The sequence below is a fragment of the Sapajus apella genome, unplaced genomic scaffold (genome assembly GCF_009761245.1).
Source record: "Sapajus apella isolate SASKATOON/1434 unplaced genomic scaffold, GSC_monkey_1.0 scaffold62, whole genome shotgun sequence".
Classification (NCBI taxonomy): Eukaryota; Metazoa; Chordata; class Mammalia; order Primates; family Cebidae; genus Sapajus; species Sapajus apella.
The window spans coordinates 12,463,548-12,535,636 of record NW_022437002.1 but is presented as its reverse complement, the minus strand read 5'-3'; the positions used below and the strand labels follow the sequence as shown (position 1 = coordinate 12,535,636).

The following is a 72,089-nucleotide window of genomic DNA, read 5'->3' as shown; positions in this document are numbered from 1 at the left end:
TTGTGACCAGAAAGCAAGTCCTGCCGGTCTCCTGCCTCACTTTGATATGCGGACGTATTAATGGAAAAAAAAAACTAAAAGAGCAAGAAATTAAAATTTGCCAGCTGGCAGGCAGAGGAAAACAGTGCCTGGCTGATCAAGTGGGAACAGGCAATATTCACAATCCTTTCCTTACTTCCAGTGAGTGCTGTGAATTGTCTCTTAAATTTGGAACCCTAATTGGTGCCTAAAATATCTTCGTAAGAGATTCCCCTTTGTGGCAGCAAGCACTGAAATGAACACTTACAATAATAATAGCAACAGTGACGAGAAGAATGGCTAATATATATGTGGTTGCTATAAGCTAGATGCTATTCCTCTTAGCAGCCCCATGAGGGAAATGTGGGGACCCTCTTCTGCTCCCCCATCGCATCTTTCAAAGGCTGCCGAGGAGTGCGGGGTTGAGGATGGCTTTGGTTTTTTGCTCTTGTTTTAAAAGATGTCTGCATGCTGTCAGAGGGGGATATCAACAATGCTGGAAAGAAGGTGAAGCTGAAGAAATCCTTCAAGGTAAACAGGGTGGGATCCTGAGCACAGGCTGAGTCAGCAAGGACGGTTTTTTTTCTTTTTTTCTGAGATGGAGTCTCGCTCTATCACCTAGACTGGAGTGCAATGGCGCAATCTCAGCTCACTGCAACCTCCCCTTCCCAGGTTCAAGCGATTCTCCTGTCTCAGCCTCCCAAGTAGCTGGGACTATAGACACGTGCCACAATGCCCGGCTAATTTTTGTTCTTTTAGTAGAGACAGGGTTTCTCCATGTTGGCCAGGCTGGTCTCGAATGCCTGACTTCAAGAGATCTGCCTGCCTCAACCTCCCAAAGTGCTGGGATTACAGGTGTGAGCCACCGCACCTGGCCTACAAGGACATTTTTAATGGGCAGAGGAAAGAAAGAGTATTAGTACAGATGCAGGCACACAGGTAGATGTGATGGGAGGAAGAAGGGAGCTTCCTGGCATTCCTTTGTGGTTGTCTTATTCTCTCAATAAAATATGAGGCAAAGTTATGAAGAGTGGAGTGAGCTGCCGCTGGCTTACAGAAAGGGGAGAAAATAGTCATAATTGCTAACAATGACTGAGCGCTTCTTAGGCATCAGGTAACGCTCTAAGCCCTGTGTTGGTGTCAACTCATTTAATCCTCACAACATGTAAATTAAACATTTTGAGCTCGTTCTTTAGAAGTGAGGCAGAGAGAAGTTAAATAACTTGTCTAGGGTTACCCAGCTACGAAGCGAGCAGAGAGATGACTTGAATCTAGGCTCCAAAACTTCAGATACCAAGGCCTGGCTTTTCAAGTTGTCTTGGAAAGCAGGCAGCAGGCTAATTAGTGAAATGTGGAATCCTTGGGTGGTATTGAGTACTCTTTAAGGTGAGAGGCAAGGCTCAGTGGCTCATGCCTGTAATACCAGCACTGTGGGAGGCCAAGGTGGGAGGATCACTTGAGGCTAGGAGTTTGAGACCAGCCGAGGCAACATAGTAAGATCTTGTCCCTACAAAAAAAATTTAAAAGTAGCTGGGCATGGTGGCACTTGCCTGTATTCCCAAATACTCAGGAGGCTGAGGTGGAAGGATTGCCTGAGCCCAGGAATCTGAAGCTGCAGTGATCCATGATCACACCACCGCATTTCAGCCTGGGTGACAGAGCAAGACTTTATCTCAAAAAAAAAAAAAAAAAAGAATTATTATAATTGAGGATATTGGTGAAATCACTTGGCCCATAGCTCCCTCTATTCATTTTCTATGAGAAATTGGAGCTCAGAGTTAATGGAAGGCATTCAGTAATAGTAGGATCAAGTATGGATGGCCTAGAAAATTAGGTAGACCCTTATGATTTAAAGCAGTGAGTTTATGCCAGGTATAGAATAAACAAAATAGGATGTTGCAGTAAAAAAAAATTGGACAGAGATATCAAGACTATTTTAAAAGAATGTGGCAGCAGTAAATGCTGGTAAGAAATTTAGTATTTTGGTCATGGATGATGGGGACCTGGCTTAGCAGTGTTCAATGGGAAGGGAGAGTAAGGGAAAATCTAAGGGCTATTTCCCAAGAAAAACCACAGAAAACAAGGGGGAAATTGGTGGTAGAAAATATAGTATTCATTCAAGTGGACATCATAGTTTATAGGACAGCATGTTATCAAGATGAAAAGGTCAGTTTTATTCCAAGCGTTCTGAATAGCACAGAAACAATAAACATGAGTTTTATTTATTTATTTGTTTTTGAGATAGGGTCTCAAAAACTCTCATTAAAATTCCAAAATGTTCTGAGTGACAGATATGGTACTTGCCAACCTTGGCTAAATCACACTGAGGACAGGCATTTCCAGTCCACACAGAGGAGCACATGGCGAAGGAATGAGCAGCCCAGCCTTTATGCAACAGATTGCCTGGCACAGGATGGGCACTCACTGAATGTTTCTTAAATGTGTGAAGGCCTTTTGGCAGGGCACGGTGGCTCACGCCTATAATCCCAGCACTTTGGGAGGCAGAGGCGGGTGGATCACGAGGTCAAGAGATCGAGACCATCCTGGTCAACATGGTGAAACCCCGTCTCTACTAAAAATACAAAAATTAGCTGGGCATGGTGGCACACGCCTGTAGTTCCAGCTACTCGGGAGGCTGAGGCAGGAGAATTGCTTGAACCCAGGAGGCAGAGGTTGCGGTGAGCCAAGATCGCGCTATTGCACTCCAGCCTTGGTAACAAGAGCGAAACTCTGTCTCAAAAAAAAAAAAAATGTGTGAATGCCTTTCAATGAAGGAATATTTACTATCCATTGAATTAGACTGTTAAGGACAATTCATGGTTGGTTTTAGGTCAATTTGAATTGGTAAGTGAAGCTCTGGACATTTTTTTTAATTGACAGATAAAATTGTATGTAATTATTGAGTAGTTCTGGAAATGTTAAGAGCAAGTGAGTAATTGACTCCAAGGACTTTAAGTCTGGAAGGTTGCAATTCATTTATCTAGAACAATATGAATAAATTAAGCAAAGCTTGGTTCTGCGTCACACGTGTATACAGGTGCTTAAAAAAATTATATTCAGAAGTGGTGGAAAGGATGAACGAAAGGCTGGGAGAGAGTACCCACTACCTAGTACCACCACAACTACCTTCAGTGTACCATTTTCCTCTACTTATACTATAAAATTGTATTTATTATTTAGTGCTTATTTATTATTGTGTCCACCGAGAGTCTTTGAAATAAGCCAGGGTCCTTCTTCATGTTTGGATGAAGGAATCTGAATCAAAATTCTGGGTGGTGAAGGGACTAAAACACAAAAAGCTCAGTAAAGATCACCGGGAGCTACGCCCTTAGTCTATTTGGGAACAGGATGACCCTAGCCTGAGAGATGTTGCTCATTTCCAGTTCTGAAGATCAGTATGCAGGCAAAGGGCAGATGAGAAATAGATCAAATCTTAGTCACTTGAGGGTGACATTTCTAAGATTCAGGGAACAGGGACCGTGGGAGAGGAGAGAAACAAATCCTTAAGTGAAACTTAGCCCTTCAGGACTTAGGCATTCATTTTACATGGTTTAACATACCCAAGATTTTTTAAAAATAACAAAAGTGAAGATTTCCTATTTAAGAGGACATTTTAAGTTGGGAGAAAGGCTTCATAAAGACATAGCTTGAGCTGCTTCTTGGTGAATTTGCCAAGTATATTTTGGTGTTCCAGATGGCCCTGGTCAGCTGGAGGAATCAGAGGAGGGAAAGGAGAACGGTTCATTCGAATCCTGCATAACCTACTGTGATATTGTGATGTAACAAAAAGTACATATTTGGTCTCCGCCTCCAGTTCGGAGATGAGCTCCTAATGCTATTGTAGACTGGGGGACTAGGGGAATCTTAGCCTCTGACCCAGAGGTCTTAAATCCATTGGAATTTCCCGGGTGCTAGGAGCATCTTTTGTTCTAATGAGGTGCCACTTAGTGGGCTTCTGGACAGCCTCAGGATGGGGGCTCGTTGCCAGGAAATGAATCATGAAGGCTGGAACTTTCAGTCCCACCCCTGAACCTCCAAAAAGGGGAGACAGGTTGAAGGTTGAGTTGATCACCAAAGGCCAACGATGGGTCAATGATCATGCCTACATAATGAAGCCTCCGTGAAAACCCCAAAGGACAAGGTTCACGGAGCTTCCGGACTGCTGGACACGTGGAGGTGATGGGAGGTCAGCACACCTGGAGAGGCCTTGGAAGTCCTGTGCCCCTTTCACATACTCAGAAAGCATGGTGCTTCCATGCCCTCCTCAGGTGTGCCACCCTCCCATCACCTTCGTGTGCATCCCGCCCTGTGCGTCTCTTCCATCTGGCTGTTCATCTGTCTCTTTTGTGATATCCTTCAGAATAAATGGATAAATGCAGCAGTTTCCCTGAGTTCTGTGAGCCACTCTAGCAAATTAATCAAACCAGAGGTGGGGATCATGAGATCTCTGATGGATAGCCAGTTAGTCAGAAGTACAGGTACAACCTACCACCTTCAACTGGGGCCTGAAGTCGGGTGCAGTGTTGGACTGAGCCCTTAACCTGTGGGATCTGATGCTAACTCCAGGCAGATAGTGTTACAATTGAGTTAAATTGCAGGACACCCGGCTGGGCATGGTGGCTCACGCCTGTAATCCAAGCACTTTGGAGGCCAAGGTGGGCAGATCACCTGAGGTTGGGAGTTCAAGACCAGCCCAACCAAAATGGTGAAACCCCGTCTTAAAAAAAAAAAAAAATTGTAGGACACCCAGTGAGTGTTCGTTCAACGGGAAATTTTCCCGTGGAGAGTGTCCAATGGAGGAAAAACCCTCCACGGCTGTGTGAGGAGTGTTGTGTTGGCTGTGTAAGAGAAGAAAAGTGTTTATCTCTTCTACCTGCCCGTATGGACTGATCAATAGTTGTTCAATGGTACATTCTTAAAATGAAGGCTTCTTTGTTGGGATGCAGTGGATCGCCCAAAATAGTGACCCCTCTATCCCCACCTCAAAATTTCCCTCCCCTAGTCCCAGGCAGGTTTGCTAGCAAAACACTTGATGAGAAGACTGCTCCTGACCATGGCTTGTTTAGAAGGGCTCTTGCCTTTTAGCTGTTTTCTGGTTTAAGGGAAGCCAAGACATTGAATGTCTTCAAGTGTTATCAGAACAGATAGACAAAATGTAGCCCTGCTCCTGACAGCTGCTCAATCTTTTTGGTCTCTTTGCTGCTCTCCAGCCTGTTTTCAGAAGCAGACGCCTGCTCCTTATTGAACTTTACTGAATGTCTTTGCAAAAGTATCAGAGCCCCACCTTAAGGTTTCGTTACAGAAGCTAGGAGGGGTGCTTGATGCTACTAGTTCACTCATCCCTATGGTACCATGTCAAAAAAATAGGGGCTTATTTATCTATTTTTTGAGATGGAGTCTCCCTCTGTCACCCAGGCTAGAGTGCAGTGGTGCCTTCTCAGCTCACTGTAACCTCTACCTCCTAGGTTCAAGCGATTCTCCTGCCTCAGCCTCCCGAGCATCTGGGATCATAGGCACCCACCACCATGGCCAGCTAATTTTTGTATTTTTTAGTAGAGACGGGGTTTCACAATGTTGGCCAGGCTTGCCTGGAGATCCTGACCTCAGGTGATCTGCCCACCTTGGCCTCCCAAATGACTGGGATTACAGGCATGAGCCACCGTGCCTGGCCAGGGGCTTGTTTACACCAGGACCAACAGCTTCTTACTTAATAGAGCAAACTGTTCCAGTACCAGAAACATTTTTCAGTGAGGAATTGCTGACAGGTGCAAAATTATTTTTATATTCTTTAAACAGGTCTTGTGGAACCTATTCATCACCCCTGAGGCAGGGTGATGAGACGCTGCTTTAACAACTCAGCTTGTCATTGCCTGGTCATTAGCACGAGTGGAAGCCCCCTTCTTGGCTAGTTCCTTTACTTCTCTTAATGACTACCCAGGAAACCGCTAAGCATCAGTAATTTCACCAGACGTTCGAGGCCCCAACTTACTCTCCATGACCAAGATGCTAAACAAGCCAGCCTCTAGGAAGCAGGATTCATTTAGTGAGATGTATAAAGCAGCAGTTCCCAAACCAGGAACTTACATGCTTACTCAGGCCTCCTCAGAAATGCTGAATCATGGCTTCCTCAAGTGGACCCCAAGATTACTATATTGTTAAGAAGCTGTAGAGTGGACTCCGAGGCCCAGCTACATTTGAGAACCACTGACATGGATTCAGATTAAGGTATAAATTGCATGCTTATGCCATTCCACATTTTGAAGTAAATAGGCTGATGCCAGAGTCAGTGTGGATTATTTCAGTGACAGGTTGAATTTATCCTGGCATTTCTTGTCTTTTTTCTAGATGGAGTCTCATTCTGTTGCCCAGCCTTGAGTGCAGTGGCATGATCTTGGCTCACTGCAACCTCTGCCTCCCAGGTTCAAGTGATTCTCCCGCCTCAGCCTCCTGAGTAGCTAGGATTACAGCTGCGTACCACCGCACCTGGCTAATTTTTGTATTTTTAGCCAAGTTGGCCAGGCTGGTCTCAAACTCCTGACCTCAGGTGATCCACCCACCTTGGCCTCCCAAAGTGCTGGGATTATAGGCGTGAGCCACCGTACCCGGCCTATCGTAGTGTTTTTAATATAATCATTGTTGCACTAAGGATAATTTAACTATTATCCCACTCTAATATAAGAACTTCTCAATCTATTTCTTGTTTTTTCAGATATAATAGATCCATACCAGATTCTCCTTATTAAATTGATGCTGTTTGGAGCTGAATTGTGGCTGCTTGACTCCACTAGTTTTCATTTGCGGCCATGACGCATCTTGTCCTGCGTGCTGTCAACCATTTGTTAATATTCCCCTTGGCCAGTTGATGTGCAGTTCAAGTCTCCCGAATTTTACTTCCTGATTTCTATCAATTTGTTGGTAAAAATTTCCATATCCAGTAGATTCAGGACACTAGCAAAAATGCCACCTAAGATTTTGTTTATCTTGATCTTACCCAAACACCTCATAGAATAATTCTCCAGCTTTTGCATGCATAAAAATCACCTGCAACAGGAAGAAGAGCTTACAAACTTTTTTTTTAAATGAACAGGGTTGATATGGTTTGGGTCTGTGTCCCACCCAAATCTCAACTTGAATTGTAATCCCTGTAATCCCCATGTGTCAAGGGCAGGACCAGGTGGTGGCAATTAAATCATGGGGGCAGTTTCCCTCATGCTATTCTCATGTTAGTGAATCTCATGAGATATAATGGTTTAATAAGTGTCGCATTTCCCCTGTTTGCACTCACTCCATTCTACCTCCCTGTGAAGAAGGTGCCTGCTTCTCCTTTGCCTTCCACCATGATTGTAAGTTTCTGGAGGACTACCCAGCAATGCGGAACTGTGAGTCAATTAGACCTCTTTTGTTTATAAATTACCCAGTCTCAGGCAGTTCTTTATAGCAGCATGAGAACAGACTAACACAGGGGTCTCACTCTGTTCCCCAGGCTTGTCTTGAACTCCTGGCCTTAAGCAATCCTCCTCCCTCAGTCTCCCAAGTCGCTGACATTATAGGTGTGAGCCACTGCGCCCAGCTCTGGGGGAGGAGGTTTTGTAAGTGCAAAAAGCCTCTATACCCACTGACTGATTCAGTGGATATGGGATGAGGCTCAGGAATGTGCATTTTTCAAGTACCCCCCACATAATTACATACAGTAAAGTTTTTGTGTACAAAATACTAAAGAAGTACTATTTACACTTTAGTACTCACTGAGTACTTCTGATACAGGGGGTCTGTAAACCACAATCTGAGAAACGAATATACCCTTGTAAAAGGTGTTAAAGTAGAAAGTTTCACACGTCTCAAGACAAGATTTCACACAATTGCCTAGAACATCATTACCCAGGAAAAATAGCATTGTGGCCTTATCTCCATGATCACTTGCATTCTTGGCAGAATCTCCTGCCACTGGGTGAGTCATGTTATGAAACCAACTCTCCCTGAGGTTTTGATTTTGTTTTTGTTTTGGGCTCACTGTGGCTCCAAGATGTTTGATAAGAGATCAGTCTTTTTTTTTTTTTTTTTTTTTGGATAGAGTCTCACTCTGTTGCTTAGGCTGGAGTGCAATGGTGTGATCTTGGCTTGCTGCAACCTCTGCCTCCTGGGTTCAAGCAATTCTCCTGCCTCCCGAGTAGCTGGGATTACAGGCACCCACCACCATGCCTGGGTAATTTTTTGTATTTTTAGTAGAGATGCGGTTTCTCCATGTTGTCTAGCTGGCCTCAAACTCCTGACCTCAGGTGACCTGCAGGCCTTGGCCTCCCAAAGTGCTGGGATTACAGGCATGAGCTACCCCGTCCGACCAAGAGATCAGTCTTTTCAACTCCCTTCTTTGCTTACTTACAAACAGAACCTTATGGTAACCCCTTCTACATTTTGTAACATTAAAACACTTGGCAAATAATATTTTCATTTATATTTAATTTAGGTTATTGGCATTGTTTATTTCCTATGTGTAATTTTGTTATGAGTTTTAAGATTCTGGGTAAACTTCCTCACCCCACCCCCAAATTAATTGTCACATTTATAGTAGGTATCTATTCTGCAACTTTGTAACTTGAATGTCTTTGACTATTTTCACAGTCTTTATTATCACATTGATTCTCTTCTGCCTAGATTCTGCTAAAAGTGAATATTTCCATTTTTACTGGAGGCTGTATTACACTCATTAATAACAATTTTCTTTTGTGTGGATTCTCTGGTGCATGTGAACTTCTGAGGCTTGAGGGAAGCCCGTACTGAACTCATCACATTTGTAGGGTCTCTCTCCCATATAGACTCGCTCATCAGTGTCAAGTTTTGCCCTCTGAGAAAAATTCTCACTGCTCTTATGACAATGATGTGCTTTATCTCCTGAATGAAGGATACTACAAAGAAGAGAGGAACGCCTGCTGAAGCTCTCACTCCGCTCACCACACAGATAGGGTTGCTTTCCCATATGATTCCTGAGTCCCATGTGGATCTGCAGCTGTACAATAACCCTGACCACATTCTCTTCACTTCAAAGGTTTTCCTCCTGAACAGGTGCTTTCATAATTGCAAAAAAAAAAAAAACAAAAAACCTTTTTTGAGACGGAGTCTCACCCTGTTGTCCAGGCTGGAGTGCAGTGGCACGACCTCTTATAACTTCCACCTTCTGGATTCAAGTGATTCTCCTGCCTCAGCCTCCCAAATATCTAGGATTACAGGCGCACACTACCATGCCCAGCTAAATTTTGTGTTTTTAATAGAGACAGGGTTTCACCATGTTGGTCAGGCTGGTCTCAAACTCCTGACCTCCTGATCCTCCCGCCTTGGCCTCCCAAAGTGCTGGGATTACAGGCGTGAGCCACCACACTTGGCCCATAATTACAAAAATGTTTATACTAGCTGATACCTATAACTCGTGCCATACATTTATAAGGCCCCTCTATTGTGGGTACTCCAAAAGGAATTGGGCCAAAGCTTTTAACACATAATTCACATACACAAGTTTCTCTTCTGTCTGATTGTCTCATGAACTCAAAGGAAATACCTCAGCTGAAGGCCTACCACAAACATTGGTAGGGTTTCTCTCCTTGTAGAATGTCTGAATCTGGTGATAAGTGCTAAGGGGTTCAGCTATTTCCGAGTCTTTCACCTATATATAATTTCTCTGTGATTTATGGTATATGCTTGAAAATTTGAGTGATTATAAAAAAATTTCCATAGTTATTATAAAATTAGGACTTCTGTTCTATGTGAGTTCTTTGGGGCCTGTTTGTGACAAATTGTGACTTCTGGTTATACATATTTGTAATCCTAAATACCGAGTTGGATTAGGTTTCTGAGCCATCAGCTCAGTGGTCCCCCATGTGCACCAGGGACCAGTGGACCACCAGGGACCAGTTTCATGCAAAACAATTTTTCCATGGACAGGGGGTGAGGAGGGGGAAGGATGAGTGGTTTCAGAATAAAACCTCAGATCATCAGGCATTAGTTAGATTCTCATAAGGAGCATGCAGCTTAGATCCCTTGCCCACACAGTTCACAATAGGGTTTGTGCTCCTATAAGAATCTAATGCTGCTGCCGATCTGACAGGAGGTGGAGCCCAGATGGTAATGCTTGCCACCCACCGCTCACCGTCTTCTGTGTGTCCAGGCTCCCGACAGGCCACAGACTGACTGTACCTGTGGCTGAGGGATTGGGGACCTGGAGAGCGTTGCTCTATAAAGTCAGGCAACAGTTTACTTTCGAGCCTCGCTAAGCAATATTTTCTGGGAGAGGGTCCCTCAGTCCCATATTTTACTCTTCTTTCAATATTGTTCTGGATCCCAAAGCAACCTTTGCTGGCTGAAGAATGAATTTTGGCCTTCACTCACATAGGATTTTTTTTTTTAACTTACCACCATACTAACAAGGAACCATAGAATTTTACACAAAGCCCTGGCTGGGCAGATTTCTCCCTTTCTCAAGGTGTATCCTCTTGATTTTATATATATATAGAGAGAGAGAGATGTAGTCTTGCTCTGTCGCCCAGGCTGGAGTGCAGTGGTGCGATCTCAACTCACTGCAACTTCTGTCTCCGGGGTTCAAGACTGCCTCAGCTTTTTGAGTAGCTGGGACTACAGGCAGGCACCACCACACCAAATACAAAATTACAAATTTTTTGTATTTTAGTAGAGATGGGGTTTCACCATGTTGGCCAGGATAGTCTCCATCTCCTGACCTCATGATCTGCCCACCTCAGCCTCCCAAAGTGCTGGGATTACAGGTGTAAGCCACAGCACCTGGCCAATTTTCTAGATGTTTTTTTAGCGGTATCCCCTCAAAGATTAACCTTACCATTCTTGTTCCTGCAGGTTCTCCTTCCTATGTACGATGGGAGAAATAGCTCATCTCTGTTCCTGCAATCCTCCTCTTGAAGAGTCATAATATAATTGTGACTCTGAGTTATTTGACTGTCACCTTTTCTCATATTTGGCAGCAAGAAAGTTTTCTTTAAAGAATCATTCAATTATTTTGTTTAAAGATTTCCTACATAGTTTTCGTTCCAGTCTTCTGTGAGAATCAATGAGGGGAAGTAAGGTCGTTTTTGCTTTCCCCCCACAGAGTTCAGTATTTGAGAATAGGAAGACAAAGGCACTGTCAAACAGGCTTGTGTCTAGTCTTTTTTTTTTTTTTTCTTGAAACAGATTCTTGCTCTGTTGCCTAGACTGGAGTGTAGTCGTGTGATCTTGGCTCACTGCAACCTCCACCTCCCAGGTCGAAATGATTCTCATGTCTCAGCCTCCCAAGTAGCTGGGATTATAAGTACATGCCACCACACCCAGCTAATTTTTGTATTTTTAGTAGAGACAGGGTATCACCATGTTGACCAGGCAGGTCTCAAACTCCTGATCTCAAGTGATCTGCCCGCCTTGGCCTCCCAAAGTGCTGGGATTACATATGTGAGCCACCGCACCTGGCCCCTGTGTTTAAATTCTGACACCATCAGTTTTTTACAGTATGCCATGGGATGTGCTATGAAATCTCTATACTTGAGTCTTCTCTTTCAGTAAAACAGGATAGCAATCTCTTTCCATGACATGGGGCTATGATGAAGACGATATGTGATTATGATGGTAAAATGTACTTGTACAATGTCTAGTACATAGGAAATACTAATAATACCAATTTCCCATTTGTGTTCTTTTTTTTTTTTTTCAGACAGAGTCTTGTTCATTGCCCAGCCTGGAGTCCAGTGGCATGACCTCAGCTCACTGCACCCTCTGCCTCCCAGGTTCAAGCGATTCTCCAGCTTCAGCCTCCTGAGTTAGCTGGGATTACAAGCACCTGCCACCATGCCTGACTAATTTTTATATTTTTAGTAGAGACAGGGTTTCACTCCTGACCTCAGGTGATCCACCCACTTTGGCCTTCTAAAGTGCTGGGATTACAGTCATGAGCCACAGCACCCAGCCTATATAAAACATTTGATTAAAAAATACACTAGCAGGTTCACGGGCCAATGTGAGACATAGTAACATATCGACAAGGATCTAGAATGGGTAGAGAAGAGGTATTTACATATTTGCTTATTGCCCAGTCAGTGCACATAAGGATTCTTTGCAGCATCCAGATATCATCTGTTTCTCTTCAGAGTCTGTTTGTGTTTTTTATTGTCAAATGCACTGTTCCTAGCTGACTTCTATTCTGATTCTCTCCCTTATCCCTTAACCCTGGCAACCACTGATTTGTTCTCTATTCCTATATTTTTGCCTTTTCCAGAATGTCATATTGAGGCAGAAAAATAGGGTCTGCAGGCAGGGAACATAAGGCCGATTCACACTTCAGCTATGACAGGAAATAACCTCTTCAAAGGGCGTACACAGAGTAAATGACTTTGTAACTTTACTTCACCCTCTTCATTTACGTAGGGTATATACCGCGTAACCAATGGAATCCTCTAGAGGGTATTTAAACTCCCCGAAATTCTTAATGGGGCCTTTGAGCCCCTATGCTTGGGCCATTCCCACACTGTGGAGTGTACTTTCATTTTCAATAGATTTCTGCTTTTATTGCTTCGTTCTTCCTTGCTTTGTTTGTGTGTTTTATCCAATTCTTTGTTCAAGACACCAAGAACTTGGACACCCTCCACCAATAACAATATAAATGAATCACACATTATGTGTGTGAGAAGAGTTTGGAGATTGGGTTCCTTCACTTAGTATTTTAGATTCATCCATGTTGTTGCATTTATTAATAATTAAGTCCTTTTCACTGCTGGGTTGTAAATTTAATGAATATACCATAATTTTTTTTATCCATTCACTCACTGAAGGACATTTGAGTTGGTTCCAGCATTGGATGATTATGAATAACGCTGCTGTAAACATGTGGATACAGGTTTTTGTTGGATGTAAGTTTTTATTTTTATTTTACTTTAAGTTCTGGGATACATGTGCAGAACGTGCAGGTTTGTTACATAGGTATACATGTGCCATGGTGGTTTGCTGCACCTGTCAACCCATTATCTAGGTTTTGAGCCCCGCATGCATTAGGTATTTGTCCTAATGCTCTCTCTCCCTTGCTCCCCATCCCCTGATAGGCCCTGATGTGTGACCCTCTGTCCATGTGTCCTCATTGTTCAATTCCCTAGAATAAATAGCTAGAAGTGAGATTGCTGGGTAATATGGTATATGTTCAACTTTTTAAGAAAGTGCCAAACTGTTTTCCAGAGTGGCTGTAACATTTTGCATTCCCACTAGCAATATATGAGAACCCCTGTTGCTTTGAACCCTTGCTAACACTTGGTATTGTCAGTATTTTCAAATTTTAGCTAATCTCAAAAGGGCACATGGTAGGAGGCTTTTGACATGGCTCCCATACTATTCATGCCTCCAAATAATTGTATCCTTGAATAATTTCCTCGTCTTGAGTTTGGGCTGAACCTAATGTCTTGCTTCTAGTGAACAGAATAAGAAATATTAACAATATTAATTTCCATTTCACTTTCTTAAATGGAAATTAATATGGAAACAGTGATGAGGCGTTGCTTCTGGGATCATATTACAAAACACTGTGGCTTCTGTCTTGCTGGGCTTCTCTTTCTGGCTCTTGTGTGCTTGATCTGATGGGAAGAGTCACCCCTGGCAAAGGACTGAAGGCCATCTCCAGCCAATAGTCAGTGAGGAACTGAGGCACTCAGTCCAACAGCCCTCAAGTCACTGAATCCTGTGAATAATCATGCTTGGAAGAAGATCCTTTCCCTCCAGCCTCCCAGCCTTCATTGGCATTCACAGCCCCAACCAAGAACTTGATTGAAGCCTTGTGAGGGACTCTTAGGCAGAGAACCCTGTTAAGCTGTTCCTGGATCCCTAACCCACAGACACTGATGTAATAAACATCATGTTGTCTTAGTCACTAAGTTTTGGGGTAATTTGTTACCGAGCAATAAATAGCAAATTCATGTGTAATAATGTTTCCTTGTGTTTAAATTTTTCATTTCTCTAATAACTAATGATGTTGAGCATCTTTTGAGATGCTTATTTGGTATCTGTATATATTCCCTGGTGGACGTCTGTTCATATTGTTTCTTTCTTTTAAAAATTGGATCATGTGTTTCGTTATTGTTGAGTTTTGCAAGGTTATTTATTTATTTTTCAGAGAACAGGTTCTGGCACTGTCACCCAGGCTAGAGTGCAGTGACATGACAATAGTTCACTGCAGCCTCAGCCTCAAACTCCTGGTCTCAAGCAATCTTCTCCCTGCATTCTCCCAAGGCACCAGAATTATAGTCATGAGTCACTATGGCCAGCCTGACAACGTTTTTAAAAAGATATATTCTAAGTATATGGTATATTAATCTGTTCTTACACTGCTGTAAAGAAATACCTTAAACTGGATAGTTTATAAAGAAAAGAGGTTTAATTGGCTCACAGTTCTACAGGCTGTACAGGAAGCATGGCTGGGGAGGCCTCAGGAAATGTATAATCATGGCAGAAGGGAAAGGGAAAGCAGGCTCCTGTTATGTGGCAGGAGCAGGAGTAAGAGAGTGAAAGGGGAGGTGCTATACACTTTTAAACAACCAGATCTTGTGAGAACTCACTGTCATGAGAGCAGCAAGGGGAAATCTGCCCCCATGATCCAAGCACCTCCCACCAGGCCCCTCCTCCAACATTGGGGATTACAATTCCACATGAGATGTGGGTGGGGACAGAAATCCAAACCATATCATATGGCTTTGTATGGTGTGTCATACAAATGTTTTTCTCTCAATTGTCTTTTTATTCTCTTAACGATGTCCTTCACTGATAAAATACTTTTAATTTTGATAAAATCCAATTTATCAATTTTTTGTTTCATGGATTGTACTTTGGGATTCTATGTAAGAGCTCTTTGGCACACACCTGTAGTCCCAGGTTCTCAGGAGGCTGAGGTGGGATGCTTGCTTGAGCTCAGGAATTTGAAGGCAGCTTGAGCAACATAGTGAGACACTGTCTCTAAACAAACAAACAAACAACCTCTTTGCTTAATTGAAGCTCAAAAATATTTTCTCATATTTTTTTTCTAAGAGTTTTATAATTTTATGTTTTACATTTTACGTTTAGGTCTCTGATTTTTTTTTTTTTTTTTTTTTTTTTTTTTGAGACAGAGTTTCACTCTGTCACCCAGGCTGGAGTGTAGTGGTGGGATCTCGGCTCACTGTGACCTCTGCCTATAGGGTTCAAGCAATTCTCCTGCCTCAGCCTCCCAAGTAGCTGGAATTACAGGCACATGCCAACATGCCTGGCTAGGGGTTTTGCCAGGTTGGCCATGCTGGTCTCAAACTCCTGACCTCAGGTGATCTGCCCACCTCGGCCTCTCAAAGTCTTGGAATTACAGGCATGAGCCACCATGTCCAGTCTCTGATCTATTTTTTTTTTAATTGCTATATTAGGATGTAATTCACATGCCATGCAAGTCATCCATTTAAAATGTAAATCCAATGTTTTGTTTGTTTTGGTTTGTTTTTGAGATGGACTTTCACTCCGTTGCAGTGGTGAGATCACTGGTGAGCTCACTGCAACCCTCGCCTCCTGGGTTCAAGCAATTCTCCTGTCTCAGCCTCCCAAGTAGCTGAAACTACAGGCGCATGCCACCACACCCGGCTAATTTTTGTATTTTTAGTAGAGACAGGGTTTCACCATGTTGATCAGGCTAGACTTGAACTCCTGACCTCAGGCGATCCACCCACTTTGGCCCCCCAAAGTGCTGGGATTACAGCCATGAGCCACCATGCCTGGCCTCAGTGTGTTTTAGTATATTCACAGGATTGTGTAACCATCACTACAAACTAATTTTAGAACATTATCATTCACCCCAAAAGAAACTTCATACCCATTGCCAATCAATCCTCTTCCCTGCTTCCCACCCTTAGTCCTAAACCACTAACCATTAACCTACCCTGTCTCTATAAACTTGCCTATTCTGGGCATTTTATATAAATGGGAATTATACAATATGTGTCCTTTTGTGACTTATTTCTTTCACTTTGCATGTTTTCAAGGTTCATCCATGTTGTAGCATATATCAGTACTTCATTTCTTTTTATAGCTTCATAATATTCCATTGTGTGAATATCCATGTTTTATTTATCCAGTCATCAGTTGATGAACATTTCAATTGTTCCAACTTTTTAGCTAATATGAACACTGCTGTTATGAACGTTTGTGTATAAGTTTTTGTGTAGGTGTATGTTTTCGTTTCTTTTGAGTATGCTTAGGAGTGGAATTGCTGGGCCATTTGGAAACTTTCTGTGTAATTTTTTGAGGATGTGTTAAATTGTTTTCCAATGGTGGCACCATTTTACAATGAGAGTGACAACCACCACCACTTATTATTGTCTTCTTGATTATTGCCATGCTATTGAGTGTGAAGTGGTATCCCATAGTTTTGTTATGACCCATTTTGAGTTAATGTTTATGTAAGCGTACAGTGGAGATCAAGTTTCATATATTTTGTATATGGATGTCCAGTTGTTTTACCACCATTTGTTAAAGATTGCCCCTTCTCTATTGCTATGATTTGAATGTGTTCCCCAAAAAGCATGTGTTGGAAGTTGAATCCCCAATGCAATAGTGTTGAGAGGTGGCGCCTAAAGACTGTTGATTAGGCCATGAGGCTGGATTCAATGAATTAATGCTGTTATCACAGGATTGGGCTCCTTATAAAAAGACAAGTTCAGCCACCTTTACTCTTTCCGTTGACCTCTGCCATTCTGCCATGGGAAGATGCAACGAGAAGGCCCTTGCCAAATGCTGGCCCCTTGATCTTGGACTTTCCAGACTCCAGAACTATAAAAAATATATTTTCATCCTTTATAAATTACCCAATCTCAGGCATTCTGTTATAGCAGCACAAAACAGACCAAATTGCTGTTGCACTTTTGTCACAAAACAGTTGGTCAAACTTATGGGGGTTTATTTCCAAATTTTCTGTTCTGTTTGATTATTCCGTATGTTATTTTTTCCCATGTTATAGTGTTTTGACTATAGGTTTATAGTATGTCTTAAAATCAGTCAATATGAGTCCTACAACTGCTTTCTTCTTTTTCAAAATTATCTTGCCTAATCTAGTTCCTTTACCTTTTAATAAAAATTTTGGAATTGGCTTGTCTATATCTATAAAAAATCCTAATAACCATACCTGTTAGAATGGCTGTGATCAAAAAGGTGAAGGATAACAAGTGCTGGCAAGGATGTGGAGAAAAGAGAACATTTGCACAGTATTGGCGGGAATATAAATTAGTACAGCCATTCTGGAAAATGGTATGGCGCTGCCACAAAAACCTAAAAATGCAACTGTCACATGATCCAGCAATTCCACTCCTGGGTCTATAACCAAAGGAGTTGAAATCAATGTTGAAGAGACATTTGCATTCTTCTGTTCATTACAGCGTTATTCTCAACAGCCAAGACATGGAATCAACCTGTGTCCCTCAACAGATGAATGGATAAAGAAAGGGTACGTATACAAAATGGAATACTCTTCAGCCTTAAAAAAGAAATTATGTAATTTGCAACAACATTGATGAACCTGAAGGATATTATACTAAGTGAAATGAGCCAGGCACAGAAAAACAAATACTTTCAATTCTTACTTATATATGGAATATCAAAAAGTCAAACACATGGAAGTAGGGAGTAGAATGGTGATTACCAGAAAATAGGGGTTGTGGGGAGGGAATGGTGAGATGTTATTCAAAGGATACAATGTTTTAGACAGGAAACCCTAGTTTTTGTGAACTGTTGCACTACATGGTGACTATAGTTAATATAATGTATATTTTGAAATTGCTAAGAGTACATTTCAAGTGTGTCACTACAAGAAATGATAAAGGAGGTTAATTAGCTTGATTTAATCATTTCATATTGCATACATATATCAAAACATCACATTGTACCCCACAAATATATACAATTATGAGGCTGGGGGCGGTGGCTTATTCCTGTAATCCCAGCACTTTGGGAGGCCGAGGTGGGTGGACCACTTGAGGTCAGGAGCTTGAGACCAGCCTGGCCTGTGTGGCAAAACCCCATCTCTACTAAAAATACAAAAATTAGCCAGGTGTGGTGGCAGGTGCCTGTAATCCCAGCTACTCGGGAGGCTGAGGCAGGAGAATTGCTTGAACCTGGGAGGCAGAGGTTACAGTGAGCCAAGGTCACACCACTGCCCTCTAGCTTGGGTGACAGAGTGAGATTCTGTCTCAAAAAAAAAATTAAATTAAATTAAAATGCACACACACACACACACACACACACACATAACTCACAGACTTTTCAATTTTAAAAAATCTTTTTGGGATTTTTAGAGGGATTGCAATAAACCTATAAATCAGTTTGGGCAAAAATGACATATTATTGAGTCTTCCAGTCCATGAACATGGTATTGGTATGTCACTTCATTTGTTTAGTCTTTTTTTTTGTTTTACCTTTTTAATTAGCATTTTGTAGTTTTAGCATATAGAACCTGCACAGATTTTGTTGTATTTATACTTAAGTATCCCTCCTTCTCTTTTGGAGCTATTACAAATGGTAATGTTTTTAAAGTTTTGGTTTCCAATTATTCATTGCTAATGTTTAGAAATACAATAGACTTTTTTGTATTGATTTTGTAGTTTGAAATCTTGCTGAATTTACTAGTTCTAGGAGCTTTTGAGTAGATTCCTTGAGATTTTCAACATAAGACAGACAATCATGTCAACTGTGAATAGTTTTATTTCTTCCTTTTCAATTGGAATGCATTTTCTTTATCACATTGGCTAAAATTTCAGAGTAATACTCAATAGGAGTAGTCATAGTAGACATTCTTACTTTAGTTTTTAATCTAAGATGAAAGCATTTCGGCCGGACGCGGTGGCTCAAGCCTGTAATCCCAGCACTTTGGGAGGCCGAGGCGGGTGGATCACGAGGTCAAGAGATCGAGACCATCCTGGTCACCACGGTGAAACCCCGTCTCTACTAAAACTACAAAAAATTAGCTGGGCATGGTGGCGCGTGCCTGTGGTCCCAGCTACTCAGGAGGCTGAGGCAGGAGAATTGCCTGAACCCAGGAGGCGGAGGTTGCGGTGAGCCGAGATCGCGCCATTGCACTCCAGCCTGGGTAACAAGAGCGAAACTCCGTCCCAAAAAAAAAAAAAAAAAAAGAAAGCATTTTACTTCTCACCATTAGATATGATATTAGTTGTAGTTTTTTTTCAGTTGTAGTTCTTTGTAGATACTCTTTACCACGTTCAAGTTCCCTTCTATTCCTACTTTGCTAAATTTTTATTATGAATGGATGTTACATTTTGTCAAGTACTTTTCTGCATCATGTGCTTTTTCTTAAATCTGTTAATGTGGCAAATTACATTGATTTTCTTTTTTTTCTTTTCTTTTTTTTTTCCTTTTTTTGAGATGAAGCCTTGCCCTGTTGAGCAGGCTGGAGTGCAGTGGCACAATCTCAACTCACTGCAACCTCCACCTCCCTGGTTTCAGCAATTCTCCTGCCTCATCCTCCCAAGTACCTGGAACTACAGGAATGTGCCACCACACCTGGCTAATTTTTAGTAGAGATTCTGTCTCAAAAAAAAAAAGGTTGACCCAGCCTTGTATTTCTGGGATAAACCCCATTTGGTTGTGATGTGCTATCTTCTTATATATTGCTACATTTGATTTGCTAATATTTTGCTGAAGAGTCTTTGCACTTACGTTCATGATGGAGAAGCTTTCTTTTCTTGTGATGTCTTTGTCTACTTTTGTTTTTCTTTCTTTTTTTTTTTTCTAGATTGAGTTTTGCTCTTGTTGCCCAGTCTGGCGTCTTTGTCTAGTTTTGATATGAGGGTAACACTGGCTTCATAAAAAGAGCTACAAAGAGTTGTCTCTTCTTCTGACTTCTGGAAGAGATTGTAAAGAATTGCTGCTATTTCTTCTTCAAATGTTTGGAAGAATTCACCAGTGAAATCATTTGATCTCAAGTTTTCCTTTCTGGAAGCTATGAATTAGATCTTTTAAATAGGTTCAGGAGGTCGGGCACGGTGGCTCACGCCTGTAATCCCAGCACTTTGGGAGGCCAAGGCAGGCGGATCATGAGGTCAAGAGATTGAGACCATCCTGGTCAACATGGTGAAACCCCATCTCTACTAAAAAACACAAAAATTAGCTGGGCGTGGTGGCACACACCTGTAGTCCCAGCTACTAGGGAGTCTGAGGCAGGAGAATCACTTGAACCTGGGAGGCAGAGGTTGTGGTGAGCTGAGATCACGCCACTGCACTCCAGCCTGGAGACAGAGGGAGTCTCCATCTCAAAAATAAATAAATAAATAAATAGGTTCAGAACTATTCACTTTATTTCTCCTTCAATTAGTTTTGATAATTTGTGTCTTTCAAGGAATTGGTCCATGTTATTTAAGTTGTTGTACATGTGTGCACAGAGTTCTCCCTAGGATTCTCTATTATCCTTTTACTGTCTGTAAAAAGGGAAAGTAGTAATGTCCCCTCTTTCATTGTTTATGTCAGTAATTTATGTTTTCTCTCGTTAAAGAATTAGTGTTTGGTTTAATTTATTTTCTCTATTTTTCTGATTTCAATTTTATTGATTTCTGCTCTAAACTATTTTTTGAGACAGAGTCTCACTCTATAGCCCAAGCTGGAGTTCAGTGGTGCGATCTTGGCTCACTGCAACCTCCACCTCCGGGGCTCAAGCGATTCTCATGCCTCAACATTGCGAGTAGCTGGGATTACAAGCACGCAGCACCTCGCCCAGCCAATTTTTTGTAGTTTAGTAGAGACAGAGTTTCACCATGTTGCCCAGGGTGGTCTTGAACTCCTGATCCTGAGCTCAGGTGATCCACATGCCTCAGCCTCCCAAAGTGCTGGGATTACAGGCGTGAGCCACCACCCCTGGCTAAACTTTATTATTTCTTTCCTTCTGCTTGATTTATTTTGCATTTCTTTTTCTAGTTTATTTAGGTGGATTACTCCATTTTGGAGACCAAATTACCATAATACCAAATCCTAATTGAAATAGCACACACAGATAAATTTTAAAAAGATAAACAAAAACAGACAAATCTATAGGTGTAAAACTTACAAATAAAATATTTTATTGACCAGGTGCAGTGGTTCACACCTGTAATCCCAGCACTTTGGGAGGCCAAGGTGAGTGGATCACCTGACGTCAGGAGTTCAAGACCAGCCTAGCCAACATAGCAAAACCCCATCTCTACTAAAAATACAAGAATTAGCTGGGTGTGGTGGCAGGCACCTGTAATCCCAGCTACTCAGGAGGCTGAGGCAGGGAGGATTGCTTGAACCTGGGAGGCAGAGGTTGCAGTGAGCCAAGATTGACCATTGCACTCACTTCAAACTGGGTAATAGAACGAGACTCTGTCTCAAAAAAAAAAAAAAATACACACACACACACACACACATATAATTTAAAACAATCACATAGTTAATAAGGAAAAACAACATTATAATATCAATAAGTACTGAAAACCCACTGGCTCTCATTTAGCAGAATTTAAAAAACAAGGTCTGGCCCCGTGCAGTGGCTCACACCTGTAATCCCAGCACTTTGGAAGGCTGAGGCAGGCAGATCACATGAGGTCAGAAATTTGAGACCAGCCTGGCCAATGTGGTGAAAACCTGTCTCTACCAAAAATACAAAAATTAGCTGGGCTTGGTGGCGCATGCCTGTAATCCCAGCTAGTCAGGAGGCTGAGGCAGGAGAATTGCTTGAACCCAGGAGGTAGAGGCTGCAGTGAGCTGAGATCATATCACTGCACTCCAGCCTGGGCAACGGAGCGAGACTCCGTCTCAAAAAGAAGCCCAACAACAATAACAACAACAAAAAAACAGCGTCCTTGTAGCCTCATCTGCTATGGGAGGCTACAAGAAGATGGTTATCTGTAACCAGAAGAGGGCCCTCGGCAGAACCTGACTCTGGCGACGTTCTGATCCCTAACTTCTAGCCTCCGGAACTGTAAGACATAAATTTCTGTTGTTTATATTTTAAAAATAAGTAATGTGTTCCAATTATTCAACAATCAAAACTATATTTAAAAGTGAAAAAGAAGGCTGGGCACAGTGGCTCATGCCTGTAATCCCAGCACCTTGGGAGACTGAGGTGGGAGGATCACGAGGTCAAGAGATTGAGACCATCCTGGCCAACATGGTGAAACTCCCGTCTCTACTAAAAATACAAAAATTAGCTGGGCATGGTGGCATGTGCCTGTAGTCCCAGCTACTCTGAAGGCTGAGGGAGGATAATTGCTTGAACCCGGGAGGCAGAGGTTGCAGTGAGCTGAGATCACGCCACTGCACTCCAGCCTGGTAACAGAGTAAGACTCAGTCTCAAAAAAAAAAAAAAAAAAAAAAAAAAAATTGAAAAAGAAAAAAGTACAGGAAAGCCTTACTCTTACCCCTGTTCCCCAGACAACTTTTAAATATAGTTTCGATTATAAATGATTTTATTAATTCCTTATTTAGCCTTCCAGTGTGACATTGTGCAAATATAAGCAAATATGGATATAATTCTCACTCTCTTTTATACAAAACACTCTATGTACGTTTTTTCTTTTTTTGAAACAGAGTCTTGCTCTGTCACCCAGGCTGGAGCACAGTGGTGCCATCTCAGCTCACTGCAACCTTCCCCTTTCTAGTGGCACAAACATGGCTCACTGCAGCCTCGACCTCCCAGGCTCAAGCAATCCTCCCACCTCAGCCACCCTCTGTCCTCCTGGGGGAACTAAAGATGTGTGCCACTACAGCTGGCTAATTTTTTTCCCTTTTGTAGAGACGGGGTCTCACTGTGTTGTCCAGGCTGGTCTAAACTCCTGGGCTCAAGTGATCCTCCCTCCTCAGCCTTCCAAATTACTGCTCTCACAGGCTTAACCATCATGTCCCACTACAAGTAGCTTTTGTAAAGTCAGAAACAATACTTTCCAACCTGTGAAAGATGGTGAAATAGACACAAAGTTATAATGATGACAAAAGAATTTTTAAAAGATTTTTAACAAGGACGCTGGGTGAGCTCTGAGAATTAGGTAAGCCATCTCAGAAGAATGAACGTGTAGGGTAATCAGAACAAGGAGACAAAGGCATGATGGGGAAATGAGAGGAGGTGGATTGGTTTGGAGTTCAATCAGAGTCAAGGTTCATGACATCCAAATGTTAAATTGTCCTGTCAGGATTTTCCTTAGCCTTCTTCATATACTGCTCTTTCTCCTCTTACTCATCTTGCACACAATCATCAAGCTAATTGTCAAGCCATTAACTCCCTGTTATTATAGGCACTTTGTCATATCCTCAGCCTCTGTCTCCATCCAAACTACAGCTAAGGCATATTTGTAGAAAATTCTCCCACTCTATTTCTAGGTAGAATTCATTCTCCAATTTCTAGGTAGAATTCATTCTCTGAGTATATCTATGTATACTCAGGAACACAGAGCCCAGCAGGACATTTAAAAGGGGCCAGGCAGGCCAGGCATGGTGGCTCACACCTGTAATCCCAGTACTTTGGGAGGCCAAGACGGGCAGATCACTTGAGGTCAGTTCAAAAGCAGCCTGACCAACATGGTGAAACCTCGTCTCTACTAAAAATACAAAAATGATGTTCTCACTCATAAGTGGGTGTTGAGCAATGAGAACACATGGACACAGAGAGAGGAACATCACACACTGGAACCTGTCGGGGTTAGGGGGTTAGGGGAGGGATAGCAGGAGGTGAGGGGATAGGGAAGGGATAGCATTAGGAGAAATACCTAATGTAGATGATGGGGTGATGGGTGCAGCAAACCACCATGGCACATGTATACCTATGTAACAAACTTGCACATTCTGCACATGTACAGCAGAACTTAAAGTATAATTTTAAAAATACAAAAATTAGCTGGGTATGGCGGTGCACACCTGTGGTCCCAGCAATTTGGGAGGCTGAGGCACAAGAATTGCTTGAACCCGGGAGGTGGAGGTTGCAGTGAGCCAAGATCGCACCAGTGCACTCTAGCCTGGGCAACAGAGTGAGACTCTGTCTCAAAAAAAAAAAAAGGAAATATGAGAAAAATAGTATGTAATAATATATGTATGTATGTGTTTGTGCACAGGTGTGTTTGGCAAGAAGAACCTAGAATTAACCATTAATGAATGAAAATTGTCATCTATAGAGTAGGTAGTAATGAGATGGAGGAGATATTTTGACTTTTTGTTTTACTTTTTTGAGACAGTCTCGCTCTATCACCCAGGCAGGATTGCAATGGCTATCCGCTACCAGGCACCTGCTAACATGCTCAGCTAATTTTTGTATCTTCAGTAGAGATGGGGTTTCATCATGTTGGCCAGGCTGCTCTCAAACTCCTGACCTCAGGTGATCCGCCAACCTCGGCCTCCCAAAGTGCTGGGATTACAGGCATGAGCCACCTTGCCCCACCGATATTTTGACTTTTGAACCTCAAAATGTTTAAAAATAAGTTAGATGGCTAAAATCTGTGACATTGACAACACCAAACACAGGTGAGGATGTGGAGCAATGGAACTCTCATCACTGGTGGGAAAGCAAGATGGTACAGTCACTCTGGAAGACAGTCTGGCAGTCTCATAAAACTAAACATACTCTTACCATGGTATTTACCCAAAGGAACTGAATGAAAACTTATGTCTACACAAAAACCTGGGCTTATCAGGGAAGGAAAAATAAATAGGTAGAACACAGAGGATTTTTAAGGCAGTAAAACTACACTATACGATACTATAATGGTAGGTACATGTCATTATATATTTGTCTAAACCCATAGAATGTACATGAAGAGTAAGTGAACTCTAATGTAAGCTATGAACTTTGGGTGATGATGTGTCAATGTGGGTTCATCAATTGTAACAAATTCCCTCAATTTTACTATGATCCTGAAATTGCTTTTAAATAAATTAGAGGAATTCAAATAGTGATTGGATATTTATAATCCTTAACTTTTAGAGAGAGCTACTGAAGTATTATGAATGAAATGATGTGGCCAATTGGATTGGCCTTCAGTTGTTGATTAAGTAGGTGATAATTACATGGAGGGAATTCATTGTAGTAGTTTTATTACCTTTGTGTATGTTAGAAATTTTCTAAAATTCGAAGTAAAAAAAAAGTAAATGAAAAAGAAAAAAAAATCAAACATCTATGCTGATTAAAGAACCCTAATTATATATTAAATAACAAATATGCCAAAAAAGAAAATTTAAATAACTTTGGAACACAGTACAAAAAATATACAATACTGGTATTGTAGTTCCTCTCCCCTACCCCATCCCTCATCTGAGAAACTCCAAACTGTACTTAAGACAAAAGGAAGAAAATATTCTTTAGAAGGGTGTGGAAGGCTCCAGTATTGCCAGTGCAGTGTGAAGTCCACTTGCAAGAGCTGCTTTGTAGGTCAGACTGGTAATAAGAAATGTCCAGTAATCTGCTCTAACTCATTTGAAATAAGACGGCTTCTTTGCAAAGAAAATTATTAAAAGATTAATTAAAGTGTCTGAACAATTATAATAGACTATTGTTTATTCCTTATCATAGTTGAGATTAACCCATTTTCAGTTAATGCTATTATTGGTATACTCTAATTTATGCTTTTATTGAGAAAGTAAATACCTTCTCATGAGGCATGTGAGAAAATACCTTTTTCTCTCACCTTTCACCTTTCCTGCTCTCTGTTGGATTTTCATTATTCCCCTTCTCAGATTTATAAGCTACACATTCTGTTACTATGTTTTTCTAGTTACCTTTACATTTCTTTACATATTTACTTATAAATCTGAAGTTTTATCTCTATCCTTTTCCAGAACACAAGGACTCCTAAACTCAGGCCTCTCCTTTCCAGTATTTTCATTATAATTTTTGTATTTATTCTTTAAAAATTGCATATGTGATATAAATCAGAAAAATGAACAGTTACTTTGGGGGAAAATGTCAGTCTACCATTTATGTGTAAATAAATAAGAAAGGAGGCTTTTTTTTTTTCACTCTGTGATTCCAGACAACGATAGTAGGCATTTTTGAATGATCTTTTCACAGGGTAAAAAAAATCTCAAGGTATAACATACTCTCAGAGATGGGAAAAATCAAGGGATTTCTCAATGCATGGCTGTTTCAGCTACAGTGTACAAATAGGCTAGGGCAGGAGTTCCCAACCATCCCTCTACCCACCCCCCACCTCAGACCACGGACCCATATGGGTCTGTGACCTTTTAGGAACTGGGCGGCATAGCAGGAGGGAGCCAAGGGCAAGTTGAGCATTACTGCCTGAGCTCTGCCTCCTGTCAGAGCAGCAGCAGCATCAGATTCTCATAGGAGCTTGAACCCTATTGTGAAAGGCACATGTGAGGGATCTAGGTTGCGTGCTCCTTATGATAATCTAACTAATGCCTAATGATGGAAGGCCAAAAAGGTTGGAGACCACTGGGCTAGAGAGTTTTGGGAATCCAAGATGTCTGGATGGAACTGGGCATACTGTTTCTTCTTTTTGCCAAAATCTTGCACAGTCTAAGAATGGTCACTGACAGGAAGTCTCTAGGTGGGAGACTATATTTATACAGTACTTGAAATATTTTCATTCTACATCTTTTTCCACCCAAGAAAGGGAGCAAACAAAATTATGAAACCAGATACATATTATCCTGATATATTACAATTTAAATGTCCTGGCTACATTTTATTTCCAGCGAGCTGGAGCAGACTATTGCACACTTCTTGTCATCTTGACCTACACAGCTGCTCTTTCAGGGGCATCTCATACCATGCAGCAACAGTGGAGATCCGTGCCCCCATCTCTCTTTATTTGTGTAGTTTGGAAAGTTTCTCAGATGAGGGTTACAGCCAGGGGAAGGAGAGATACAATGGAAATGGTAAGCACTACAAGGATGAAGTGAGGACTTCATGAAGGAAATGATAAGAAAACTCCAGAGCTGAAAAAGGCATGTCCTGTGACTATAAATACCAAGATGTTCCTCTGTGGCTGGCATACTGATTTTGAAGACAACTCCATGAAAAGAAGGTTCCAGAAATTTTGGAATGACCTCATAAGTGAAATTAGCATATAGCCTCCTAAAATAACTTAGAAAGACAAGATTTAATTTAGGTCTTTAAAGTCCCAGTATGCTTATACAAAAAAGCACCATCATTCATTTATAGTTATTATCCAACACTACTCTTTCAAAAAATGGCTAATGAAGGAAAAACAATGGAACATAATTTTAACTGAGCTTAAACTTAGAAGGCTTGATTTCTGAATTTAGGTTCAAGACTAAGTTTTGTCACCACTCAGGAAAATACATAAAAGTTTTTTGGCATTACCAAGGGATATTGTGAATAGCATGAAAACTTTAAATAATGGCTAATTAATCCTTTGAAAGGAATATGTAGAACTTACAAAATGTCACATTCCAAAGTTGCTAAGCAGAAAAACTTGCTCTTTTCTAACAAGTTTTCATCTTGATTAATGATGCCTATGCTGTTCATATGGAAAATTCCAGGTATCTTCGGAGCTAAACACGTATTGGCTTCTTAAAAAAAAAAAAAAATTCCTGTAATGCCAGCACTTTGGAAGGCTGAAGGGGAGAATGAGAGCCAGGAGGATCGCTTGAGTCCAGGAATTCAAGACCAACCTGGGCAACATAGTGAGACGCCACTGCTAAAATAAAAATAAAAAATTAGTCAGGTGTGGTGGCTTGCACCTGTAGTCTTAGTTACTTAAGAGGCTGAGGCAGGAGGAATGCTTAAACCCAGGAGTTCAAGGTTACAGTTAGCGATGATTGTGCCACAGCAATGAAGCCTCAGGGACAGAATGAGACCTTGTCTCAATAAAACAACAAAATCCCCAAAACTGTCTCCCCAAAAGTTGCAAAGTATCATGACACTCTACTTTATTAAAATCAAATACAGATGATACTCCAGTTAAATACCACTTAAGCTATGCTTACAGCTTAGGTAGATATATCAATGAAAAAGAACAGAAATATTTGAAGTGCAAATTATTTATTTACATATTTAAATAATTCTTTTCCTCAACTGAATACTTATTGTAATACAGAATACGAGTGCCTTTCTCTCCTCGATTAGTGTCTTGTTAAAGTTTTTGTTCTGGTATTTACATACACAGGAACATATCTTTATGAATTTTAATAAGAAGTCTTCAGTTGTGCCATTAAAGGAGACTCAGATTCAGTAACATTGTCATGCCCATTAAGAGTGCCAGCAAATGGATGGAAATATTACTGAAATTCATACTACATATTAAACCACATTTTCTTGATTAATTATGCATGTTAACACTGGAAGGAAAAATGTGTTATTTACTGCAGAAACTCTTAATAGGCATAATTTAATATAACGTATAGGCATGTATTTTATACTCACTTGCAGAATTATTTTATTATAAAAAGTAAAAGTCAGGAATGGTAAATGTAGTTTTCACTGGCTCTTAGATTATTTAAGTTATGCTTACTTTCCAAGCTTTAAGCTCTATTATTTATAGTTGTTTTCTGTAATATTTTCTGTAAAAAGTTTATTATCACTTCCAGAACATGATTGGCATTGTTTTTTAAGGGAATCTACTCTTACAAATTCATTTAAATTGTAGATGTCTCCTTACCATGAATTCTTTAGTATTTAATAAGATTTAGCAAATATTTCATAAGGCCTTCTCATGTTCATAAAATGAATATTATGTATGAATTTTCTGATGTACGATAAGATTTGACTTCTGAGAAAATGCTTTCCCACATCTGTTACATTCATAGGGCTTCTCCCCTGTATGAGTTATCTGATGTCTGAGGAGATGAGACTTCTTGATGAAGGCTTTGCCACATTCAATACATCCATAAGGTTTCTCTCCTGTATGAATTCTTTGATGTGTAACAAGCACAGATGTGTTGCCAAAGGCTTTGCCACATATGATACATTGGTAGGGTTTCTCTCCGGTATGAAATCTGGAATGTTTGTAAAGGGATGAACTATACCTGAAGGTTTTCCCACATTCCTTACATTCAAATGAGTTCTCAAGTGTGTGAGATTTCACATGTTGATTAAATGAGGAGTTCCAGGTGAATGTTTTCCCACATTGACTGCACTCATAAGGTTTCTCTCCAGTGTGAAGTCTGTGGTGGACCATGAGTTGGGCTTTATGTGTAAACGCCTTCCCACAATCATTGCACACAAAGGGTCTCTCTCCATTATGAATTTTCTGATGAGTTGCAAGGTGTGCCTTCCTGCTGTAGGCTTTCCCACAGTCATTGCATTCAAAAGGTTTTTTCCTTGTATGATTTTTTTCATGTCTAATGAAATGAAACTTCTTTTTGAAAGCTTTCCCACATTCCCTGCATTCATAAGTGTTTTCTCCAGTATAACTTCTATTATAATTAAGTAAGTCTAAATTAGGTGGCAAATGCTTCTCAGATGATTTATATAATTTTTTTTCCATTGGATTAAAACTTGTGCTCATATTATAATGGTGGATTCTCTCCATAGTCAAAAGTTTATTGAACGTGAGCAAAACTGACTTCAAAAAATTGTCTTTGCTTTCCCAACACTTCCCTGGTTCATCAACAAGAGGGCAGTCAGATTCTAAAAAGGAGTACAACAAAACATTCCTAGTTACTTTTTCCCACCAACATGTTATAGAGAAAACCGTCTATAGTTTCAAAGCTAGTATCTCATTCTGAAACAAATCTTATATTTGCCTCACTCTTCCTGAGCTTTAAGAATAAAACTGCTGAAGAGTGAATGGGAGCAGATGCTTTAGCTTGTGACCTGAGGAAAGACAGTAAAATAGGTGCAAGGTAGAGTCAGGGTACAAAGAAGTCAAAAGGGTGCTCAACAAGGGTGTAGGGTTAGCTCATAAAATGAAGAGGGCCCATTGTGGAGACCTGATTAATGGATAGGACAACTAGGAAAACAGGAGATAAAGGGGTTAAGGGAAAATATCAGAGTACAGACTAGGTTTGGAGGAGGTGGTAACAGGCAGTTATATAAATCACTACATAATTAATTTCTAGATCACCTCGGTAGGATAATTCCCCATTTCTCTCACTTATGTCTTTTCCTCTAAATCACTCTGCACAATATCAGTTTCCTTTCTAAACATTCTCATATCTCCAGTCCTCTAACCCCAACTAAACCACAGCTGAAGAATGTCTGTAGTCATAGCTCCAGCTCTACTGAGAGCTAGAATTCATTTGTACCTATACTTGTAAGCCCAGGGACACAAATGTCCAGCAAGTTATCCAAGGGTAAGTCATCCTTAGCTTGGGATAATAATAGCAAATAGATTCTGTCTATTTGCTATTTTTTATTCTGGCTGAGTTTCTGTATGTGACAACTATCTATTATACTTCTATTTGGCAAATACTGTTTTTACATCCTCTTTCAATCTAACAAACTGGTCTTCAGAAAGCTGCTTTTCTCCTGAATTCATATTTTTTCACTATCCCCAAAACACTATAAATCCCAAATCTGTTCCCATTTTTAAAAAAATTGGGGAGAGAGGGTCATAATTCCCCACTCTTAAGTTTCCCTCCATGAGGAGTGTTAGTACAATGCTCTGAGCCTCCTCCTCTATGCCTTATTCTCTGCAGAGCTAGACTGAGTAGTGGGCTACAGTCATTAGTACACATTGCTTTATAGAGTGTTTCTGACTCTAGGGATTTGGTTCCTTTCTTCTTACCACTCTTATTTCAACTGATGGTAAGCAGCATCCTGCGTTACCTCTACCAACAACAATCCACTGAAAAATTCAACATAATCAGCCTGGAAATAGAATTATGCAAGACATGAATTCACTCATGGGAAGCATGGGTCCCACTAGTCCTCAGCAAATACCTTCTACTCCATGGACTCTAGACTCCTAACTTCAATCTTTTGCTCATGTTCGTTCTCTACCTTAATTTGCCCTCCCTTACCTCCTCTCATTTTATTTAGAACTCAGATATTCTTTAGGGAGGAACCACTGTTCCATGATCTCAAAAAAAGACTTCTCCAGATTTTGTATACTTTAAACTTTAAGCTCCATTTTCTATTAATTTCAAAGATAGTCACTGCTGCTGTCTACCATTCATTTTGACAATTAATTGGAACACAACTGCAACGTTAATGTACATTGAAGAAATGTTTCATACTCACTTGTTGAATTTTAAAATACTTTATTTTTTGTTTATATATTGTTTTCCTAACCACTAGACCACCAGGGAAAATATTTTAATATAAACACGTTTTGCTGTTCCAACTACCATTCATCCACTTAGAAAATGGTAATGAGATTTTTGCTTTCTTTGAACCTTTTCAGGAAACATATTTAAAAGCCTTGTTGAATGGAAGAATAAAAAACATCCCCCACATTGCTATGGCAGGGATACTGAAAAAAGAAAAAAAAAAAAGAAAAATAAGAAAAGAAACATCCTCCATAATGTCTGGCTCTATAACAATAAATTAATGAAATGTTCATTGAATACCATTATGTGCTCAGCATAAAACAGATCATTCTCAGCCAGGTGCAGTGGCTCATGCCTGTAATCCCAGCACTTTGGGAGGTTGAGGCGGGCAGATCACCTGAGATCAGGAGTTTGGAGACCAGCCTGGCCAACATGGTGAAACCCTGTCTCTACTAAAAATACAAAAATTAGCCTGGTGTGGTGGCAGGCACCCATGGTCCCAGCTACTCAGGAGGCTGAGGCAGAAGAATCGCTTGAACCTGGGAGGCGGAGGTTGCAGTGAGCTGAGATTGGGCCGCTGCACTCCAGCCTGGGTGACAGTGCGAGACTCCATCTCAGAAAAAACAAAACAAAAACAAACCAGATCATTCTCTTCAGGAACTATCATTTAAAACACATGCCTTAAAAGCCATAAGGATTAGAAAAATATATCCAAGACAGTATACGTCAATTTTTTATGACAGAGTCATAGTAGAGTTGGCTTGGGAGTTCAAAGAAGGTAAAGATTAGACTGGAGTTATAATGAGAAAGGAAAGCTGAACTCAGATTTAGTAAAATGCTGGTTTTAGTTAGGTGGAGCAGACCAGAATCAAAAGGATTGATGCAGAGAAGAAAACTGTATATAGCGGATATTAAAAAGCCCAATTTCCATGGAATAGGGAAAAGATGGATAATTCCGGATAAGTAAAATGGGGCTACTTTATAGAGGACATTAAAAGCCATTTAAATATCACAACACAGGTTCTAAAGGGATAATATACATTTTTCAGGACAGTGACAAGAGAAACAGAATAATTTGGATAAATCTTGGAGAAACATCTAATATAAATTAGAAAATAGAATGGAATTGGTAAAATAGTAACATAAACAGTCTAGATGCAGTATGAGTAATTAAAAATCAGCCGAGGACTGTGGCATGTGCCTGTGGTCCCAGCTGCTTGGGAGACTGAGGCAGGAGAATTGCTTGAGGCAAGGAGTTCAAGGATGCAGTGAGCTAAGATGGCATCACTGCACTCCAGCCTGGGTGATGGAGTAAGACCCTGTCTCTTAAAAAAATTCATTTTGTCTGTGTCAACAGAAGTTGGGATCCAGGGAATCTGAAATATATTTAATTGGTGTCAATCATTTGAAAGATATGTCAATCATTTGAATGAGTTCTTTTATTAACTCTGCAGAAAGGGAAAATTTAATTTTATTTTGAGAGGAAATAAAATTAAACTAAATAAATAAAACTATTGAGAGGAAAAAATCAAATTGCTTACTGTAGTGATTTTAAGACGGCAAAGCAGGAACCCATTCAAGATTATTTATCGTGATGTAAAGATAAGGGTGTCAATTGAATAATTAAAAACATTAGTTACCATGAAGGCTAGGTCAGGTAAAATTAGGGGAATGAAAAGTTGGTGAGGCAAAGATGCTAGAGTTGGCATAAAACAAGTAACTTTAGTCTTCAGAGTGATGAGGCTTCTGAAGGAGTTACTGTGGAGAGAAGTTAAAAAGATGGGAGAGAAGACCTGAGCAAAAGGTGAATAAGCAGTAAGAAAGGGTGAGGACAGATTAGTAAGGCCACAAAAAGCTGGAGGGGAATTTCAAAAAGTTATCAATATTAGCAAGTGAAACAGAAAGATGCACTACAAGACAGACATCCCAAATTATCAGGGAGACTAAACATGCAAGATGGGGTTTATGATGCAAGAAAAGGAATAAGTTAAAAAAAAAAAAGGAAAACAAAATAGAGCAAGATGTCCCTAAAAGTTTTGAAAAAACAATGAGCATATACTGAATATTTACTATCAGTCAACTATTTGAAGTGTTTTGCATATATTACCTCATATAATCTTTATAGGAAACCTGAGGTAAGGATTAATATTCCTATTTTATAAACAAAGGAAACTGTGCTACAAAATAATCTGCTTAAGGTTAGACAGTGATTGGTAGAGTAAAACTTCAAATTTACATAATTTAACTTCATTGTAAGGACTAAGCATATAGAAAAAGATCTATGTTGAGAAAGGAAGAAGAATGACGGTTTTAGGAATTAAGAGAACAGAAACAAAGCAAGGACCTAGATGAAACAGGCAGCATGAGAAGCCAGAGGAGACAGGAAAGGGACAACCTTCCACACAACAGCTGAGCAAAGAGAAAGAGCATGTGTGGGGACAGTGAGGGTGAAGGTAGATTTTGGGGAACAAGCTGATGATGTTATGCCAAAGGTTCATGGCTTTTAAGAGGTGCTTCTAAGAGTATTTCAGAGGTGCCTGTCCCTCACTGACCAACTAGGATCTCAACTCCACACATCCCCATCTGAGTTTCTCTCACTCACCTGGAGAGCTGTGCTGTGGGTTTACTCCTTCCACCATCCATGGCTCTTGTCCTTGCTCTACCTTGAGGGTCACTTTCGTTTTGGTAACTGGACAACCTGTTAGTAGGAAAACAACATAGAAGTGGGGCCAAGGTGCTAGGCAAACAACCAGCTCACAACTCGGGTTGCCTCCTTGAGTCTCAGGGTTTTTAAAAGGATGACAAGCAGGCTTTGAAACAGAACAGACCCTTCCCTTCTGTTTGGGAAGTAGAAGCATAAGCAGAACCTCAATTTGGAAGCTTTGACAACTAAAATTTAGGGCCAAGCTGATTAATGCTTCAGAATGCTCACAACTTTTGTTAAGTTTTCTTTTCTTTTTCTTTTTCTTTTTGAGATAGGGTCTCACTCTGTCACCCAGGCTGGAATGCAGTGGTATGCCTGGGCTCAAGCAATCCTTCCACCTTAGCCTCCCAAGTAGCTGAAATAATAGGCAGTGCCACCACACCTGGCTAAATTTTGTTGAGACAGGGTCTCACAATGTTGCCCAGGCTGGTCTTGAAATCCTGGGCTCAAGCAATTCTTCGGCTTCCCAAAGTGCTGGGATCTTGGCCAGCTTTCACAAGTCTTAAAAGAAGGGCACATTTATATATTTTGAGTTACACTGAAAAGTTACCACTCATCGTCCTTACCCACTGAGATGAGGTTTCTATAGTTCTCCAACATCACATCCCAATACAGGGTTCTCTCAGCACAATCAAGCAGCTGCCACTCCTCTGGGGTGAAATCCACAGCCACATCCTGGAATGTCACTGATTCCTGTAACAGCACATTCATCTTCACACTAAAGTGTGCATCATTAGAGAACTTGCAAGAGAATGAAAGCAGCCCCTTAATATCATATCATGTTCATTGTTGAGTTTGCAGAAAATTATATATAATGATTACATGCTTGATTCAGAAATATACTTTGTGATAGTAACAAAAATCATATTAAACATAACCAGCTATTGCCAGAACAGTCCAACAGGGAAAAGTCTTTTCAACAAATGGTACTGAGACCGCTAGACATCCAAAAGTATGACACTGGACTCCCCGCATCTTACATCATATAAAAAAATGAAGTAAAATGGATCAGAGAGCTAAAAGTAAGAAACAAACCTATCAAACAATTAGAAGAAAACAGAAAAAAAAAAGTTGTGACCTTGGATTAGGCAGTGGTTTGTGAAATATGACAGAAAATGTGGAAGTGACAAAATAAAAATAGGAATTCATCAAAATTAAAAACTTCTGTGCTACGTAGGACACTGCCAAGAATGTGAAAAGAAACCCCAAAGAATGAAAGAAAATATTTGCAAATCATGTATATGATAAGAGGCTTGTATCTAGAATATATAAATAACTTTAAATTCAACAATGGGGGAGGGGAGAAAAAATCAACAATAAAAAGACAACACAATTTTAAAATGGGCAAAGTATTTAAACACACATTTCTCCAAAGATATACACATATGGTTGTATGTGCATGTGCTAGTGTGTGTATAGTAAATAAGCCCATGAAAAGATGCTCAACATCAGGGTCTGAAACCTAAGCAAGCAAGAAAAAAAAATAAAATTAAAAAAGAGAAAAAAGATGCTCAATATCATTAATGATTAGTCATTAGTGAAATGTAAATCAAAACCATAATGAGACAGCACTTCACTTCTATGAAGACAGTTAAAATCAAAGGCAGACAATGACCTGTGTTGGCAAGGATGTGGAGAAACTGAAACTTTTGTACATTACTCAACTCTTGTACATTGGGATTATAAAATGGTGCAGCAACTATGTTTTTTCTTTTCTTTTATTTGACATAGGGTCTTTCTCTGTTACCCAGGCTGGAGTGGAGTGGAATGTGGTGCAATCGGGGCTCATGCCAGCACCCAACTCCTGGACTCAAGCGATTTTCCTGCCTCAGCCCCCCACCTCAGCCTCCCAAGTAGCTGGGACTACTGGCACGTGCCACCACACCCAGGCAATTAAAAAACCTTTTTTTTTTTTTTGTAGAAATCGTGTCTCACCACATTGCCCAGACTGGTCTTGTACTCCTGGATTCAAGTGATCCTTCTGCCTCAGCCAAAGTGCTGAGTTTACAGGCATGAGCCACTTTACCCAAAGTGCTGAGTTTACAGGCATGAGCCACCATACCCAGCCTACCTAGTAACTATGGAAAACAGTTTGGAAGTTCCTCTGAGTGTTTTTGGTTTTGTTTATTTTTGTTTTTGTTTTTTTGAGATGGAGTATCACTCTATCACCCAGGCTGGAGGGCAGTGGCACAATCTCAGCCCACTGCAACCTCTGCCTCCTAGGTTCAAGTGATTCTCCCACCTCAGCTGCCTGAGTAACTGGGATTATAGGCATTCACCACCAATTTTTGTATTTTTAGTAGAAACAGGGTTTCACCACATTGGCCAGGCTGATCTTGAACTCCTAACCTCAGGTGATCCGCCTGCCTGCCTCCCAAAGTGCTGAAATTATAGGCTTGAGCCACTGCACCTAGCCTCCTCCAAATATTAAACAAAGAGTAACCATATAACCTAGCAATCCCCTCCTAGTATACACCCAAGAGAATTCAAGACATTTGTCCACACAAAAACCCAGAGACAAATGTTCATTATAGTTATTCATAGCCAAAAAAGTGGAATAATCTGGTGTCCATGACTGACAAATGGATAAAGAAAATGTGGTATACCTATGTCCATATGATGGAATATTATTTGGCAATAAAAAAGGTACTGGTACATCTACAACATGGATGAACCTTGAAAATACTGTATGGGACCAGGTGCCATGGCTCCCACCTGTAATCCCAGCACTTTGGGAGGCTGAGGTGGGCAGATCACTTGAGCCCAGGAGTTTGAGACCAGCCTGGGCAACATTGTAAGACACAATCTCTACAAAAATTTTAAAACAGGGCCGGGCGCAGTGGCTCAAGCCTGTAATCCCAGCACTCTGGGAGGCCGAGGCGGGTGGATCACGAGGTCAAGAGATCGAGACCATCCTGGTCAACAAGGTGAAACCCCATCTCTACTAAAAATACAAAAAATTAGCTGGGCATGGTGGCGCGTGCCTGTAATCCCAGCTACTCGGGAGGCTGAGACAGGAGAATTGCCTGAACCCAGGAGGCGGAGGTTGCGGTGAGCCGAGATCACGCCACTGCACTCCAGCCTGGGTAACGAGAGCGAAACTCCATCTCAAAAAAAAAAAAAAAATTTTAAACATTAGCTGAGTGTGGTGGCACGTACCTGTAGTCCCAGCTACTTGGGAGGCTGAGGTGGGAGAACTGTTTGAGGCTGGGAGGTTGAGGCTGCAACAGAGTGAGATCCTGCCTCAATCAATCAATCAATCAATCAATAAGAAAACGAGGAAACTATGGTATTGGGTGAAAGAAGCCGGTCACAAAAGATTACATATTTCATGGCTCCATTTGTATGAAATGTTCAGAAGAGAAAAGCCATAGAAACAGAAAGTAGATTAGGGCCAGGAAACAAGAGGAATGAGAAGTGACTGCTAATTAGGATATAGAGTTGCTTTTGGGGTGATAAAAATGTTCTGAAATTCGATAGCCGTGATGACTGTACAACTCTGTGAATACACTAAAAAATCACTGAATTGTATACAATTGATACATATATTTTTTGAGACAGAGTCTTGCTCTGTTGCCCAGACAGGAGTGCAGCGGTGCAATTTTGGCTCACTGCAGCCTCTGTCTCTCAGGTTCAACCAATTCTCATGCCTCAGCCTCCTGAGTAGCTAGGGCTACAGGTATACACCACCACAACTGGCTAATTTTTTTGTACTTTTAGTAGAGATGGGGTTTCACCATACATACACTAGAAGCACTCCCATTAAAATTAGGACAAAAAGAAATTACAGTTAACCCTTGAACAACACAGGTTTGAACCGCTGGGGTCCACTTATACTCAGATTTTTTTTGCAATGAATGTAGTTGGCCCTTGGTTGACAGGTTCTGAATCTACAACCAAATGCACATCAAAAATACAATACTCTTGCAATGCAAAACCCACGAATATGGATGGCCAACTTTTCCTATCTTTGAGTTCCAGAGGGCCAACTGTACTGTGTGACTTCAGTATGTTCAGATTTGGGGATCTGCAGGAGTTCTGGAACCAGTCTCCCATGGATACTAAGGATGGCTGTTTATTCAAAATTGCAGTGATTAAAAGTCCTGGCCATTGCAATGAGATAAGGAAAATATGGGGGAAGGTATAAATATTGGGCAGGAAGAGATAAAACTCCATTTGTAATGTATATGATTGTCCACCTAATAGAAGAATCAACTAAAGAACCCTTAGATCTAAAAAGAGTTCTGTACATTGGCTGGATATAAAATCAACATAGAGAAATCCATCTTTTCTTCAGAGACAGGGTGTTGCTCATCACCCATACTACAGTGCAGTGGTGTGATCATAGCTAGCTGTGGCCTTGAACTTCTAGGCTCAACGGATCTTCCTGCTCCAGCTGCCCTAATAGCTGCTCCCTTTTAGGCTGGCTGGCTGCGCCATTGACTGCATGGTAACCTCTGTGACCTGCATGTACACCTTCAGATGAGTTCCTGGAAATAGAAAGTTTGAAGTAACTGGAAAACCACAAAAGGAGAAAAATGACCAACCCCTGCAGTGCCTAATTAACTTTGAGATATTCTTCTCTTGTTCCTTATTCCCGCCTCAACTGATAAGGCAACTGGACTTTGTAACCAACCTTGCTCAACTGATAGTCAACCTTGTGACTCCAGACCCTACGATTGCCTCCCAGCTTGCAAAAACCGCCCTGAACTGTAACTTCTGTAACTTTCTACTGCCTACCCCAAACCTATAAAACCAACTCCTATCCCACTGCCCTCTGCTGACTCTCTTTTTGGACTCACCCTGCCCACACCCAGGTGAATAAATAGCCATATTGCTCACACAAAGACTGTTTAGAGGGTCTCTTCATTCAGAGTGCATGTAACAGCTGGAACTATAGGTGTGAGCCATCATGCCCTGCTAATTAAACTTTCTTTTTCTTTTTAGAGATGGGGTCTTACTATATTGCCCAGGCTGGTCTTGAACTCCTGGACTCAAGCAATCCTCCCACCTTAGCCTCCCAAAGTACTAGGAATATAGGCATGAGCCACCATGCCCAGCCAAGAGAAGACCATATTTTTCTGTTTACCAAAACAGCCAATTAGAAGAGAAAATGAAAAAAAAAAAAGGCCTACCCCATTCTCAATAGTGACTAAAACCATATGTAAGAATAAATATAAGAAATGTACAAGAATTACAATAAGAAACCTATAAAACTATAATAAAAGGGCCAGCCACAGTGGCTCACACCTGTAATCCCAGCACTTTGGGAGGATGAGGCGGGTGAATCGCCTGAGGTCAGGAGTTTGAGACCAGCCAGGCCAACGTGGTGAAACCCTGTCTCTAATAAAAATATAAAAATTAGCTGGGCATGGTGGTGGGCACCTGTAATCCCAGCTACTCAGAAGGCTGAAGCAGAATCACTTGAACTCTGGAGACAGAGGTTGCAGTGAGCCGAGATCATGCCACTCCACTCCAGCCTGGGCAACAGAGTGAAACTCTGTCTCAAAAAAGAAAAAAAAAATTGTAATAAAAGACCTATAAGAAAACCTGAATAAATCGCACTCATTGAAAAGTCATGAATTCAATTCTCTCCAAATTAATTAATGCAATCGTAATAAGAATATCTGGGCCGGGCGCGGTGGCTCACGCCTGTAATCCCAGCACTTTGGGAGGCCAAGGCGGGTGGATCACGAGGTCAAGAGATCGAGACCATCCTGGTCAACACGGTGAAATCCCATCTCTACTAAAACTACAAAAAATCAGCTGGGCATGGTGGCGCGTGCCTGTAATCCCAGCTACTGAGGAGGTTGAGGCAGGAGAATTGCCTGAACCCAGGAGGCGGAGGTAGCGGTAAGCCGAGATCGCGCCATTGCACTCCAGCCTGTGTAACAAGAGTGAAACTCCGTCTCAAAAAAAAAAAAAGAATATCTGGCTGAGTTCGGCTTACACCTGCAATCCCACCAGCACTTTGGGAAGCTGAGGCAGGGGGATCACTTTAAGTCAGGAGTTCAAGACCAGCCTGGTCAACAAGGTGAAACCCCATCTCTATTAAAAACACAAAAATTAGTTGGGTATGGTGGTGAATGCCTGTAATTCAAGCTACATGGGAGGCTGAGGCAGGAAAATCACCTGACCCTGGGTGGCGGAGGCTGCAGTGAGCTGAGATCATGTCACTATACACCAGACTGGGCAACAGAACAAAACTCTGTCTCAGAAAAAAAGAATACCTAACATACTGATTTATGGACCTTGACAATATTTGTTATTTCAATGACCTTAAAATTCACGTAGAAGAGTAAATGCTCAAGATAGCTACGAAATGGAAAAGGTATAAGATTTACTTATGGATCCAGGTGGGCATTAAAAAGGCTATATAACTACACTAATAAATTGAGTTCATTTAGTGCTGCTGGCACTATGTTCTTGCTCTAGGGAATACTCTAAGAAAGTAACAGGAAACCTGATGCTATACTTATCGCAGGCTGCTGCTGTGAATGTTATTTCTAATGTTATCTATGTGAAAACTCATTAGAAAAGATTTTCTTCAAAGAAACGTGTCAGGAAAAGCTTTACTTATAAGAAGAATAACTTTGCTTTATCTTCATGGACAATGCCAATACTTTTTAACTGGCTGGTCATCCATTTACTACAATTTCCAGGAAGACTAAGTATACATTTGCAGCTCAAATTTGTTCCAACTATCTGCAAACTCTATGACTTTGATATCAACTTAGCAATCTTCTATATTTCCTTTTAGACTTGATCTTTTATTCGGTTTACATTTTTCCTGACCAAACATTTCCTTTTGATCATATGGACTTTTGGGAGATTTAAACAACTGGATGAATAGATGGATGCCTTACCTGGAAGTTGATCATTTTCTGCAGCTCTTAGACAGAAATCTATGAAAGCAGAAATGGGAAAGAGAACAGAAAGACCTGAGATACCAGGACTGCATGCAAGTAGAACCCTGCTCTATCAGACCATAAGTACCCACACTGCAGCCTCAGAAACTGCCACCTAGTGGGGAAAAATGACATTTCTTGCAAGTCAGAAAAGTGCATGTTCCATAAGCACAGATCTCTACTTGTGATTGTTAGGAATATATGGAGCTTAGATAAGGATGCTATGTTTCTGTCCTACCGATCTAACACCAAGTTGTTCCTCGTGAAACAGTTATTTTTTTTCCTCCCAGAAATTTATCCTGAAGAAATAATGAAATGAATGGAAAGACTAACTTAAAAGCCTGGTCTCTGAAGTTCCATAAGTCTAGAAATGATTCCTTTCTGTCATTCTCTGGTTTCTGCTCTGCAGCTGGGATAAGAGATTGCAAATTAGGTTGGGCTTTCTTGAGAAGGATGGAGTCAGGGACCCAGGAATACTTTTTTTTTTTTTAAGCTGCATCCTTCTGTTTAAACTCCAAATGTTTCTCTCTCTAGGAACTCACCATCTCCTATGAGCTTCGACTGCTGGGGCTCTAGAAAGGGTAAAATGGGCAAACTGGCAACTCACATCTTCATTTACACAGTGTGCACTGGAAGATCTGCAGATACACCAAGTGACTCTACAAAATGACCACAAATCGAAATTTACTCAGCATTCATTGCTCAAATATTTCAGGAGAATAAACCCAACTCTGTTTTATGCAGGAAGGCTATACTGTAAAAAAAAGAATGAAATTTGGAGAAAATGTATCTGAGTTTGAATCTCAGTTCTTCCACTTACTAAGCTGTCAGTCCAGGCAAGTAATTTCACCTTTCAGTTAATTCATATGCAAAATGATGATAACATTTACTTCAAATGATTGCTGAGAATACCCTTCAAATGCACAGCAGTTTCTCAAGAATGCTTTCTTCCTGGATCCCTTGAAATGGCTTACAGTTTCCACTGGATCCCTTGAAATGGCTTAAAATTGCTCCGGTCGGGCCAACTATGCTCTTGGAACCAAGAAAGGTACAGTTAGATGAACAGACTCCTACACAGTGACCTTGAGCTACAAGAGCAAGAATGCATCTACCCAGTCAGTGCCTCTCGGTGCCCAACTCTTGCTTTCTCTCAGCTACTCGAGTTGAACGGGACCCACATATCCAAACCTGAAGTCACAGCACTTGGAGACTGTAAAGTTTTATCTTCGGTAGGGTAGACAGAAGCCAGTCCCCGCCTTTCTCTTACGTCCTCCGAGTCCAGCAAAGCCATACCTGCCACCCTTTCACTGCCTCGCTCGCAGCTACGGCTCCAAGCGTGGGATTAGTCACAGCATAGTCCAGAGACTGGGGGAGCAGCCCCCGCCGGCGCTTCTCGCAGAGCCGATTTGAAGATTGAATACCGCTTACCGCCCTACTGCGCGTGTGCGGAAGTAACTGTCCACCTAGAGTTCCTAGGCTCCTCCCGGGTGTAGACTATCCGTAGGAGACCACATTTCCCATAAGGCCAGTGGAGTTTGTTTCCGGAAGGCATCAGACGCTGCTCTCTGTTGCGGGTGGTGCGGAGATTCCTGGGTTGGTATCTCTATTGCTAGCTTGAGAGCTGCGCTTTTTAAATCATTTTCATTTAAAAGGATAAACAAAATGTTTAAATATTGGAAAGTAAAAGCAGTCTGCTAAAAGAATAATTTGCTCTTACTCAGTAGGGTTTCTTCTAACAATGCACCAGGTTAAGTTTGGTAGGTGAAGAGGATCCGACAAAGAAGACTGAGAAGGAATCATCCATGAAGTAGATGAAGTAAATGGAAAAGTAGGAAAGTTTAGATCTGCAAAACCAAGGGAAGGAAGTGTTTCAAGAATAAGGGAGTGACCCACTGTCTCAAATGTTGCTCATAGGTCAAGTAAAATGAGAATTAAGAATGGACCGCTGTAGCAGTCGTCACTAGTGATGTTGAAACCCCCTTTTGGTGGAGTGGTGGAAGTTTGATAAAGTCTGATGAAAACTTAATAGGAGTTGGAAGAAACGATGAGAGGAGAGGAAATGGAGAAAGCAAATATAGGCAACACTTTTAAGAAGTTTTGTTTTTAAGATGAGCAGAAAAATAAAGCTATCATTCGATAGGGATTTTGGATGCAGAAATCTTTTGTTGTCGTTGCCTTTTTCTACATGTTCTAATTTTTTTTTTTTTTTTTTTAATTTAAAGATGGGGCTGGGTGTGGTGGCTAATGCCTGTAATCCTAGCACTTCGGAAGGCCAAGGTGGGAGGATTGGTTGAGCCCAGGAGTCTGAAACTACATAGGCAACATAGTGAGACCCTCTTCTCTACAAAAAATGAAAAATTTGCCTGGCCTGAAGTCCCAACTACTTGAGAGGCTGAGGTGGGAGGACCGCTTCAGCCCAGGCAGTTGACGGTGCAGTGAGCTGGGCTTCCGTCACTGCAGTGCAGCATGGGCGACAGAGCTAGTCTCTGTCTCAAAAACTAAAATCAAGATGGAAGAAATTATAGTAAGTTTATGTGCTAATTAAAAGGAGCCAGGCTGGGTGCAGTGGCTCACACCTGTAATCCCAGGACTTTGGGAGGCCGAAGTGGGCAGATCACTTGAGGTCAGGAGTTGGAGACCAGCTTGGCCAACATGGTGAAACCTCATCTCTACTAAAAATATAAAATATCAGCCGGGTGCAGTGGCGCGTGCCTATAATCCCAGCTACTTGGGAGGCTGAGGCGGGAGAACCGCTTGAACCTGGGAGGCAGACTTGCAGGAAGCCGAGATCACACTGCTGCACTCCAGCCTGGGTGACAGAGCAAGACTCCGTCTCAAATAAATAAAATAAAATAAAATAAAAGATCCAGTAGAGGGGGCAAAATACACAATTCAGGATAGACAGGCTAGTAGTTACAGGAGGAAAGTCCTTGAGAAAAAGGATCATTCTAAGTAGGAGTATGGATAATTCATCTCCATTGAAATAAAAGGGAAGGCAAAGTTTTTAAGTACAGATGCAAACAGGTGGAAAAATTTGGTTGTAGGAGAAAGAGGATGCCCTCTTCTGAGTGCTTCTGTTTTCCCAGTGAAATAGAAAGCTGAAACTGAAGATGGGGGAAAGTACTGGAGGCTTGACAGAAAAGATAAATACCGTATTATGATGATTCTGATACATGCTTTTTTCATATTTTAACATCTGTAAAATTGCTATCTTACAAGTGATGGCATTCCATAATTTAATCAGGAGCATTGTTTTTTGTTTTTTTTTTTGGTACCTAAAATAATAATACAATTTATAATCAGTGGCATCTGAGATTTGATAAAATGTTGTTTATGAATGTGAGCAAGTGAATAGATTAAGGAAATGTAGTACTATTCCCTGGCCATTAAGAGCCGGCTTGATATCAGTAGCCATTGCTTTTCAGCCTTTTGGCTAAGATCAAGTGATATTAGTAGCCACTGACTTTACTGGCATTTTCTGTGCCATAAACACATGTCTCTCTGTCTTTCTTCTTTCCTCTCTCTCTCAACAGAAAGGACAAACATTAAAGACATGGGTGGTAGAATAAGATTCGATACATTTTAATATCTAAAGTATTTTGGACCAAATTACTTATTTTTATTAGAAACAGTATGTACTTTGTGCAATCCAAAACTTAGGCATTTAGTTTTACAAAACATTTTATTATGGTAATTTTAAACTATACAAGAGTAGAGAGAATAGTGATGAGTCTCCACGTATCCATCCCCCAACTCCAATAATTATCAACGCAGGGCTAATTCTGTTTATCTCTACCCCCAACCCCACTGCACAGTATTTTGAAGCAAATCCCAGAACATATAATTTCATCAATAAAAACAAAGACTTAGGCCGGGTGCGGTGGCTCATGCCTGTAATCCCAGCACTTTGGGAGGCTGAGGTGGGTGGATCACAAGCTCAGGAGTTCAAGACCAGCCTGGCCAATATGGTGAAACTCTGTGTCTACTAAAATACAAAAAAAATTAGCCAGGCGTGGTTGCAGGCACCTGTAATCCCAGCTACTCGGGAGGCTGAGGCAGGAGAACTGCTTGAATCTGGGAGGCGGAGGTTGCAGTGAGCCGAGATCACGCCACTGCACTCCAGCCTGGGTGACAGAGCAAGACTCTGTCTCAAATAAATAAATAAATACTTTAAAAAACCCATATTATTATCATATCTAAAATATTAACAATATTTCCTTAACATTATCAAACACTGAGTCGTTCACATTATCAATTTTCTTATAAATGCAATTTCTTTTAGAGTTTTAAAAAATTTAAGTACAAATGCTGGGCACAGTGGCTGTAACCACAAACCTGTAACCACAGCACTTTGGGAGGCTGAAGAAGAAAGAGAATTGATTGAGGCCAAGAGTTTGAGGCTGCAGTCAGTTATGATCACACCATAACTTTAGAGGTTGTAGAAAAGGGACACTCTAATTCTATCATTCCTTTGTCATTTAGCAGCTGGATTATTTCTATAAAGAGGAGCTTCACCTCATGTACTATTTAGTTATTCAGGTATACAGTTCACATAGGAATGAGAGGGAAAAAATGTATTTACCAGTTTTCAATTAAGCAATTCCCAATCATCTTCTAAACATGACCAATTTTTGAGCATCATTATGAACTCATAGATTTAAACGTAATTGATGTACTTCAATCTATTGCTATTATCCCTACTGATGCTCAAATTGTCACATCTTTGGCCATTGGGAGCCCCTTTAAGTTGGCTCTTCAGAGTTCTTTTCTTTTGGAATGATCCTATTAGTCTTCAATAGCTTCTTTGTTATCTATACGACAAGGTGCTTCAGGTTTCTCTTGTTCATTTCCTGACCCAGACCTTAAATCAGCCATCTCTCCAAGGAACCTGCCTCTTTTTAATGGGAGATGGTATTTCAAGACCTTCATGAGGCATCTGGTGGTGTTCACTGCTCCTGGGTTGGTTAGATATTGACTTTGAAGTTTTTAACCCCTCAGACATACTAGTGGCTAACAGCATGAGCTGCAGAGATAGACTGCCTGGATTTGAATCAGTGCACTACTTCTTATTAGGTATGCAAAACTGGGCCAGTTTATAAATTTATCTGTGCCTCAGTTTCCTCAAATGTAAAATGAGAATAATAACAGTACCTAAATTTGTGGGACCCTGGTGAGCTTTTGTAAAAATTGACATATAATAACTGTACATATTTATGTCATACATAGTGATATTTTGACATACAGTGTATATGTATAGTGCACGTGTATACATATACATAGTGTATATGTGTAATGTATAGTGTTCAGATCAGGGTAATTAACATATACATCATCTGAAATATTTATCATTTCTTTGTGTTGGGAATATTCAATACCCTCCTTCTAGCTATCTGCAACTATATTGTTAACTACAGTCATCCTACAGTGTTATAGAACATGAAAATTTATTCCTGCTATCTAGCTGTAATTTTCTATCCTTTAACAAATATCTTCCTATCCCCTCCTTCCCCAAACCCTTCCTACCCTTTAGTATCCTCTTTTCTACTTTTTACTTCTATAAGATCAACTTTTTAAAGCTTCTGGATATATGTGAGAACACGCATTGCTTAACCTTCTTTTCTTGGCTTATTTCACATAACATAATGTCCCCGTTACATATGTGCTGCTACTAATGACAGGATTTTATTCTTTTTTATGGCTAAATAGTATTCCATTGTGCATATATGCCACATTTTCTTCATCCATTCATCTGTTGTTAAACACCTAGGTTGATTCCATATCTTGGCTATTGTGAATAGTGCTGCAATAAATATGAGGATGCAGATATCTCTTTGATATGCTGATTTCCTTTCCTTTGGATAAATGTCGCAGTGGGATTGCTGGATCATATAATTCTATTTGTAGTTTTTAAAGGAAACTCCATACTGTTCTCTGCAGTGTCTGTACTAGCTTACATTCCCACCAACAGTGTAAGAGTTTCGTTTTGTTCACATCCCCATGGGCATTCCTTATTTTTTTCTCTTTTTGATAATAGCCATCCTAACTAAGGTGAAATGATATTTCATTGTAGTTTTGATTTGCATTTCCCTGATGATTAAGTAATGTTGAACATTTTTTCATTTTTTTTGGCATCTGTATATCTTCTTTTAAGAAATGTCCAGATCATTTTCCCACTTTTAATTGCTCATTTTTTATTTTTATTTTTTTCGCTGTAGAGACGTTTGAGTTATTTGTATATTCTGCATCTGAATTCCTTGTTGAAAGAATAGTTTGCAAACATTTTCTCCCATTCTGTAGGTTGCTTTTTCATTCTGTTGTTTCCTTTGCTGTGCAGAAGCTTTCTAGCTTGATATTTGTTGTCTGTGATTCTGTGGTCTTATTCATAAAACATTTCCCTAGACCAATATTCTGAAACGTTTCCTTTATGTTTTCTTCTAGTAGTTTTATAGTTTCCGGTCTTATATTTAGGTCTTTAATCCATTTTGAGTTGATTTTTGTATAGGGTGAAAGATGAGAATCTAGTTTCATTCTTCAACATATTGATACCGTTTTCAGCAGCATTTGTTGAAGAGACTGTTCTGTCCCCAAAGTGTTCTTGGCACGTTTGTCACAAATTAGTTATCTGTAGATATGTGATTAATTCCTGGTTTCTCTATTCTGTTGCATTGATTTATGTGTCTGTTTTTATGCCATTATCAGGCTGTTTTGGTTACTACAGCTTTGTACTACATTGTGAAGTTAGGTAGTGTGATCCCTCTAGCTTTGTTCTTTCTGCTCAGAATTGCTTTGGCTATTTGGGGTCTTGTGTGGCTCCCTACAAATTTTAAGACTTTTTTTATTTCTGTGAAGAATGTCATTGGTATTCTGATGGGGATTACACTGACTCTGTAGATTGCCTTAGGTAGTATGGTCATTTTACAATATTAATTCTGATCCATGAGCATTGATGTCTTTCCATTTGTTGGAATCCTCTTCAAGTTATTTCATAAGTATTTCATAGTTTTCCTCATGATGTCTTTCAACTCCTCAGTTAAATTTATTCCTAGGTATTTAAAATTTTTTGGTAGCAATTATAAATGGGATTTCCTTGACTTCCTTTTTGGCTAGTTTGTTGTTCATATATAGAAATGCTACTAATTGTTGTATTTCTAGTCCTAGTTTGTTGACTGTTTTATTTATTATGGAAGGGTGCTTAATTTTGTCAAATGCTTTTCCTGCATCAACTGACATGATTGCATACTTTCCTCCCTTCATTTGTTAATATGGTGTATTATATTAACTGATTTTCCAATATTGAACCACCCTTGCATTCCCAGTAATAAATCCCACTTTATCATGGTGTATATTCCTTTAATGTGCTTCTGAATTTGGTTTGCTAGTTGTTTGTTGAGGATTTTTGCATCAATGTTCATAAGAAATATTGGTCTGTTGTTTTTTCCTGTAGTGTTTTTGTCTGGCTTTGATGTCAGGTTAAGGCTGGCCTCATAGGATGAGTTAGAAAGTGTTACCTTATCTTCATTTTTTTTGGAAAGTTTGAGAATTGGTATTGCTTCTTCTTTAATTTTGGTATAATTAACTAGTGAAGCCATCAGGTCCTGGGCTTTCATCAGAAATTTTTGATTTCTGACGCAATCTCATTACTAGTTAACAGTACAGGACAATTTTCTGGGTGGCCTTGGAGCAACCTAGTTCTCTCCTCTTTCTCACTCGTAGTTCTCAAGAATAAGCATGGAGGCCAGGCATGGTGGCTCACGCCTGTAATCTCAGCACTTTGGGAGGCTGAGGCAGGTGGATCACCTGAGATCAGGAGTTTAAGACCAGCCTGGCCAACAAGATGAAACCCATCTTTACAAAAATACAAATATTAGCCAGCCATGATGGTGGGTTCCTATAATTCCAGCTACTTGTGAGGTGGAGGCAAGAGAATCACTTGAACCTCGGAGGCAGAGGTTGCAGTGAGCCAAGATCACGCCATTGCACTCCAGCCTGGGTGACAGAGCAAGACTACGTCTCGAGGAAAAAAAAAAGGATAAGTGTAGAATATGCTGGGAATGCAGCATTCCAAGATAACGGAGATGGCTGGAAGAACCCAGGCTCTCTTCCTGTCCCCCATAGAAACAGGATGCCCTTTAACATTTTAGCCCATTCTGACATGTTGTCCTCATGATCCCCATGGTATAAAACCCAGACGGGCTGGGCACAGTGGCTCGTGCCTATAATCTCAGCACTTTGGGAGGCCAAGGTGGGCAGATCACTTGAAGTCAGGAGTTCAAGTCCAGCCTGACCAACATGGTGAAGCCCTGTCTCTACTAAAAATACAAAAATTAGCCAGGTGTCATGGCAGGCACTTGTAATCCCAGCTGCTTGGAAGGCTGAGGCATGAGAATCACTTAAACCTGGGAGGCAGAGGTTGCAGTGAGCCAAGATTGTGCCACTGCACTCCAGCCTGGGAGACAGAGAGAGACTATGTCTCAAAAATAAGTAAATAAATAAATAAATCCCAGAGGTGGGCAGTTGTCTGGGGTCTTTCAGGTGCAGTGCACAAGACATGACACACAGGCCTCCATCAACCCTGGGTAGCTTTCCTGAGTCTTTCAGATGGCTTATCCTGAATTCTAAGCTTCAGTTATCCCTTGATGTCTAACTGTAAGTAACAAATCCACTGCATTTAACTTGCTATGCATGTGTTCCATCTAACCAGACTTGTGAAAGTAATCAATGTGCAATGAAATGGCTTTGACATATAGGTCTATCCAGATTTTACATTTCCTCATGATTTAGTCCTAGTCTTGGTATGTTTATGTTTCTAGTATTTTGTCCATTTCATTTGGCTTATCTAATTTGTTGGCATACACTGGGTTAAAGAACCAAATTTTTGTTTCATTGATTTTGTCTATTGTTTTCTATTCATTATGTTGTTTATATCTGCTCTCATCTTTATTATTTCCTTCCTTCTGATAACTTTGGGTTGAGTATTTATTTATTTGAGAGATGGGGTCTCACTCTGTTCCTTAGGTAGAGTGCAGTGTCGTGATCATAGCTCACTGCCTGCAACTCCTGGGCTCAACTGATCCTCCTGCCTCAGCCACCCAAGTAGCTAGAACTACAGGCATATACTACCATGCCTGGTTAATTTTTGAATTTTTTGCAAAGACAGGGTCTTGCTTGGTTGCCCAGGCTGGTTTTGAAATACTGGCTTCAAGTGATGCTCCTACCTTCGCAAACTCAAAGTGGTAGGATTACAGGCATGAGGCACTGCACCTGGCCTTGTTCTTTTTCTACTTCCTTAAGTAGCTGTAAAGTTAAGTTGTTGATTTATTTCTTCTTTCTTTTCTTTCTTTCCCCGGCCTTGTTCGTTTTCTAGTTCCTTGAGTTGTAAAGTTGTTCATCTATTTCTTCTTTCTTTTCTTTCTTTCCCTGGCCTTGTTCTTTCTCTAGTTCCTTGAATTTTAAAGTTAAGTTCCTCTTTCTCTCCTTTCTTTTCTTTCATTCTTTTTTTCTTTCTCTCTTTCTTTCTTTTCTTGCTTTCCCTGGCCTCGTTCTTTTTCTAGTTCTTTGAATTGTTGTTAATTTCCTCTTTCTTTTCTTTTCCTTTCTTTTCTTTCTTTCTCTCTCTTTTCCTTCTTTCTTTTCTTTGCTCTTGTCCAGAAAGTTGTAAAGTTGTTTCTCTCTCTCTCTCTCTCTGTCCAGACAGAATTATAAAGTTGTTTCTTTCTCTCACTATCTCTGTCTCTCTCATTTTCTTTCTAGACGGAGTTTCGCTCTTGTTGCCCAGGCTGGAGTGCAATGGTGGGATCTCAGCTCACCACAACCTCTGCCTTCCAGGTTCAAGTGATTCTCCTGCCTCAGTCCCATGAGTAGCTGGGATTACAGGCACACACCTGGCTAATTTTTTTTGTATTTTTAGTAGAGACAGGGTTTCTCCATGTTGGTCAGGCTGGTCTTGAACTCCCAACCTCAGGTGATCTGCCTGTCTCAGCCTCCCAAAATGCTGGTATTACAGGCTTGAGCCACTGTGCCCGGCCTTTTTTTTTTTTTTTTTTTTTTTTTAAGACAAGTCTCACTCTGTTGCCTAGGTGCTAGAGTGCAGTGGCATAATCATCGCTTAGTACAGCCTCAAACTTCTGGGCTCAAGTAGTCCTCCCCCTCAGCATCCCTAGTAGCTAGGACTAGAGGTGCCCACCACCACACCTATCTAATTTTTAAATTTTTGTACAGACATGGTCTCATTATGTTTCCCAGGCTAGTTGTAAACTACTGGCCTCAAGTGATCCTCCCACCTTGGCCTCCCAAAGTTCTGGCATTACAGGCATGAGCCACTATGCTCAGCCTTGCAATTTCTTAAAATAAGGCAACAATGAAGATTACCCCATTGATTCACTCTTCCTTTCACAAAGACTTATCAGGCCAGGGGCGATGGCTCACACCTATCATCTCAGCACTCTGGGAGGACGAGGTAGGTGGATCACCTGAGGTCAGGAGTTTGATACCACCCTGGCCAACATGGTGAAACACTCTCTCTATTAAAAATACAAAATTAGCTGGGCGTGGTGGCACATGCCTGTAATCTCAGCTACTAGGGAGGCTGAGGCAGGAGAATCGCTTGTACCCAGGAGGCGGAGGTTGCAGTGAGCCAGGATCATACCACTGCACTCCAGCCTGGGCAACAAGAGCGAAACTCCGTCTCAAAAAAAAAAAATTTCTCTGTAGCATGCAATGCCATTTGATAACACTTTATCCCTGTAGAATTTTTTTCAAAATTGGAGTTGATCTTCTCAAACCTTGCCAGTGCTTTATCAACTCAGTTTATGCAATATTGTAAATCCTTTGTTGCCATTTCAACAATATTCACAGCATCTTCACCAGGAGTAGTTTCCATCTCAAGAAACCATTTTCTTTGCTCATCCATAAGAAGCAACTTCTCATCTGTTCAAATTTTATCATGAGACTACAGCAATTCAGTCACATCTTTAGGCTTCACTTCTAATTCTAGTTGTCTTGGTTGGAGGTTAAAATATCAACATTCTGAATGGCATCTAAAATGGCAACTCTTTTTCAGAAAGTTTTCAATTTACTTTGCCCAAATCCATTAGAGGAATCTCCATCTATGGCAGCTACAGCCTTATGAAATATATTTCTTAAATAACAACACTTGAAATTTAAAGTTACTCCTTGATCCATGGTTTGCAGAGTGGATGTTGTGCTAGAAGGCATGAAAACAATAATCTCTTTGTATATCTTCATCAGAACTCTTGGATGAACAGGTATATTATCAATGAGCAGTCGGTCTGAAAGGAATCTTTTTTTCTGAGCAGGTCTCAACAGTGGGCTTAAAATAGTCATCTATGCTATAAACAGATGTGCTGTCATTCAGTGTATTAGTCAGGGTTCTCTAGAGGGACAGAATAGGATAGATGTATATATGAAGGGGAGTTTATTAAGAAGTATTGACTCACATTATCCCAAGGTGAAGTCCCTAGATAGGCTGTCTGCAAGCTGAGGAGCAAGGAAGCCAGTCTAAGTCCCAAAGCTTCGAAGCTACCACGCCCGACTAATTTTTGTATTTTTAGTAGAGACATGGTTTTGCCATGTTGGCCAGGCTGGTCTTAAACTCCTGACCTCAAGCAATCCACCCACCTTGACCTCCAAAGTGGTGGGATTACAGGAGTGAGCCATCACGCCTGGCTGAAAACTAAACATTTTAATCTAATGTGGTAACTCTGGATATCAGATTTTCCCCATTCCTCAGGGTTTCCTTTTTATTTTCATTTATTTCATTGTTTGGGCTGTGTCTGACCCAAGAATCAAAATGAGATATAAACTTTTATACTCAGGTCTTTTCTAATCCTTCACCTCCCCTCAGGATACATGGTGATTTTCTAGTTTCCCTTATACATGCAGTCTTCAATGTCTTGCTCCCAAAAGGGGTTAAAAGAGAAAAATGAAGGGGGAAAAAAAATCAAGCTGTGTGCAAATTGCTCACAGAAACGTGCACAGCTGCTGCCATAGGAATGAGGGGTGAGGAATGGGTAGTTACCACTGTTCTAAGAGTTGAAATTGACCAAAACTACAATTTATCATCTTCCCCTGGAAGTTGCAAGATTTCAATAGACACCAGATTCCAAAATAGTTACATCAGATAGATTCTGCCAATGCAGCTGCTGTCTAGGCTCAGAGACAGATTTCTGGTGCTTTCTACTCTGCCATTTTCTCTAAATTATCTCTCCATTCTTTTTTACAGTAGTTTTGGTCAGGGCATATGCTTTCTGAGAATAAAAACTATACATCCCAACCTCTTGCAGCTAGCTATGACCAGGTGGCCAAATTCTGGCTAATGAGCTGTAAGTGAAAGTAGAAATATACATTTTAAAAGTGTCCTTAAAGGGGTGCTTTTCTGCTATTCCAACTTTATGCTGAATGTGTAATAGGTGACTGGATTTTGGGCAGCCATTTTGGACTATGAAGAAGATACATGTTTATGCTGGAGAAACAAGAGGGAAGGAATCTGCGCTCCTGACATCACAGGGTGCCACACCAGTTCTGGACTAACTATAGTTAGGCTTCTTTTAAATGAGAAATATATTTCTAATTTGTTTAACCACTATTGTTTTGGTGATTTCTATTATAAACCATTGATCCTAATCCCAATTAAGGTGTTCAACTCATTTCCTGGCCCAGAAAGCAATTTTTTAAAAATCAAGAAGTAGCTTTGCTGTGACCTCTTTTCTTTTATGCACTCACTAAACAAAGGAGAGATGACATTATTAGACGTGAAGGCTCAATCAGGGAGGTATTTGTTATAGAAAACAGCATCAGTGATTGTCTTAGTCATTTGAGCTTCTATAACAAAATACCACAAACTGAGTGGCTTATAACAACAAATACGTATTTCTCATAGTTTTGGAGGCAACTTCACTGTGTCCTCACATGATGAAAAGACTGAAGAGGTCCATTGGAACTCTTTTATAAAGGCACCAATGCCATTCATGGGGGCTGCTCCTGCATTACCTAATCACCTCCCAAAGCCCCATCTCTTAATACTATCATCTAGAGGGTTTGGATTTCAACACACTAATTTGAGGGGGCACAAACACTCATAAGTGGTGATCCTGGGGTGATCCCAACTAAAGATGCCTCAACTTACGAGAAACCATAAAGTTATAACCAGAAGATGTCAAAGATTTGAAGTCTCAAGGAATTACTAAATTCTCAATAATGTCAGTATCTGAAAACAGATTTTCTTTTTTCTTTTGTTGTTTTTCGTGTGTGTGTGTATGTGTGTGTGTGTTTTGTTTTGTTGAGACAGTTTCTCTGTCGCTCAGGCTGGAGTGCAGTGGCATGATCTTGGATCACTGTAACCTCCACCTTCCAGGTTCAAGCAATTCTCATGCCTCAGCCTCCCAAGTAGCTGGGATTACAGGCGTGTACCACCACACCTGGCTAATTTTTGTATTTTCAGTAGAGATGGGGTTTCATCACCATGTTGGCCAGGCTGGTCTTGAACTTCTGACCTCAGGTGATCCACACACCTTGGCCTCCCAAAGTGCTGGGATTATAGGCATGAGCCACCGTCTTTTCCTGTTCTTAAAATTTCTAGTATAACTAAGATGATGTTATAGAAACTGAGCAAGTTTTTTTCTTCAAGACTATTAGCTTAAAATTGTTTATCCCATAAGGTCCAGCTTACTATGCTCCCAATTTAACTCTAAACTTATTAGGGCCTATAACATACAGTCCAGGAGGTTCAACAAGAAAACCTTTACAGCATAATGATTAAGAGCATAAGCACTGCAGTCAGACATATCTAGGCTGGAGTCTACCACTTTCAAACAGTGGAGCCCGGGGAACATTTTTTTTGCAGTGGCATGATCACAGCTCACTGTAACCTTGAATTCTTGAGGTCAAGTCATCTTCCTGCCTCAGCCTGCCAAGTAGCTAGGACTACAGGCATGCACCACCATGCCTGGCTTTTTAATTTTTTTGAGATGGGGCCTTGCTATGTTGCCCAGGCTGGTCTTGAACTCCTGGCCTCAAGTGATCTTCCTACCTTGCCATCCCAAAGTGCTAAGATGGCAAGTGTGAGCCACCACACCCCGGTGAGAAAATTATATAACCCTTCTAGGCCTCAGTTCCCTCACTGGAGAGAATGGATACAGATTTAATTATAATTTGCTTAGCACAGTGCCTGGCACATAAGGGTCACTCAGTAAATGTGAAGAGTCATAATAAGATTCCAGGGTCCGTAAGACTCCGTGTATTAAGAAGGGTCTCCAGAGACAATCTACCTTATCTCCTACAGTTGTCCAGGTTTTACCAGCTTGTGTATAACATGGAATCATACTAACATTCACCATGTTCTGCTGGCTCTTAAAACGTTCCAGTTAATACAGAAACTCTACCCCTGCCAATTTCCCTCCCCATGCATTGACATCTGCAAATTCTCCAGTAGTGTCACCAAAAACAAGTCCGTATCTTCCAATGGACATCCATATTCCTTTCTCTAGCTTCTTTGCTGATGTTTGTAGCTAAAAGCTCCACTGCCTTCTAAGATGCACTGAGATTCCTCTCCACTACCTTTACATTTTCCTTTAAATGTTTTCACCTTACTAAAAAGGTATTATGCTGCATGTAATTTTTAGGACTTTTTTCACCTTATGTGCTGCTAATATTCATGCATATTGTTTTATATCACTGAAGCTCATTTGTTTTGGTTACTATACAACATTATCCACTTTTCTGATGATGGGCACCTGGGTAGCTTCTAGGCTTCTGCTATTGTGAAAGGACTACAAAGTCTATTTGTGTTCATATTTTCTATTGTACATGTACATTTCTCCCAGCATATACCCAGGAGTGGTACTGCCAGATTGTAATGTGTGAATGTTACGTGTACTTCATGTATTTTTTCTAAGACAGTCTTGCTCTGTCACCCAGGCTGGAGTGCAGTAGCATGATCTCAGCTCACTGTAACCTCCACCTTCTGAGTTCAAGCAACTCTCCCGTATCAACCTCCCAAGTAGCTGGGACTACAGGTGCATGCCACCATGCCTAGCTAATTTTTGTATTTTTAGTAGAGATGGGCTTTTACCATATTGGTCAGGCTGGCCTTCAACTCCTGACCTCAGGTGATTCACCCCCCTCAGCCTCCCAAAGTGCTGGGGTTACAGGCATGTGCCACAGCGCCCAGCTATGTATTATAAGTTTTTCATATCTAATATTTTTGCTTCTTATGACTTCCTGTTTTCTACTTCATCTTCCCTTGTCTCTTTGAGAATATTTATGTTTATATTTTGCTCTGCTCATTCTGATTCAAAAATATGTTTATGTATGTATTTAAAGGCTTGGAATAACATATACACAATTACATACAGTGGTCATCTTTGAAGGATTGCAATCATGAAAAACCATCAGTTCAACTGTCCTAGAAAGCATTTCATTTTATTATGTAAAATGTACAAAGCCTTGATCAAAATAAAAATAGGGATGACTTATCAGAAACTGAAGAATTTCCTTAGGAAAGCAATGTTTACTAAAGGATAACTTCATTCCAGCCATGATGAGCATTTGCCTTCTTAGGCAATCCATGGCAAAGCTCCAGGGACAGTATAACTACACATCTCTCCCGCATATCCCTGAGCCTTGGTCCTGGATGAATGTGGTTAGAGGTTGTGGAAATAAAGAAAGAACCAAAATGAGAACACTCTCCATAAAAGCTAAGCTCAGACACTGGTCCTCTTTTCCTTAGGTATGGCAGGAGCAGGAAGGATCAACATTCTTGAAAGTATACCTTCTGTTCATTTGGCTTTTTTGGCTTGAGGTGCCACCGTGGAGCTAAGCACTCCACTACCCTTTCTCCATTCACAAATGTCTGCATAGGTACATGTCCGGCACTTCCAAGCCTCCTCCACGTCAACTCCCTGAGGCTCTCGGTGGCCCATCCAGTAGGCCATATAATGCTGCACCTTGCCTCTCACCTCCTTCTCTTCAAAGGCTACTATCTCTGTACCAAGCACAGTGGCAGTCTCTTGGTGGATATACTCAATCTTCAAGATATCAATAACTGGGAGGTCTGACAGTGTTAGAGACAAAAAGACTAGTTCCATGAGGTCACCCAAAGACTTCACAGAGAAGCCTCCCTGCTGGGCATGCCTCAGCACTGATGGCCCCAGTGGCTTTTCTGGACACAACTTTGTGTGGTGGATTAGGCTAGCAGGAGTCACTTTTCCTTGTACCATGGCATCAAAGATATATTTGTACAGGCTGACTTGAAAACAATCTTTCTTTTTCTGAGTGTTCAGAGGGAGCACAGGGTGCCTGCGTGTCTTGAGTTCAGCTAGTTCCAGCTCCCCCTTGGCTGTATAGTGCAGCTCATCAATCACTCCAACAAGAAGTACACCCTCCACTTCCCCAAACACTGGAAACTCTCTGATGTGCCCTTCTGACTGCAGGGTAGGAATCATCGAAAGTATGTTCAGAAACTTAATAGCCCAAGCATCTTCTTTAGTGGTGACCGGGACAGTCACAAGATCATGAAGTTCTAGTTCTCTAGCTAGGTGTATGCTGGCACCAGTGTCCAAAACAGCAGCTTTCTCAGGTGCCAAGAAACCCGGAAATTCCTTCCCATATGCTGTTTGCAGTTCACACCAGTTCTGAGAAGCCAGGTCAGTGACATATAAATATTTAAGCTGGAATCTCTCCATGGGTGATAAGATATCCAATCCTCTTTTCCAGTTTTGTAAGCTTATGGGTTTGTCATCCTTCCCAAGGGATTCCGAAGATGGGCCAGGCATGTTAACTAAAGCATTTGACTCTTGGGCATCTTCTAGGTCCAGAAACTCTAGGAACTCTGAGTCACTCAAGTCTGAGAACCCTGAGGCTTCTGCTGATACTGTTTCCTCTTCTGTCGCGTCTGCCATGGCACAGCTCTGGATTGAGCTAGAAGGGCCCTGCGTAACATGTTAAAGAAATGCACTGTCTAAATAAAAACTTTCTCAAAAGCACTTTCAAATTTCAGCGAGATAAAAACAAAATCCTGACAAATTATTTATTTACATTCTTTAAAGACAACAGTTTATTTATGACCAATTAGTAATGCCATAGAGATGTAGTACAGGATGTATTGTCATAGGGTTTCTTACATAATCCAAATATATCTGCTTGGCTGAATATTTTAAGTGGAAAAATAGTTTTATTCCTGGATCTTCCACTAACATACTGTGTGTAGCTTTAAGCAAATCACTTTTCTTGGCCTCAGTTTCTTCAGATTTAAAAGGAGATTTGAGGCCAGGCACAGCGGCTCATGCCTAAAATCCCAGCACTTTGGGAGGCCGAGGCGGGCAGATCACTTGAGGTTAGGAGTTCAAGACCAGCCTGGCCAACATGGTGAAACCACATCTCTCCTAAAAATACAAAATTAGCTGAGTATGATGGCGCATGCCTGTAATGCCAGCTATTCGGGAGGTTGAGGCAAAAGAATTGCTTGAACAGGGAGGTAGAGGTTGCAGTGAGCCAAGACTGCATCACTGCACTCCAGCCTGGGTGACAGAGCAAGACGCTGTCTGAAGAAAAGAAAAGAAACAAGGAGATTTGAGGTTTGCCTTTTCTGCTTCAAAATTCTATTGACTTGAAAGAGTATTTCATTATTTTAAGTGAATATAGATCTTTGTAAATGTAGGAGCAATGTTTGACAAGTTTATCATGGGCCATCTTCTACAATTCCCTTGATACAAAGACCTTGGCCAGGAAAATGAATCTCAATTACAGACTGTTCCTTGAGAAAAAGCAGCTATGCATTAACTTTTTTATTTTTTTTTAGATGGAGTCTCGCTCTGTCACCAGGTTGGAGTGCAGTGGTGTGATCTCGGACCACTGCAGCCTCCACCTCCCAGGTTCAAGTGATTCTCCTGCCTCAGCTTCCCGAGTAGCTGGGACTACAGGCATGTGCCACCATGCCCAGCTAATTTTTGTATTTTTAGTAGAGACGGGGTTTCACCATGTTGGCTAGGATGGTCTTGATCTCTTGACCTTGTGACCCACCTGCCATGGCCTCCCAAAGTGCTGGGATTACAGGCATGAGCCACCGCCCCTGGTGCATTAACTGTTTTTAAATGCAGTTCAAGGAACACAGTATGGCAAAATTCAAAGATCAACTATAGATAAATACAAATAAATACAGTCTAACACAAATTAATGCATAAAATAATAAGAGGATGTTACAGAGACACATGGAAATCAGTAGCTTGACTTCATAAATTATCCTCTTAATATTATAGAAACTGGTGTCTGTCACTAAACTGGTGTTTCCCATTAAGTTTATTTTCTCCCTCCACAAGAAACTAGCTTATAATGGAAAAAAAATCTGCCTATTAGAGCATTATTAAAAACTCAAAATTTACTGTTATAATAGAGAATATTTATCGTGCGGTTATTTATTGTGTGCCAGACACTGAGCCAAGTGTTTTACAGCAAATATCTCACTACCCTACTGTGGGATGGGTACTGTACTCTTTTTTCTCTTTCAGTTTTTCACTATAAAGATTTTTCAAGGCCAGATACAGTGGCTCAAACCTGTAATCCCAGCACTTTGGGAGGCTAAGGCAGGTGGATCACCTGAGGTCGGGAGTTCAAGACCAGCCTGGTCAGTATGGTGAAACCTCGTCTCTACTAAAAATACAAAAAATTAGCTGGGTGTAGTGGTGGGTGCCTGTAATCCCAGCTACTTGGGAGGCTGAGGCAGGAAAACTGCTTGAACCTGAGAGGTTGCAGTGAGCTGAGATAGCGCCACTGCACTCCAATCTGGGTGACAGAGTGAAGACTCCATCTCAAAAAAAAAAAAAAAAAAAAATTTCAAACATACAGAAAAGTAGAAAGAATAGAACAATGAACACCAATGTCCATATCATGTAGACGAACAGCTGTTAATATTTTGCTGTATTTGTTTCTCGTATGTGTACTTTTTTTTGGGGGGGTGAACTATTTTAAATTATAGACATCATAACACTTCAAAATCTAAATGTTTCAGCATATATTTCCAAATGACATTCTCCTTGATAACCACAATGTCATCCAAATGACATTCTCCTCATAACTACATTATCATATCTGACAAAATTAGTAATTCCTTAACATTCCAGTTCATATTTGAATTTCCCCAACTGTCCTAAAAACGTCCTAAATAGCTTTTCTTTAATCCAGGAAACAAAGACCACACATTATGTTTGATTGTTTTGTATTTCAAGTATTTTTAATCTTAAGAAACTAGCCAAACTATCTTAAGATACTTTTTTTTTCCCTACCCACCCTCTAAGATACTCCTTTTAAGCCTTCCTCCTAACCCCACATATCTAACCTGCATAAAGAGTAAACAAAACAAGATATTACTAGTCCACTAGTGTTTGACTTTGAGTGCCAGGAAAATAAATTTGACACAGAATTTAAGCTGACTGAAATAGCTATGAACCAAATGTCTTCTTCTTGCTATGCTAATAAGCAGTGAAATAAGGTGAATGCACCAACTTCTAAGTCAAAGGAAGAAGTGATGCCCTGAAAACATCATTAATATAGCTGTGGTTGTGTTTAACTGATTTTTAAATAGTCTAAATATCAATAATGAAAGAAAACATAGATAGCTAGAAGAAAAGTTATCTGCAATGGATACAAATAATACAATAGTAAGACTTTTGCTTATAGAGTATGCTACATAGTTATTGCTTTATTGAATATTTCAATAGTAAGAAAATACAGAAGCTATACATTTGCACAAGTGTTAGAAACTAAATGTGCTTTAAATGATGATTATTTCAAGAAACTTTATTTGAACTATGAAGTCTCTGAAAATTGGAAAGACTCTCTACCCTTCACCAAGAAACTAAAATTAAAGGGCATTTGTAACATATGCTATAAGGTTTCTGTGGAGGAGAGTGGGGACTCCAAGTCCAAATAAATTAACCTTAAAATAGTTTATTTCAGGCTGGGCACAGTGGCTCATGCTTGTAATCCCAGCACTTTGGGAGGCCGAGGGGGCAGATCACCTGAAGTCAGATGTTTAAGACCAGCCTGGCTAATACGGTGAAACCCCATATCTGCTAAAAATACAAAAAATTAGCCAGGTGTGGTTGCACGCGCCTGTAATCTCAGCTGCTTAGGAGGCTGAGGCAGGAGAATTGCTTGAACCCAGGAGGTGAAGGTTGCAGTGAGCTGAGATCATGCCATTGCACTCCAGCGTGGGCAACAAGAGTTAAACTCCGTCTAAAAAAAATTTTATTTCAAATATCTAGACCTGGCTGTCCAATACAGTAGCCACTAGTCATATGTGGCTACTTAAATTTAAATTAATTAAAATAAAACTCATTCCTCAGTTGCACTAGCCATATATTAAGTGCTTAGCAGCTACATGTGGCTAGTGGACACAGACAAAGCACAGATACAGAACATTTCCCTGATCACAGAAAGCTCAACTGAACAACACAGAGATAGACTATTTCCTGTGTACACATTAACTCCCCAAAGAGAGAGTAAGCTCCTGAAATGTATCGAGTTCCTACTTGTTTTACATACAACATTGATAACAGGTCGTCCTAAACAGAGAAGTGAAATGTCTTTTGGAGAAGATACAAAGCAGGGCATCCTCTGCGAAATTATTCATCTATAAGAATAAAACAATACACTAAGGATGAATAACTGACATTCAGATGTGTGGCTGGGACTTTCCTATGCAGAAAAGAATCCAGGAGAGAGCATAATGTAGTGCATTGTGTCTCAAAATGTAGTTTGTGTCTCTGACACGAGATAATTTTACATACTGCATGGACCAACATTTTTAAATATACCTTAGAATAACTATAATATTAGTGAGCAGCCATCAAATGCCTAATTTCACAGATATTATTTATTAGGACAAGTTTGAATTTAAAAAAAAATGTTTAAGTTAAAAAAAATATGAGAACAATACAGGTAGTACATAGGTCTGGCAAAATTGTTAGGTAGTAGGTGAATGGGATGTTGGGAAACACCAGCATAATGCCAAGAGTCTCAGAGTCCTATAGATCTGGATTCTAAACCTAATCCTGAGTAATTTGGTAGCATTTAGCAGGATGCTACTTGCCTTTTGAGTAAGCCTGGACAACGTTTTAGTTTTCCTGAAGTTACTGACACATCTTTAAAATAAGGCTGCACCTTCTAACCCTACTCAGTTAACCGACCATTGAGTGATAACATTTAATACACGTTAGCACTCGATAAAGATCTTCTTTTTCCCAAGGAAGAGATGAGAGTGTATCGACTCCCCCGACAAAGAAAATTAAACTTTAGAAGAGAAAATAACTCCTACTCACCTGTGACTTAGTTGATCTTCCTCCTCATAAGGAAGGCCAGAGGGCTGAAATGACAAGGCTAGGAAAGGGAAAGAAGTTTTGAAAGACGAGATCTGCATCAAAGAACCTAAATGAGCAACTTGGGTCCTTGCTATGGTAGAACTGGAACTTCTGGTCCTTTCTCACCTGACCATTCCCTCACGTTGGGTGTTTTCTCCTCTCAGATTCAAACTGCAGACTGTTAACCACCTCAAATCCTAGGTTACATAACGCTCACTCATGAGGCAAACTCTCCATGATTTCTTCGTTTTCTTTGCATTTTGGATACAGTTATTTCATCCAATCCCTGCTCCCTGCAAGTAAAAGGGTCAAACATAACCAAGGTCCCCGAGAGGCTCCGAGATTGGTTTCCTCTTCCAGCTCGTCTCAACCCTACAGCTCAGGCAAGAGATCTTAAGACAGCGGCTCTTCCTCTCTGATGGGTTCCAGCCGTCTGCGGAATTGCCAGCGGCAACATCCTGACTTGTTCAGTGCAGCCTGGATCTGTGCGCTCCGCGGGCATTTGCCTTCAGCGGAGACCTTTCTCTGGCCCTCAAGCACTGTCTCGCAGGGAGTGCCTTGCCTACCCTAAAGCATGCTGCGCACTTCCTACAGTCCTGGCAGAGCCAGCAATGAGGGCAGAGCCGTCCACCTCGGGAAGGAGTTCCAGCCGACCGCACGGCGTTCGGAGGGCGAAGGTCCAGAACGGAACCCAGCCTGTGAGGGGAGACGAGACGAAACGCTTCCCGGGGGCCGCTCCCACCAAGGAACGGGGACGCGGCGACCGCAGGGACCTAACCCTGGGCTCCGAAAGTCTCCCACTCCATTCTCTGGCCTTCCCCTAACCTCCTCCGAACGTCGGATTCCACCTGGTTTCACCGCGGCCTCGGAGCTGCCGGAGTCTCCCAACGAGGAGACTGAGGAAGCCGGGCAGAGCGCGCTGCCGAAGCGGACTAAAACGTCCGCCCGCCAGACGCAAAAAAGCCGCCCAGAGGCCAGTCAGTCCCACACTGCCCCGTCCCAGAGTGCCCCGCGGCTGCCCACGTACCGCCTTCCCAGAGGCCTTCGCGACGCCGCCAGTCTTGCGAGGAGGCGGCACGGGCGGAAGTCTGTCTCTGCGGGCGGGGGGAGGGTGCTGCTTATGTGAGGGCCGGTGAGGGCCGGTTTTGGGAGCTCGCTAAAGCCTGGCAGTCCCTCCGTTTGCGCCGCTGCCTGCGGGTCGTTTAATTCCGGGCGCGGCTGACCTGTAAGCTCCCTCTCTGGCGGGGACAGTCCGACCAAGGTCTGGGCCCCTAGCTGCCCCGGGTGAAGTGCCGCGTCTGCTTCGCTTAGCCTGCGGTGGATTCAGCGTCCCCACCATAGCACCTCCCACCGGCTTTTCTAGTGAGAGCCAAACCACGAACTCACTTTTCAGAGATGCTGGCACTCCCCTCATCCGTATTCTTTTTTTATGTGTTTGCTTACTTTTAACCTTTTACTGATAAAGATAACACAATTTTATTCTGAAATACAAAGCAAAGTGTAATTTTTATGAACAGATAAGTCATCATTAGAGCGAAGGAAGAATAGTGTCAGTCTCTTCGCAAATACACTTCCTGAGAAAACCACTAGCCCAACTTTTATGACACTTTGCTTTTCTTACTTTTTCCCCACCGAAAGCAGATACTTGATTCTTTGCTTTTCTTTACGGTTTATCACTTGAAAACTGGATTTATGGCAAAGGTGGCATCAGCCAGCCATGGAGAAAAGATGGTCCGTTCAATGAAGGTTCCATGACAATATGATATCCTTATGAAAAAAATATGAAACAGGACGTCTATCTCACTTCATCATAAAAATCAATTCCAGGTGTATTAAAGACCTAAATGTGAAATCTTAAGCTATAAAGCTTTTAGAATATAATACAGGAAAATATCTTTAGACTTCAGAATAGGTAAATATTTAAAAACAAAAATAGAAAAGCATTAACTTGGCCAGGCATGTTGTCTCACGCCTGTAATCCCAGCACTTTGGGAGGCCCAGGTAGGCGGATCACTTGAGGTCTGGAGTTGAGACCAGCCTGGCCAACATAGTGAAACCTCGTCTTTACTAAAATATAAAAATTAGCCAAGTGTGGTGGCAGGCACCTGTAATCTCAGCTACTTGGGAGGCTGAGGCAGGAGAATCACTTGAACCTGGAAGGCTGAGTTTGCAGTGAGCTGAGATCAGGCCATTGCACTCCAGCCTGGGTGACAGAATAAGACTGTCTCAAGAAACAAAAACACACACACAAAAGAAAAGCATTAAGACAACTACAGGCTGAGTGCGGTGGTTCACACCTGTAATCCTAGTACTTTGGGAGACTGAAGTAGGTGGATCCTTTGAGCTCAGTTTAGAAACCAACCGGGGCAACATGGTGAAAACTCGTCTCTACAAAAATACAAAAATTATTTGAGGTGGTCATGTGCCTCTGTAGTCCCAGCTATTCTGGTGTGTCAGTTGGGAAATTTTTGAAGTGACTTGTGTTTTAGATAATATTATCAATCAATTATAGATCTCCTGAGTGTCATAATGATTTTGTGGTTACGTAGGAAAATGTTCTTTTTCTTAGAAATATGGAAGTTGAGTGTATTAGTTGGTTCTTGTGCTGCTAATAAAGACATACCTGAGACTGGGTAATTTATAAAGGAAAGAGATTTAATTGACTCACAGCTCCACATGGCTGGGGAGGCCTCACAATCATGGCAGAAGGTGAAGGAGGAACAAAGTCACCTCTTACATGGTGGCAGGCAAGAGAGAGCATGTGCAGGGGAACACACCTTTGTAAAACCATCAGGTCAGCCGGGTGTGGTGGCTCATGCTACAAGCTCAGCACTTTGGGCGGCCAAGGCTGGTGGATCACCTAAAGTTAGGAGTTCAAGACTAGCCTGGCCAACAAAGTGAAACCCCATCTCTTCTAAAAATACAAAATATTAGCCAGGCATGGTGGTGGATGCCTATAATCTCAGCTACTCGGGAGGCTGAGGCAGGAGAATCACTTGAACCAGGGAGGTGGAGGTTGCAGTGAGCCAAGATCATGCCACTGCACTCCAGCTTAGGCAACAAGAGTGAAACTCTGTCTCAAAAACAAAAACAAAACAAAACCATCAGATCTTGTGAGACTTATTCACTATCACAAGAACAGCATGGGAAAGACCTGCCCCCATGATTCAATTATCTCCTACCAGGTGCCTCTCGTGATACATGGGAATTATAGGAGCTACAATTCAAGATGAGATTTGGGTAGGGACACATTCAAACCATATCATTGAGGAAGTGCTTTTTACTCCATTGAGACATGAGAAGGCATTTCTGGATTGAGGCTAAAAAAACTTTCTGCCTCTTCCCCAACATAACCTTTCTTACTTGAGATGTAAACTGAATGCTAGGAAAACCCCTCTCCAACCCATTCACACATGGACCGCTCTTCAAATGGAGTCTGAGGGGCAATGCCACTGGGCAGAGTGAAGCAGAAGAGGTTTAGGAACAGTCATGGAATTTGTGGGGAAAATAAATATCCAAAACATAGTACCATATTTCCCAAAGCTTTCACCCTAAAGACTGTTGGTTTCAAAACTGAGAAAAGAATGCTCTTTTCCCCAAAAGGCTATCCTAGGAAGTCTGAGTCCTTAAGGTCCACTTGTATGCAAAAGTCATTGATTTGGTTCTTCCATCTCGAGGTCTGTAACCATAAAAATACTGTCAGATACAAATGGTCCATTTTCCTCTGTGTCCATTCTTCTCTTCTTGGTTTTTTGGAGCACAGGATTGTACCCCTAACATTGTACTGACTACAGTCTACCATGCATCAGAGTAAGCCTTTACATGATTACTCCTAGAGCTGCGCTGTCCAGTACAGTAGCCACTGGTCACATGTGGCTCTTGAACACTTGAAATGTGGCTAGTCCAAAATGAAATGCTATAACTATAAAATATACAAACACTTTGAAGACTTAGTACAAAAAAAAATGTAAACTCATAATAATGTTTACATTGATTAAATGTTGAGATGATAATGTTTTAGATATCCTGGTGATATGGTTTGGCTCTGTGTTCCCACCCAAATCTCACCTTGAGTTTTAATAATCCCCATGTGTCATGGGAGAGACCCGGTGGTAGGTAATTGAGTCACGGGGAGTGAGTCCCATTATTGTGTAAGGAGTTCCCCTACACAAGCTTCTTGCATGCTGCCATGTGAGACATGCCTTTGCTCCTCCTTTGCCTTCCACCATGATTATGAGGACTTTCCAGCCATGTGCAATGGTGAGTCCATTAAACCTCTTTCCTTTATAAATTACCCAGTCTCAGGTATGTCTTTATTAGCAGCATGAGAACAGACTAATACAACTGGGTTAAATAAAACATTTTAAAATTAAGCTGGGTGTGGCGGCTCATGCCTGTAATCCCAGCACTTTGGGAGGCCAAGGTGGATGGATCACCTAAGATCGGGAGTTCAAGACCAGCCTGGCCAATATGGCAAAACACCGTCTCTACTGAAAATACAAAAATTAGCCGGGCATGCTGACATGTGCCTGTAGTCCTAGCTACTCAGGAGGCTGAGGCATGAGAATCACTTGAACGCAGGAGGCAGACGTTGCAGTGAGCCAAGACTGTGTCACTTCACTCCAGCCTGGGTGACAGAGTAAGACTCTGTCTCAAAAAAAAAAAAAATTAATTTTACTTGCTGTTTTTTGTTGTATTAATGTAGTTGCTAGAAAATGTATAATTACATATATGTTTGCATTTGTGTTTGGCTCACATTATATTTCTGTTGTGCATTGTCACTCCAGAATATCAGAGCCTTAAAGAAAATGTATCTTGCTCAAATTGTATTCCTCACAGGTGAGGAGCAATAATTGGCATACTCTTTATATGCTCAATAGAACTTCATTGACAATATTCTGTATTTGAGAATTTCCTCTTCTTTATATGACAATCAGCCTCTCTCTTGAGACAAATTCCAATTTCTGGTAATTGAAAGGGGCATTTTTAGTCAGAGAAAGCAAGAGGAGGTAGGCCTAGACTAGGAAGTTGTGGGGAGTGAGAATGAGGTAAGGATCAAAGACTGGGGCATGCTTCTGCTAAAAGAAGGCAGCTTGGGATATGGTGCATTATGAACACTTGAGTCAAGGGGTTTTCTCTTTCCATTTCTTGGATCTGTTTCTCCTACGTTTGCTCCATATCCAGGCAGCCTTCCTCCTCTTCCACAGCTAGCAGCTTCCAAGACTATGAAAGCCTTCCAGATTTGTGTCTATTGAGGGGAAAAAAGGAAGTCTGTTTCCCTAATAGCTGAAACATGTTCTGATTGGTAAACTGGGGTTAAACTGTATGCCTGTCTTAGCCAGAGTCTTCTAGAAAACAGAGCCTGAGGCAAGGATTAAGAGTACCTTTTTTTTTTTTTTTTTTTTTTTTTTTTTTTTAAATTTGGAAGATGTTAAGCACATGGTGGCAAGGTAAGAAAAGAGGGACATGGAGCAAGTAACAATGTAAGCAAATTGAAGTAAGTGACTGCACTGGGCTGTTGCTTCATGTTGAGATGTGGTTCTTCCAAACTGATTTCATAGTAATTTTATAAAATTTAAACCCTACGCTGTCACTTTCTGGTTCCAAATCCTGTAGGATAAGGCTTATCTCTTTATTTAGTCAATCCAGCCAAGAATTCAAGGGCTCATCCAAGAAAGGTATAAATTTTGTGAGGTGTAGCACATGTTATTTCCTTGTATGATGCAAACTACATCTGGGAGGGTGAGTGGGAGCTAACTAAAAAAAGAAGTTGGTCTGGGCACTGTGGCTCAAGCCTGTAATCCCAGCACTTTAGGAGGCTAAGGAGGGCAGATCATCTGAGGTCAGGAGTTTGAGATCAGCCTGGACATGGCAAAACCCGGTCTCTATTAAAAATACAAAAATTAGCCAGGCATGGTGGCCAGCACTTGTAATCCTAGCTACTTGGGAGGCTGAGGCAGTAGAATCACTTGCACCCAGGAGGCAGAGGTTTGCAGCAAGCCAAATGGTGCCACTGTACTCCAGCCTGGGTGACAAAGTGAGACTCCATCTCAAAAAAGTTGGACAGAAGAGGAAATTGCACCACTGAGGATCAGAAAACACAAAATAGCATGAAATATTTAGGGAACCAGAAGATCTTTATAGCTGGAGCAAAATATGCTTGGGTGGAAATTTGGGAGCCACTTCTAGATAAATAGGAAATGCCCTATACTCAGTGGTCTGTACTAAGAAATTTACATTTTTTTTCTTTTTTTTTTTTTTTTTTTTGAGACGGAGTTTCACTCGTTACACATGCTGGAGTGCAATGGCGCGATCTTGGCTCAGGCAATTCTCCTGCCTCAGCCCCCTGAGTAGCTGGGATTACAAGCACGTACCACCATGCCAAGCTAATTTTTTTGTATTTTTAGTAGAGACGGGATTTCACCATGTTGACCAGGATGGTCTCGATCTCTTGACTTCGTGATCCACCCGCCTCGGCCTCCCAAAGTGTTGGGATTACAGGCGTGAGCCACCGCGCCCGGCCACATTTTTTTTTCTTAGAGTTTTAACCTGTTGCCCAGGCTGGAGTGCAGTGGTGCAATCTTGGCTCACTGTAACCTCTGCCTCCTGAGCTCAAGCAATCCTCCACCTCAACCTCCCTAGTAGCTGGGACTACAGGCATGCACCACCACACTCAGCTAGTTTTTAAATTTTTGTCGAGAGAAGTTCTCACTATATTACTCAGGCTTACCTTTATCTTAAAGTTATGAGAAATCATTGAGGGATTTTAAGCAATAATGTGGTTTAATTAGACATATGTTTTAGAATGATTACTCTAGAAGTAATGGGGAGGATAGAGAGATTAATTCAAATTACAAATAGAAAAAAACATTTTGGAATTTTTTTTTAAGATGGAATCTTGGTCTGTTGCCAGGCTAGAGTGCAGTGGCACTATCTCGGCTCACTGCAACTCCACCTCCCGGGTTTAAGCGGTTTTCCTGCCTCAGCCTCCTGAGTAGCTGGGACTACAGGCACGTGTCACCATGCCCAGATAATTTTTGTATTTTCAGTAGAGACGGGGTTTCACCAAGTTGACCAGGATGGTCTCAATCTCTTCACCTCGTGATCGGCCCACCTTGGCCTCCCAAAGTGCTGGGATTACAGGCATGAGCCACTGTGCTCGGCCCAGTTTGGAATCTTTTAAGCAGTTAGAAAGTGCTAAGAAGCACCAACACATTGGTGATGGGAATGGAGAGAAAAAGATAGACTGAGGAGAATATACTGGACTTGGTGACTGATTGGGGGAGGTAATGGACGAGAGGAAGAAGTTTGGGGAATTGGGTAGATGGTGGTACCACTTCCTGGGTTACGGAATACAGATTTTACTGAAAAGATTATGAGTTGAGTTTTGGACATGTTCACTTTGAAGTGACTATAGGATATCCAAGTGGAGATATCCAGCTGGACATTGAATACAATGATATGGAGCTCAAGAGAGATTTCTAAGATAGAGATAAAGGGTAAGAAGTGTTTGGGCTGGGTGCAATGGCTCATGCCTGTAATCCCAGTACTTTGGGAAGCTGAGCTGGGAAATCATTTGAGGCCAGGAGTTTGAGACTAGCCTGGGCAACAAAGTGAGACCCCTATCTCTACATAAATTTTTAAAGATTAGCTGTGTGTGGTGGTGTGAGCCTGTATGTAGTCTTAGCTACTTGGGAGGCTGGGGTGGGAGGATTGTTTGAGCCCAGTTCAAGGGTGCAGTGAGCTATGATTGAGCCACTGCACTCCAGTCTAGGTAACAGAGAAAGGCCCTGTCTCTAAAAAAATAAAAAATAAAAATAAAATTAGCTTTTAAAAAAGAAGTGTTGGGATGTCAATAAAATAAATCAAACAGGGTGGGCGTAGTGGCTCATGCCTATAATCCTAGCACTTTGGGAGGCTGAGGCAGGCAGATCACTTGAGGTCAGGAGTTTGAAACCAGCCTGGTCAACATGGTGAAACCTCATCTCTACTAAAAATACAAAAAAATTAGCCAGGCACAGTGTTGCACACCTGTAATCCCAGCTACTTGGGAGGCTGGGGCATGAGAATCGCTAGAACCCGGGAGGTAGAGGTTGCAGTGAGCTGAGATCATGCCACTTTACTCCAGTCTAGGCAACAGAGTGAGCCTGTCTGAAAAAAAAATCAGACAAAATGTCTATCTAAACAAGAGACTATGCCTATTGACACAGCCCTAGGGAGGGACATTTCTGTGATCAGCGAAAGGAGGGAATAGTGCCTATGGGGTAAACAGAATAAACAAACAGGCACTAATAACAAGCTAAGCCAGTGGGTAGGCTCTGAAGCAGAACGTAAGGCTTCCTGGAGCAGTAGTATATCTAAGAAGTAAACTTCTTTAAAATGGCAAAGTGTGGCTATATTCAGCCAATTGAAAGCAGGTGTATGGAAAGCTAGGCTGACAAATTTGGAGTAAACATACTCAAAATGTGACTCAGTTAAAGGATACGAGTAATTAAAGGTGGTTATTCTCCATTTGTGCGTTTAGATTAGGTGAGTTCCTAAACCCTTCTCAGTTCTAAAATCCTGATCCTATGAGATGGCATTGAAGAATGGGTAACTCTACAAACAGCAAGCCCTTCCTCTGGGAACTGCTCTCCTGCCCTTTCAGCCACCACTCCATCCGTATAGTTCTCACAAAAGCTGACATCTCTGCCTACAATTAAGGGTGGGCACCTGACCTAGCTGGGCCAGTAAGAATCCTCACCCCAGGAATTTTACACTGGAAATGAGAAAGAGAAGACAGCTTTTGTCTGGGTGATGGAAACTGAATATATGTAAAGTATGAAACTGACAGTAACCATGATTCGCAATCAGGTGTTGAAAAAGGCAGGGCCAGAATGAAGACAGAAACAGAGGTGAGAGATGGAGAGAAAAAACGATTTGGGTTTTCCAAAGTCCTTCAAGACCTGGTTCCAGTCCACTGTTAGCATGTATCACAGCCCCTGAATTCCATGAGATACTCTGATATTATTCTAATAATATCCTCCTTTGAGGTTTCAGATAGCCCCAGTTGATTTCTAGCCATCTGCAACCTAAAGAGTTCTAACATACTGACTTTGGTGAGAACCCATATGGGAAGGAGAAAAGTCAATGGAAGTTGAAGCTATAAGGTAGAACTAGATATAATGAGGATTTTAAGTGCCAGGCTTTGAACTGTAACTGGAGTAAGTGTCTGTGGGGAGGGACCTGATGGGAAATCCATTAACACAGAATCACTAAAACTTTCATAAAATGTTATCAGATTGAAAAATAAAACATGTTCAAAATCACTGTGGTCCTGGCTTTGGTATTCAGCTTTCAACCCATCATAAGCAATTTTAACTAATTAATGCTTATTAATTTTTATTAGAAAGTTGTGTCTCCTGCCATGTGTTAATTGTAACCCTAACACAAGCATCCTGTAAAATGCTATGCATGTTCATGCTATCATTCATGGTAGATCCTGCCATCCTAAATACCTTGCCTCAATCATCAGTTCGCTTCCATTCCAATCAGAAGGATCACAGCCAAGATTATATTCACTGCAATGAGCCCTTTTAAAGAGACCGATCCTTTTATCTTTTTTATCTTTTATAATCTAAAAGGATTAGTCTCTTTAAAAGGACTCCCATCCACCCAACAGTTCCAGGCTCATAAGTCAGAGACTGGAGCAATTAGTGGAAAGGTGTCTCCTTCACTGAGACACTGGTTGGCTTGGCTACCAATCAAGAAGATGCAGATTCCTCTCTGGCTCCAGGTATGGAAAATGTCGCTGTTTCTAGGGAGTGCAGCTCAGCTGGTACTTCTAGGCCATGTTATTGAAACAAGCTGATGCTCCTAAGATGGCAGACAGGCCTGTTGATCCAGGTCTAGAAGATGGTTCAGCAC

The 72,089-nt window shown here is 41.1% G+C and overlaps 2 protein-coding genes across 17 annotated transcripts; both read right to left on the bottom strand.

The window, feature by feature from the left end:
* Positions 1–28,011: 28,011 nt before the first annotated feature.
* On the bottom strand, positions 28,012–42,747 carry ZNF684 (zinc finger protein 684). 13 transcript variants are annotated; one of them, XM_032247098.1, is made up of 5 exons: positions 41,355–42,747; positions 40,771–40,809; positions 34,471–34,645; positions 33,803–33,898; positions 28,012–29,617 (listed from the first exon to the last, which is right to left on the bottom strand). In XM_032247098.1, exons 2-5 carry the CDS (start codon positions 40,783–40,785, stop codon positions 28,719–28,721), a joined length of 1,185 nt encoding a protein of 394 aa, XP_032102989.1. In that variant the 5' UTR covers positions 40,786–40,809; positions 41,355–42,747; the 3' UTR covers positions 28,012–28,718. The 13 variants fall into 13 exon arrangements, with proteins under 13 accessions (XP_032102989.1, XP_032102996.1, XP_032102990.1 ...); XM_032247105.1 differs by having other exon boundaries at positions 34,471–34,597; XM_032247099.1 differs by having other exon boundaries at positions 41,420–42,747.
* Positions 42,748–56,223: 13,476 nt separating this feature from the next.
* On the bottom strand, positions 56,224–63,201 carry EXO5 (exonuclease 5). Of its 4 annotated transcripts, none has more exons than XM_032247096.1 (3): positions 63,020–63,201; positions 62,145–62,202; positions 56,224–57,758 (listed from the first exon to the last, which is right to left on the bottom strand). In XM_032247096.1, the coding sequence occupies exon 3, from the start codon at positions 57,726–57,728 to the stop codon at positions 56,607–56,609; it is 1,122 nt and encodes a 373-aa protein (XP_032102987.1). In that variant the 5' UTR covers positions 57,729–57,758; positions 62,145–62,202; positions 63,020–63,201; the 3' UTR covers positions 56,224–56,606. The 4 variants fall into 4 exon arrangements, with proteins under 4 accessions (XP_032102987.1, XP_032102986.1, XP_032102985.1 ...); XM_032247095.1 differs by lacking the exon at positions 63,020–63,201 and adding an exon at positions 62,750–62,842; XM_032247094.1 differs by lacking the exon at positions 63,020–63,201 and adding an exon at positions 62,310–62,640.
* Between the last annotated feature and the right edge of the window lie 8,888 nt (positions 63,202–72,089).

Excerpts from the sequence above, each read along its gene's own strand:
- EXO5 (XM_032247096.1), bottom strand. The coding sequence starts at position 57,728 with ATGGCAGACGCGACAGAAGAGGAAACAGTATCAGCAGAAGCCTCAGGG.
- ZNF684 (XM_032247098.1), bottom strand. Across the intron at positions 33,899-34,470 it reads TAGAAACCTCATCTCAGTGG|GTTGTCCAGTTACCAAAACG; the intron begins GTAAGGACGATG and ends TCCTACTAACAG. Across the intron at positions 29,618-33,802 it reads CCCACAGCACAGCTCTCCAG|AATCTGACTGCCCTCTTGTT; the intron begins GTGAGTGAGAGA and ends ACTCCTTTTTAG.